Genomic DNA, 72089 nt, shown 5'->3' with positions numbered 1-72089 from the left:
CGGTAGTCCCATTGTCTCTTTGGACCTCTGTCTCTCAAGCTGACCGCGTTAGCCTGCATAGCTGTCCAGGAAGATGAGGGGGTCGGGCGAGTGGAGAGTGTCGCAGGCCCCCCTGCAAAACCACAACAAACAGAATCAGGTAATTACCCTTATTGTGTACAATATAGAATATAACACCACTAGACTTGTGTATATTCCTGTACCATTGTTCACTCTCTACCCTTGTTTTCTTTTCCAGGATTAAATGGATAACTCCAAATCAATTTGGTTTAAGATATTTTATTCACTTTTTCTTAGATGCGGAGCCACCACCCAGTGTGAGTGACCAGTCAGAGGAGCAGGAGGAGGAGCTGTGAGAGACCCCGCCCTCCTCACCGCCTGCTGGTCCTGCACATTGTCCATCTGTGCGGTCACTGGAAGCCATAGATAAATCGGACCGGACCACCAAAGAGCTCCTAATAACCATCAATCGCAGCCTTCGGTAGACGAAGCACCAGGAAGGAGAGCCAATCAACACGGAGAAGAAGGGCCTGATGGAGAGCATTTTGAACGCTATAAATGGCGTTGGCCAATCCCTGCAGCCATACTGAATCGGCTGCTCGCCGTGGCTCCAGGACCTGTCCCTGCATCTGACCGCAGCGAGCCTGAGCCTAAGGAAGCAGAGGACTCAGGACCTGGCTCTGCTCCTACAGCCCCCAGAGCTCGGGAGGCACCGAGACAGGTGCGGGGTCCCTGAGGGGATAAGGCACAGATAGCTGAAATAACAGCAACATATTGCAAAAAATATATAAAAAATTATAAACTGCAAAACCTGGATGTGTTTCACTCTCTTAACCATAACCTCCTAATGACATATACAAGCTTACTTAATTTATCTAATAATAAAGACACTGAGACTTATGAAAGTGGCTAAAGAAGGTCACAGTTTATTAATTATTAAATAAATGGTGGTGAAAGTGAACTGTGAGGCAGCTAAATCAAACTGATATTTGGAACCAAGCGTGGATGGCTGACGGCCTACTCCATGTAACCGGGACACATCCTAAACTGCCTGGCCAACGCTAATTCTGATGCAAGAGTGACTAAACCCAATATCGACTACGCAATGGGCGCCCTCAGATGCGGACCAAGGGATCCTCATCAAAAAGGACCGCGTCACGTTCCTCGATGGGGGTAGCAACTGTGGTCAAACAGCAATAATGTGGTGGTCGAGTACTGATGGGAATCCTTCCCTTACCTTGTCCTCCAGACACGAGTCAGGTTCTTTTCTGTTCGGATATCTGGTGGTCAGGAGATAAATACTTCAATGAAAGGGACAAGGATTGGTCAAACAACTTGGGTTTATTGAGAATGCAGTAAGGATAGTTTCGGTAAGACACCGCGCCAATGACCCCTTCAGCTCAATAGTAATGACAAAATAATGCGTCTGATCAGCATAGAGCACAATAGCATTTAACATATAACATACACCTGGTGAGTATAAGGCAGAATAACGATAACATCTTCAAAGCACATTGTCTAATAAGGCACACTGGTAATCACAGTTACTACATTCACGTTAACAATATCTGACTGGTGATGATGCAATAACCATCAATAATAACCCATCAAGACTCTTACAGTCACTAGAGGGCTATTTATTATTCAGGTGTTTGGGGTACCGTGCTATTCCCTATGGGTCAGGCGCCCCACTTTTAGCATCTACTGCTGAGTTAACTTGAATTGCAGCGGTACCACTAACACTGAATATCACACCTTCAATATTAATAAATCAATTCTTAGGTAAATCACATAACATTAACATCATCTAAAACATTTGGTACACCAATATTATCCCCGGTAACGTTACCATATTTTCCACTGAGTCCTGGGCTGACCTGTACACACAAATTTGGTAGTGTTCCAATGTCCTGCAGAGGTTTCCATCAAGGGTTAAGTATTATAGTAGAAAGCAGGGCTGTTGCTCATTTCAGCCACAAGATGGCGCTGTTCTCTCAACAGTCAATGAATCTCTATCAGCACATGTGCTCTGCAACAGGGCAGGTGTCTAGATATCAGCACACACACAGGATATAGCTGAAACGACCGTCTTAATTGTTCCCTGCAGCCTGTGTAAAGGTATGATCTAGGGGAAAAGCTCTCACAATCCTTCCTTGTACAAGAATGCAATGTCAGTTTTGGATAGATTCTCTCATCACTCTTCCCTCTGACACTGGGATGTGTGCAGTACACTGCAGGCTAGGGTTTTTACCTTGAGACGGTTCTGCAGTTAGTGGAGACTGTCTTTGGCACCCCGCTGCGTGTCCCCAGCTGTTCTCCTTCCGCTTTGCTGGCAATGTCACAGTTCTGGCAGCAGCTCACTCTTGTCTCTGCTCGGCTGCACGTCCTCGCCCTTGTTCCTTCTACCATGCTGTTCTCTTCTTCTCCTCCTTCCTGCACATCCTCTTCCTGTTACTCCCCCAGCCAATCAGGGCCTTCATCCTCCTCCTGTAATTTGGGGCACAAGTTTTCAGGAGCACAATTAACCCCTTGTATCCCTGCATTTTAAAAGCGTTTATGCACTCCTCTGTGCTGTTCAACAGGGCTTTGGGGTACCACAATAACACTGTAACGATCAGCCACTGCCCACAGTGACTTCCTACCAACTGTGCCTGCTCTGTGGCGTGGGGAAGAACCAGATTAAAACTCATATGCCACGGAAGCAGGGTGGTCCATAAAGGGCATGGCTGGGTGGGATCTTGAGCAGTGAATGAGAAAGGGCATGTGACATGCTAGGACTTATATAGACAGATCTCCAGGCACTCCCCTTCCTTCCTCATTGGTCGGCCTGGGATGTAGCATCTTACTTGCAGGTAAGGTTAACCTCACTTACTGCCACATATATATGCGTCTAAGTGCTTTCGTCCATATGAGAGTACAGGTTGTTCATAGTCATGATGGGCAACATGTTCAGATGAGTAGATAAAATATATTCTGCATAGTGAAACGTGTGTTGAGTCCATTGTGAAATATTTTTTGTTAAAGAATCTGCTATAAACACATCGCAGCCACATTCTCCTGCAGCGTGTATACATCATGGACTAAAAGTATCATTCCAAATTTCAATGGTTTAGGCCATCAATTCCTATATATCTGTGGGCAAGGATAGAATTGGACAATGTGTATTATTTTTAGTTTGTTTAGTTGAGCTTTAGTTTTATATATTTAGATTATACTTACAGCTGAAGTATTGCTGAATCACATAATAATCGTCCGTTTCTGCAAGAAGCTCTTATATGTCAGGAGACAGAACATTTCTTTTTTTTAAAAAAAAGTAGTAATAAAAATGATATTAATAAAAAAGAACATAGAAAATATTTAGCATAATATATAAATCATATCCAGCCAGGGTACCACTGACACAGGCGGGATGGATACCATCTACATGTCGGAGCAGAAATCGACATTCGGCAGATCAGGCAATGTTTTTCCAGTCTTCAAATGTCCAGTTTTGGTGAGCCTGTGCCGCTGTAGTACATAGTTTCCTGCCCTTAAAATGAGGTTCCCAATAAACAACGTAAATGAAAATCTTAAAACACAAAAAGGTGTCACATGTAAAATAGACAGTCCCAACATCTCCTGACTTTATGATTTATTTAAGGCTAAAACGAGTAATATTTTAGAGAGATAACAAAAGTTATATTTAATAAAAGGGATATTTGTAAAGTGTTAGGAGTAGGGACGTGACAGTACACTTTTGCACGGCGCTCGCCCTTCTAGTTTGCGGAGGTGTCTTCAAAGACCGTAAAACAGACATGCAAATTGCACTTTGTAGAGCGCTGTACAGGCCATATAATCGGACAAGTGCAAAACCAAAGTGGTATTTAGTGTGCTCCGGCACACAATGTGACTGAGGTCCAGTGTGTGTAAGAGATGGGTACACTGTGGAATATGAGTTTTTATTAGATGGCATGAAATGAATGTAACTAATTAGGAGCGTCTGCATAGCAGAACAGCAATCAGTACAGACTTCATGTATATTGGTGTCATTTATCTGCAACTGCTGATAATCTGATTATCCTTCAATCCATACTTGCCAACTCTCCCGGAATGTCCGGGAGACTCTCAAAATTTTCGATTCGCGTTGAATCGCATCATTTTAACCCCGGAATTTCCGTCGCAGGGGCGGGGCCAAAGTGACGTGTTTGGTCCAATCCAGCCCTCTTGTCACACCCCTCTCCCGGACTACACTTGCCGAAAGTAGGCGAGTATGCTGTAATCTGTGATGTAATTGCATTACAACATTGATGTTTTGCTAAACTGCATTATTACAGGTGTAATACGCAGCTTACTGTGTTTTCCCCTCCAAGATCCACATTATTTTCTGGGTAGAAAATATACTGAAAAGTTAATGTCCTCTGAATATTTTTATAAATACTCCCATCCTCTCGCTGGTCAATTTCTTGCCCATTTGTTTTCCAATTCTTGGTCCCTGTCCTGATATAATGACATTTATTAAAGATTGGGGGGTACATAGGGGGAGGCAAACTGGGGCAGCTGTCGCAGGCAGCAATATTTAGGGGGCAATAGAACAAAAATTATTATTATTTTCAAAATGCCAACTTTCTTGGTGCAGATATAAAATATAAATGGTATTTACTTTGGTAGCTCTAATAATCTAATAATGCTTAAAATGAAAATATTTGTCTTTTATAAAGTACACAAATCATATACAAATGTTTATGGTAGACGTCTTCCTTAACATTAATGAATTAATTTAACACAGGGAACCGCAGTTGGGAGCAGACTATTCTGTAGCAGGTGAAATGGGTGTCGGATGGTTTGTGAAAATGTGAGTTAGATAAATATACTATATTTTAGTTTCCAGCCATCACCTCTTGATTTACGATGGGCAAATTAGAGGTTCAGTGGCAGAAATGCAGCTCTGGAACCGCAGTGGTTTTTGCAGCTGCAGTCTCAGTTAATGTTATAGGTTTGCAGGACGGTCACAGTTATAGAGGAAATGACATCTGCACACAACGGGGAGGCGTTTGGTGGAGTCAGGGCGTTCGGTTCCTGGCGCGTCACAGAGTAGGTACAACGATGCACCTCATTTTGCAGAGCAGCGCATGAACGAGATTTGAAATGATTGTAATGAGGTGCGTCCCTTGCCAGGTGCGGCCTTTCCCACTCTGCAAAATAATTTTAATTTTACACCAGCTCAGAACTGGGAGTACTCAGCCGTACGCACTAGTATTCGGAACTTAAGCTATCCCCCCAGTTGGAGCAAGAAATACATCAGTAAACCAGCGTTCTTCTGTGTGCACCTGAGTTTGTCTTGGACATGACTGTACGAGAACACCCTTACTGTATATTGCCTTCGTGTGCTCGCCCATTCCCCACCCTGCTCACTCCCCTAAATCAGTGGCTGTAGTAAGTGTCTTTGCACTCAGAGGTGACTTGGATGTGGCTGCGTTCTATTGCGTACCGTCCGGGTCTGGGCAAGCACAGGGTATTTTCTGATGACGATAGCACCCATTTGCGGGATACGTTCCTTAATGACTCAAACCTAAGGTGTGCATTGAATGAGGCACCTTATTGGACCTGAATCACAGCTATCAATTTAGATGCTTCATTTTTATCCACATTACTGACCATAGGAGATGGAATACCCTGGACAACTGCATTCCTCTGTACTGAAAACAGTCTTCCTTCCCAAGCTTCACTTCCAGAACCCAAGTCCCCTGGAATCTGCCATAATCCACAGACTAGACTAGCTTTAGAGAGTCGCAGACATATGCTCACATTGAAACAGTGTAATAGTCACAAACAGTATGGGGTATCTGCAGTATGCATGACCAGTATCCTTGAAGAAGAGGGGCAAGTGTGGCATTTGGAGGGGGGATTTGAAATGTAAATGGTGTCGTAAAATGATCACAAGGGAAAACACATGATTTTCATTTTTCCTATTTTGCCATCTCTTTTTGGCTATTAAAAGTATTTACCACTTTGAGATTTTTACACATTTTACTTTCTAACATCATAGAATCATAATGGATTTATCCCAGAATCCCTACCACTGATAAAAACATAACAGTCCACAATGCCAAAACAAAATAGCTAAACATTTTTCTTAAGTAATTACAAATATAAAACAGACAACGATTGCTTGTTCATTTTGCCCAAGTAAACCCTGCTGTAATTAGTTGTCTTCAGAGGTCACATAAGTAATTGGATCCCTCCTGTGTACAATTAGTGTTTCACATAATCTGAAAATAAACACACGTGTCTGTGAGAGGTCCTACAGTTGGTCAAAGCTTCATCATGAAGTTCAAAGAAAATTCAAATAGAACATGTTAATGATCAGCACTGGTCAGAAGAAGGTTATAATGAGATTTCCAAACTGTTTACCATCCCGCAGAGCACTATCACATCCATCATAAAGAAATTAAGATAATGTGGCACAACTGTGAATTTGTCTAGAACAAAACTGAATATCCCTCCGAGAAGGGTACTTGTCAGGGTACCCACCAAGAGGAGCCTGGCAGCTCTGTCAGTTTAGCTTTCCATTGCAGAGTTGATAGAAACTATCCATAGGACAACAGTAGCCCGGCTACATGAAATCTTACCTAGAATTTGTCTGAAAGCATGGGGAAGATCTTTATACCAAGTGGAGAAAGATTATCTGTCCTGATGAGACCAAGATTGAACGTTTGACTTCAATGCTAGGCAGAAATCTAACGCAGCACGTGATTCCAAAAGAACGATCCCTACATTGAATCATGCTGGTGGTATAATGTTATGGGATTTTTCCTCTGCATCAAGGACTGGAAAACTTGATAAAATCTAGGGCAAAATGAGTCGAGTAAGATGTAGCCAAATATTGCAGGAAAACCTGCTGCAGTCAACAGCAGGTCAGTGAGCCGAAGCGTACAGCAAATGCCACATTGGAGTGGCTTAAATACCGAGCAAATCATTGTTCCAGAGTATCCCGGTCAAAGCTAAGTCACATTCCCAATCTGTGGAATGGTTTTGTCACAAATCGGGATCTTAGCCGCACTTACCTCATCCGCCGCTGTCATATCACGGCTACCTGGGTCCCTTCTGGCCGTCTGCAGCATTCCCATCCTCCACACCTCCGTTTGTAAACAAACACATACTGTTTGTTCTGCTGCATGGGGGCGGCCATCTTGGATACAGTCAGGTGATCATTCCAGACCAACCAGATTCTGCAGCTGTGATCACATGAACTGATCAGCCAATAGTTGTTTGGGACACCCTATTTAAACCTGCTGCTGTGATCTGTTCATTGCCAGAACAACACACTTCTCTCCAGAGGATAGTTCTTGGCGCCAGTGTTCCTGTCTGCATTCCTAAGTGCAGTGTTCCTGACTGCATTACAAGTGCAGTAATCCTGTCTGCACTCCTAAGTGCAGTGTTCCTGACTGCATTACAAGTGCAGTGTTCCTGTCTACATTTCCAGACTGCTAATTCCCCTGCTATATTCTACAATCAGCAAGAACATGAGCAAGAAGTTCATCCAGGCTGCTAAGTTCTGTTTCACTCCTGCTTCAGCTAATCCCAAGGGTCCCGAATCGGATCAAGAAATTCAGACGACCGTGACAGGTTTGAAAATTTCCCACCAAGGGTCCTCTTGTAACCGAAAATGGCAAAGCAGAATTGGCGAAAAATGCAGTTTCTTGGTGTGCAAAGCAGGTAGAAGATTGCCCAAATATACTCACGGCTTTAATTCCTGCTAAATGAGTTTCTACCAAGTATAAAAATAAGGGTGTGAATATATATGCAACCAGTCATTTTTTTGCATTTATTTAAACTAAAGCTTTAGAGATGTATTTTATATTTGTCAAATGTATTTAGATCGGTGTTAAGAATTACCATATAAATTCATTTTGATTACATAATATAAGAGAAGAAAATAAAATAAAATGGGAAGAGTGGGGGAGGGGGTGAACACTTTTATATAACACTGTATATAACAGACACACATGGATGGTATATATGGATCCTGATTAGTATAATTTACAAACAACATTATAAAATAAATATACAATTTTCACTCTGCATCTTTTGAACAATGTTTCATGATTTGGGGGGATTTCGATCATCTGTAATAACTCCCCAATGAAGAGCAATTTCCGGCACAGACTTGCTAAAGCTCCTAGCAATAAAACGAATTCGAAATGTTCTTGTTCCACCTCAACTCTCATAGTGCATCGATTTCTGGCCGCAGGAAATGTATAAATGATGTGACAGTAAAAGCTACTTAAATAGAGAAGGTTGGTTCTCCCAGGTTTTGTAAGGTACTCAGTATTGTTTAATCGGAAACATATGAAAAAGGGTCGACGCTTGATGTTCCCCTTTGGAAAGTAGCATGGATGAAAGAAAACACCTCTTGTCTGGTCAACCACGTCATTAAGTACAGTCCATCGTTATACAGCGATCTACATTACAATGAAAGCACTGGCTAAACATACACTAGGATGAAGTTTGATTTCACTTGATTGCCCTTTTGTGCATATAATTTACATATAAAACTGTTCTCTCTGTACTGTTAGCCATTATGATATCATGGGAAAAATGGGGAAGGGATGACAGGAAAAACCGCTCCACACAAGATAGTACCCTACCTCACTAATGAGTATATATTGTTATGTGAGGGCAGGGCCGGATTTACCGCTAGGCAACCTAGGCACCTGCCTAGGGCCTAGCGGCTCTCGGGGGGCACAGCTGGGGGGGACAGGAGTAATTTTTAAAAAAATGAAAAAAAAATAAAAAAAATTCGGCCCCTCCCCCGACTCGCGGCACCCTCCCCCCCCGCGACTCGTGCGGGGGGGGGGGTGCCGCGAGTCGGGGGAGGGGGGGGGATGCCGCGAATCGGGTCCCGACAGCCTCTTCTTCTCTCAGTGTCTCAGTGATAGAGAGAGGAGGAGAGGCTGCCGGGACCCGACGAGCGATCACGTGACTCTTTCTTTCTTTTTTTTTTTTTTTTTTTTCTTTACATCTGGACTGACGGAGGAGGAGCAGCGCGCAATAGAAAGGTAAGTAAAACACAGAAGTGGTGATGGTGAAGGGGCACAGAAGTGGTGATGGTGAAGGGGCACAGAGGTAGTGAAGGGGCACAGAAGTGGTGATGGTGATTGGCACAGAAGTGGTGATGGTGAAGGGCACAGAGATGGTGATTGGCACAGAAGTGGTGATGGTGATTGGCACAGAAGTGGTGATGGTGATTGGCACAGAAGTGGTGATGGTGGTTGACACAGAAGTGGTGATGGTGATTGGCACAGAAGTGGTGATGGGCACAGAGGTGGTGATGGTGAAGAGGCACAGAGGTGGTGATGGGCACAGAGGTGGTGATGGTGAAGGGCACAGAGGTGGTGATGGTGATTGGCACAGAAGTGGTGATGGTGAAGAGGCACAGAGGTGGTGAAGGGGCACAGAAGTGGTGATGGTGATTGGCACAGAAGTGGTGATGGTGAAGGGCACAGAGGTGGTAATGGGCACAGAGGTGGTGATGGTGATTGGCACATTGGTGGTGGTGGTGATTGGCACAGAGGTGGGGATGGTGATGGGCACAGAGGTGAGGGGGAAAGGGCACATGTGATATTGTGAAGGGGCAAAAGTGACAATGAAGGGGCACAGTGTGATGATAGAGGGACAAAAGTGACAAGAGCACATACTTGGATTTATGCGTATTATTTTTGCAAACAACTTAAGTAAGTATTTCTACCCTGACTTCAATATTTATTATGTTGTTTTGACCCAACTACTTAAAAAAACGGGACTGCTTGGTAATTATTTAGGGGTGCCTTTTTCTGCAGCAGGGTGGCCTTGCTCTTTACACATGTTAGGTACGCCCCCAAAGATGCAAGCCACGCCCTCACCTCCTTTGGCGGCGTGCGCGGCGGCACATGCTTTCATATCTACGTAACTATAGGGGTATATGGTAGGCTGCAAAAATATAGTGCTATGGATTGTTTCAGGGAGGGGGCCCAAAAACAGTATCCTGCCTAGGGCCCTATGAGGTCTAAATCCGGCTCTGTGTGAGGGGGTGCTAAGGTCATATATATGAACATATAATCCAAAGAGAAAGGGAAAAAAAGGGTAATGACCTAAACAAGCACTCCAGGTACATACAAATAATCAATTAATACATATTGTTTTTATTGGTATGCATTAAAAATGGTACATATAGATACACCACACAGATAAAAAAGCGAAATATAAAAAGAATGTAGTGTTGAAAAGTATAGAATTAAAAATGAATGGACCCTGGGATGGAGCCGATCAGAATCCGTATAACATTTCCAAAGGGAAAGTCACTGATATAGGATCTCTTGTGGGAGTATACACAACACAAATAGAGTGGTAAACGATGTGCACATTCTGCATGGTAACAGTGTGTCACTTGTATAACACTTGATATTTTGTGTTGTGTTTAGTGTGAACTATAGATGGCAGTATTGCCTAATTTGTTCCTCAATTGATCCGTGCACCTTAATACATACTAGAGATTCTTAAAACACGAGCCCTATGTAGTATATCAAGGAATTGGCAAGTATATAGTAGCTTGTGTTCTCATACATATGCGCCTACTTAGGCTATGACTCTAGATGTTACTCAGTGACTCGTGTATAACGGATGATCTCTATAGTACTGGTCTTCTCACAAAAGCGCTAGATCGCTAATAATATTTCCCCATATAGTCTTTCAATAGTATGTTATAGTGGGATAACGAATATCTTGGCGAATATCTAGACGCTAACATGTGTTATTTGAAGGAGTCTCATTATCAGTTTGTAGGTTTACACTAGCGGCAGAACGCTGCGGTCGGCTCCGCCCACTTCCGGGTCTGACGTCACTCTACGTGACGTTACCCCGACGTACGTTTCGCTATTGCTTAATCATGGAATTACTGGGCTACTGACTATGGATTGCTTTTATACTACTGAGAGCCAATCAATTGCGTTTCTGGATTACATCACGTCCCAAAGCAAGTCTATTGTAATGATACCTAATGGTATGTATTGGAATTCTATTCAAGACAGTTAGATCAGTTTGAGGCGTCCTTGTATCTGATTATGAATTATGTACAGCATATATGTGGTGGTTTATATTATGATTAAATTAGGTTGTGCTTTAATTATTTCACAATAAAGGGCCACTTTTGTGTATTTATTCCTGTATTGACATAGGTTGCTGTCACCCAATTCATATATCAAGAGTCATCTAGATATTTGTTAGAAACTGACATAATGGTTGAGGTAAGTATAGTAGAATTACATAAAATGAAAAAAACCAAAATAAATATAAACTAGTGAGTAGCATGATTGAATGTCACAATCATATGTGTATATTCATTTCTATCAAAATTATATCCACTGTGAAAAAATGTGAGTATCGATTATGGAAAAAAATGTTAAAACAAACTACGTGTTAGTTGTTATTTTATATTTATTTCCTATATTATATATCTTTCTTAAATTATTTATTTGTATTTTTTAATTTTTTTAAATTTTTATACTTTTTTATATATATCTTTTCTCTCATCTCCTATATTTTTTGCTTTTTGGAATTGTTATTCATTTATTTATTTCTCACTTCTTATTTTTTATTTTTATTTTTAATTTATATTGTTTATTTTCTGTTTATCATTTATTATTTTTCATATTTTATTTTCTGTTTTTTATTTTTTTATTATATTATTTTTTTATTATTATTTTATATTTTTGTATTTTTTTATATTTTTCCATTTATTTATTTTCTTACTTTTTTATATTCTTTATTCTTTTAGATTTTTATAGATTTTTATTTTCCATTTTTTTTTCCATATATTATTTTTATGTTACTAATTTGTGAATATTAGTGTATTTGATATATCCATCTAATAGAATTAATCAAATGTAAAGTGTGAATATAGATATCTCAGATGTGCATGTGAACCTTTCTAATAATTATGTATAAAGCCTTGTGTGTAATATAATAAGGCAAATGTGCAAAAAATGGGAAACAGTTATATTAGATACTATGACCCACTAAAGTGTATAAATATATCCAAGTTGATTAAGGACCAATACTATTGGTCAGGTGAAAAAAAGGGAATAAATAAATTCAAAAACAAATATAAAGAGTGAGAATATATATATATATATATATGTATATTAGGGTCTGTGCTAGAGTAAGTAGGTTTCTATGATGGAATTAGTCGTCAAATTCAATTGACCATGGGTACATTACCAATGTACAATCGCAAATTACCCTCAGGTGATTCGTATATATCACAAAGAGTCCAATAGTGAGTATATGGCAGAGATATTCAATATGGGATATATAAAGAATAATAATAAACAAATGAAAAAGCAAACAGAAAAACAAAAATTACAAAATTATTAGTATCAGAACGAATATAAACCGGACCTAAATTGTGATAGATCGTTGATACAACAAATATCATGAACTTGAAATAGGCCATTAGGATATTATGACTTGTTCTCATTATTCGGTAAGTATGTTATTGTTATTGTAATCAAAAAGTATGTTCTCAAGATGAAATTCAGTATCCATTATGAAATGAATATGTTACCTCATAAGATTCAGATGCATTAGTAGTGGCATTGCTTGTTCCTACAGAAAACTAGCATAACTAGTATTCTCATTTAGGCCAAATGGCATTATAGAATTCAATAAGAAAATCCATCGGCTCTCCCTCTGTAGGAGCTGTTTGATAACATCACCCCCTCTGATACCCATCTTAATTTGTTCGATCCCAAAAGCTTTCATGTCATGGGGATTTCCTCCATGTTTATGGAGGAAGTGGCGTGCCACTGATGTCAGTTGTTTAAATGTATCTTTATCTGTGGGTGCATTCCTGATTGAACCAATGTGTTCTAATAGTCTGTTTTTTAACATTCTGCTAGTCGTGCCTACGTAGATCAAATTACAAGGACATGTAAGAACGTATATCACACATTTGGTAGTGCAGTTAATAAACTGTTAATTTGATGTTTATTCCCATATCTGTCAGAAATGTCTCTGGTTCTTTCCATATAAGAGCATGTCTTACAATGACCACATTTATGGGATCCTTTAAGTGATAGAATTAGGGTACCCATCGAAAAGTGACTTCTCACCAATTTGTCACCTAGATTAGGTGATCTACGCCAGCTAAAATCAGGTCTTGGCCCCAAATTTTTAGAAAAATCCATATCTGATAGGAGAATAGGACAATGTTGTTGTACAATGTTTTATATCTCCTTCCATTCATGGCAAAAGTTGCCTACAATTCTAATTTTCTTGTCATTCTTGGATTTGATCTTACCATACATCAATTTACTCCTATCTTTAATATTAACCTGATTAAAGGCTCTTTTAATGAGTCTCTTACTTTAGCTTCGTTGCACAAGTCTCATACTTAATTCTACAGATTTTTGCTTAAAATCAGAGGGTTTGGAGCAATTGCGTTTTAGTCTCAAAAATTCTCCCTTGGGTATGTTGTTTATTACAGGTGGGAAATGGGAACTTTCGCTATGTAATATACTGTTGGTCGCTGTTTTCTTGCGGAATAGGTCGGTAACAATTCTACCATCTGGCATTTTCCAGATAGTCGGGTCTAAGAAATTGACATGCTTCTGGTGCATTTCATATGTTAGATGTAAGTTGTTTAGGTTGTTGTTAAGAGTTTCTACGAACTCTACAAACATTTCTTGCTTGCCATTCCACATAATAAGTATGTCGCCGATATAGCGCATCCAAACAGTTATATTATCAGTATATCTGTTCAGTTGGTCACAGAAAACTGTCTCCCTCTCCCACCTGCCCAAGTAGAGATTGGCAAAAGTGGGGGCACAAGCCGCCCCCATTGCCGTCCCTTGTACCTGTAGGTAAAATCTGTTGTGAAAAACGAAAAAGTTTCTCTTCAGTATAAATTCAAGGAGTTCGATCAAAAAGAGGCTGAATGTGGGGTTGTCATTGGCCTGTAAGAAGAATTTGACAGCATCAATACCCACTTCATGTTGGATGCTGGTATAAAGTGACTCTACATCCATTGTGATGAGCCAAACATCTTGTTTCAAGGTGATACCATCTAAAAGCTTAAGGATGTCTGTAGTGTCTCTTACGTAAGAGGGTAAGGAAGTGACATAATCACGCAAATGTAAATCAATGAAAATGCTTGCTTGTTTGGTCAAGCCTCCTATACCCGAAAGAATTGGTCTTCCGGGTGGTTTAATGGCATTTTTATGAATTTTAGGCAATAAGTATATTGTTGGTATTTTAGGATTGTCAATGCTTAAAAATTCAAATTCTGATTTCAAAATCACTCCACTTACAAAAGCTCTTTTGATCATTCGATCATATATAGATTTGAAATCATTCAGAGGATTAGAAAAGAGTATTTTGTAGCATTGTTTATCTCCTAGTTGTTTCTGCATTTCTTCCTTATACAAAGTAATAGGCCAAATCACTACATTCCCACCCTTATCAGATGGTTTGATAACAACATTTTGCCAAGATTGAATCTCTTGAATGGCTCGTCTTTCATCTCTTCTCAAATTGTCCCATTTTCTATTTCTATTCTTCATGGATTTGAGTTTTAAGGTATCTAGATCGCGTGATACCATATTCTCAAAAACTTTTATTTGTGGACTAATATTGTCATGGGGACAAAAAGTGGATCTTTTTTTACATGTAGGTCTAGAGGTTTGGCTAGATGTAATTTCCCTGCCAGTTTGTTCCTCTAAGAGATATTCTAAAGCAGACAAAGCTGTGTTATCTTCCTCCTCCAGATTCACATCCCTTGTTGGTATTACCGGATTTATACTAGTATCCACTTCTTCTGAAATAGATATTGGGATACTGAAAAATCTATCAGTATCTTCTCTGGTACCCACGGAGGCATTTGCACTGGTTTCTTGCAAATTAATAGGCTCATTTTTACTAAAGAATTTATTCAAACGTAGTTTCCTTTTGAAGAGGTGGAGGTCTTTTTCCCATCTAAAGCGATCAAAATTGTTCACTGGTGAGAACGTTAGACCATAACTTAATAATCTTATATGTGACTCATTTAAAATTCTATCTGACAAGTTGATTATCCGTAGGGAATCATTTATTTGCCCCTGTATTTTCTGTTGTATTGATAATTGCCCTTCCAGGGAGTTCGTGAGCGGTCGCGTAGATTTCTTGTGTCCCCTCCTAATACATTTGTTCCACCGGTGTCCTCCCCTAGAGGTCTCTGAGTTTCCCCTAAAAAAGTATTCTTGTTGGTATTTCTCCTGGTTCTAGATTGAGTTCTACTCCTATTGAAAGGGTTATCATTATCATTATCTGAAGATTCTAATTCTGATGATTCAGGACTAATGGATATATTTCGTCCTGTTTTGGCAGTGGGATAATATTTCCATTTAAAGATGCGACCATTCGCATAATCTCTTTGATCGCGATTAAATTTGGATTTTTTCCTTTCAATAAGGTTATTTTCAAGTCGATCCAAATCCTGTTTCTATCTTTCATACGTCTTCTGAAATAAGTCTGTTGTTTCATATTCTTTCAATTTGAGACTAAGTTGTTCAATATCTCGTGAATATGATTCTAATAGAAGATTGTCATGCTTTAAAATAATTTGCATTAATTCCTTAGAGCATTTAAGAAGAGCCATTTCCCATTCTGACTTTAATTCCTTAGTGGCTAACTCATATGTCGGGAATATCTTAGGTCTCAAGCCACGTGGAGTGATCATTTCTTTTATATAATTTTCAGTGGTGGTTATATTCCACCATGTTTTACTTTGTTTATGCATTAGTGTTTTTAATTGGTTTAGATCTTCCAACCAGGGATCGTTATTAGAGCTGGTGTTAGCTATATCTTGATCAGAGAAAATGGATCCCAAATTGTCTTTCCACTTATCACACCTTTTGCTGAGATCTGCTCTTAAGTTAAACATTGCTATTATTAAGTTATACAGGTAAAGGTGGATTACTCGTAACTTGAGAACAAGAATTGGGAAGATACTTTAAAGAGGTGGATCACCTGTAAGGTAGGGGTATAACAACAGATGAAGCAGTAGGTTAAAGCCTAATTCGTATATCAACCCAAAAGTTGGTCAGTGGCTATTTGCTGTCTTTATAGGTGATCAGTGTTGTCAGATAGAGAGTGAGGTATCTTATATCGTATGAGGATTGGTCGCCCAAAGTATTACAGTATACCCATGTATAGGTTTCTTGTATAATAATACAAGTGGTATATCAAAAAATTATTAGTCAAGGATTAAGTATAACAGACTAAGGGCTAGATTTACTAAGCTGCGGGTTTGAAAAAGTGGGGATGTTGCCTATAGCAACCAATCAGATTCTAGCTGTCATTTTGTAGAAAGTACTAAATAAATGAAAGCTAGAATCTGATTGGTTGCTATAGGCAACATCCCCACTTTTTCAAACCCGCAGCTTAGTAAATCTAGCCCTAAGTCTTTATTCACTATATAAGTTATCACATCTGTGCAGGAGCTAGAGTCTGAGTATAGACACTCAGTAGAACATATGATATCATGGGAAAAATGGGAAGGGATGACAGGAAAAACCGCTCCGCACAAGATAGTACCCTACCTCACTAATGAGTATATATTGTTATGTGAGTGCCTGTTAGCCATTATGCAATGTGTTATTTTGTTATTATAATTATAACCGGGCTTGTTCATCAAAGGGTTTTCAGCTGACAGGAGTTGAACCCAGTGCGGTTTTCTGCTGCTGCAGCCCATGCATTTCCAGGCTCTACGTGCTTTGCAGTCAGACATGCCCCTCTGCCTACCACCGCTATAACACATTGGTTATTTGAGTTACTGACGCCTCCCTGTCAGCTTGAACCATTGCGCACCGTTCTCTGTAAACTCCAGAGGGGATCAGCACTTTCTGAGATGATCAAACCACCCGGTCTGGCATCAACAATCATTCCACGATCAAATTCACTTGGATCACTTTTCTTCCCCATTTTGGTGTTTGGTCTGAACAACAACTGAACCTTTTCAGCCTGTCTGCATGCTTTTATGATTGTGTTGCTGCCACATGATTGGCTGATTAGATATTTGCATTAACGAGCAGGTACACAGGTGCTTCTTGGCCTTTTGGCTAAGAGTAGGTGTACATGCCCATGGATGCAGTGGGGCTTAAAGACACCCCCTGTAGGCGATGGGCCGTCACCTGGTCCTCTGGCCAAGAGGCCGGCTGCCTGGAGCCCGAGTTGCTACATGCCCAAAAATGCATTGTGGAGAGAGAGGCACCTGTGCACAGAGTAAGGCCCTCTGCACCTTTAATTTTCAGGCAGCACCATTTTTTTTGCCCTAGCCTGTTGGCCGAGTGCAAGCATCATTTTTATATTTCCGTCCAAAAGGCTGGGGCCTTATGGCACTTATTTATTTATTTATTTATTTATTTATTTATTACACTTGGTACCAAGCACCTTTTTGATTATGTGTCTTTGTTTTTGCCACATTTGGTAGGGGTTTGGGTATAGGATCTTATGGGCGACCCTCTTTCCCCAAGTCATCTGAGGCTCCCTCCTTTTGGAGGGAGCCTTTTATGTCGGTGATATAAAGGAGCTTCAGCAAAGGAGGGACTGAAGATCTCCCTTTTTTTCCCTCTCTGGGGCCTTTTGTGATTCTGAGTCATGTACCTCGGAAATAAAAAAAAATAATAATTAAAAAAAGAGTAGGGTGGTATTGGTTCACATTATGAGAAGGGGTCTCCATGCTCATTGCCCCCCCCCCCCCATTTGCTCTAGTGGGAGCCTGCTTCTAGCTGTAGCGCTGGTTAATGATTGGGGAGAGGAACTTCTTTAAAGGAATGTATATCTATATATTTAATTAGACATTGTAACAATAAATGACAGTATGAAAGAAACAGTACTAGACTCTGGTTCAAAAGGTTTAATGCAAACTCCTGCAGATGGTATGGATCTTCTGTGCGAGCTCCTGCAGATGGTATGGATCTCCTGTGTGAGCTCCTGCAGATGGTATGGATCTCCTGTGTGAGCTCCTGCAGATGGTATGGATCTCCTGTGCGAGCTCCTGCAGATGGTATGGATCTCCTGTGCGAGCTCCTGCAGATGGTATGGATCTCCTGTGCGAGCTCCTGCAGATGGTATGGATCTCCTGTGCGAGCTCCTGCAGATGGTATGGATCTCCTGTGCGAGCTCCTGCAGATGGTATGGATCTCCTGTGCGAGCTCCTGCAGATGGTATGGATCTCCTGTGCGAGCTTCTGCAGATGGTATGGATCTCCTGTGCGAGCTCCTGCAGATGGTATGGATCTCCTGTGCGAGCTCCTGCAGATGGTATGGATCTCCTATGCTGGTGCAGATGTTTTAGAGGGAGGTGCAGAAAGTATAGGGTGCTGGGTCTTCTACCTGGTTGGTCTGACTCACAGGTCCAGTTCTTACCTTAGTCATCTGATACGGTGTAGATGTCCTGCTGCACGGAAGCAGTGACCAACAGGAGAGGTCGTCACTCTCTGTAGAGATCCATACGTCCCAGCTGGAGCTGGAACGAATGGGTCTCTACAGAGAGCGACAACCTTTCCTGTTGGTCACTGCCTCCTTGCAGCAGGACATCTACACCGTATGGACTGGGGGACAAGGAGTAGACCAACCAGGTAGAGGAGCCTGCACCCTTTCTGCTGATGGGACAAGCTATTATATGGGAACTGGGCCCTCAACCTTGATAGCAAGGTAGGGCCTCAGGATAAGCTCCATAGTCTCCATCATCCCTCTTGTGCAGCTCCTGCAGTTGGTGGTAACGGGCGCGTATGTCTGCAGGAGCACATAGAAGAGCAGGAGCAGAATGCCAGACAGGAGCAGCAGCTTGCAGGACCAGCGCATGAGATTGCATATGATGTTAAATAGCAATCTGAAAGAGAAACTATGTTATAGCGATGAACAGTTGCAATCATTTTGAAATAATAATAGGAGAATAATTTACCTCAGTCCTGCAATGCTGCTCCTTTTCTGCTCTTTACGTTTTACAACACTTTTCATCTGCAGTTGCCGCTCCTAAAGGAAAATCAGTGGTGGGATTATGAGGAGTACGACACAAGATCAGCCACTGAAGTTAGGGAAGTCAGAGTTGGCCGGCCATGCTACGATATTGACCATTTGGTCCCATATTGCAGCAAGTTGCCCCAAAATGAACAGCACATTATTTGCTAATAATCCAATTGAAATCAACTAGTTAAATATCCTGCATGGTTAGGTGTGTCTGGTCATCACCCAACTGTACTAACAGACCCTAGTGTAAGCCAGAGGTAAACTGGCTGCTTGGCCAGAGTGCCTGGATCTTGGCCACAATTTTGTTGATGGTGGTCTTGCTGCAATGTACGCCCAGCTTAGAGAGCTTACAGCCTGTAGGGAAAAGAAAGAGAAGTCCTTCCTCATGGTAATGACTGTAACCACCAGGTATCATGCTAATCACTGCCATTGCTGGCCTCCTGCTCCACGTCAATGCACTATACTAGTGAGAGCTCTGGTGTGGTGCAGGAGACCTGGTGAGGTAGGGTCAGAGCACGTATGTTATTAGCACACTGAGCGTCTTAGCTATCTGTCCCTCTCCTGGGATGGGAACCTTTCTTTCTGATAGAAGATGTTTAGTAGTAACAAAAGATGACCTGTAACAGAGGTGGCAGGTACAAATGTCTTACTGCTGACAGTAAATATGATCTTACTTTATATAACATAGAGGAAGGGGCTGATGACATGGACTCACCAGTTCAGCCTTCACCATCTCTGCGGGATCTTCCGCAGCCTCCTCCACAGGTTTCATCCTGAAGAACCAGAAAATATTATTATTTAAACTTATGTCTTCTATTCACAAGAGTTACTGATACAGTCCATGGTCATAGTTCCTATCTGGAGGTTTCTCTTATACGATTTTTTTAATGTAGGATGAGCAACAATTTAACAGTATATAATAGATATTTCTGGAGTTATTAGAAAATTACAGACAGAGCCTGAATGCAATTAATAGAACAGTATGGACAGAGCCTGTCTGGAGTCACCAGTACAGGACTTAAAGACTTCCTGATATTTCTATTGCAGTATGGACAGCACTGATTATATACACAAATGTTCCTCTTTAGAACCGTATAGAATGTATGTGTACATGGAATAAACCATATAGATACTAACAGAGAAGGTGCTTCTGGCTGCGGCTGCCACTCCCGCAGGTTTCTGTTGATAATCTAGGGAAAGAGACACAGAGTGAAATAAATTATACACAACAAATCTTTAGGACAAGTTCCATGGGACTCGGATAAGTCGGCCACAGTCTGTCCCCGCAGGTTTTTACCAGGTTACTATACATTTTACAGCAGAATGAGAGAAAATAATTTAATGGAAAAATTAACAAATTGGTCTTAATAAAAAAAAATATATTTTGATTTGGTCTAGAAATTTGTCTTGAAGAGTTCATTTAGCAGCAACTTATATAGAACATGAAACAAGAACCCACTCTGATATTATGCAGGATTACAACCATAGAAATATCACTCTGGTCAGACATCCAGTATGATCTCTATATCTGATATATCAGATACTGGAACGTGGACCTATTGTGGGACAACCAATCCAGACTATGAAAAACGTTTCGCCGCTGATTACACAAAAACTTTAAGCGACAAGTCCCTGTCTGTGCTGTGACGCCCCGTCCTCCTTTATGCTTTATAATTTTTGCTGGTTTTCAGCAACTTGTTGTCACTGACTAATCCTAGTTTCCCCATTGGCCAAACTTAACTAAACGTATCCCGTGTTTTAGGTGGGTAATCACTGTCACCACCAAGCTCCATCACCAGCCTACCAGGAGCCGCTTACACTTCTCTGTGGGGTGTAGCTGCTGCAGCACCTCTTTGCTGGTTGCTAAAACCTTCTGACCATTTACTTTGGATTGGTACTGCCGGGTAGATGAACGCAGGTAGACAGGAGATGGAATAAATGGTAAGTTGTTGGTCCCAGGACACAGCTGGATTTTATAGATGGAGCAGAATATCTCTCACCCAGACTGACATTATTTTGTCCCTGATGTCTAGCACCATCTACACTGGGCCCCCCAGATCCCTACTGGACCACTGGGTGAGTGGAATCCATAAGTGGTATACACAGAGGTGGATGTGGGGGTGTATATGGGGGTATCGCCATATCGCCACTTCTCCTACTGTTTGTACATAAATACATTACACATTTACATGTCTGTACACTTTACACTGGGCACACATGTAATAAACACAATAAAATATTTCCGGCAGCAAAGCACCTGCTCCTCAATCCCGCCCGGCTATCAGTTACTACATACATGAGTCCATGTTATTTACTGGTCACACAGCTGTGTCATGTTCTCTCTGCGCCTATGAACTGAGTGCCGTGTAAAATGTACCCTCAGCTCTGAAGTGACGGCACTACGGGTACTGTAAGCAAAGCCACCACCTGAGCGCCACCTCTTTATAGTAACTGTTATACTGTACCTCCTGCTCGGTGGCCAGCAGCCGCAGCCTGGTGAGCCTACTCTTCAGGAGATCATTTACCCTCATGTAGCTGCTGAGCTGCAATAGAGAGAGAATTACATTTAGATCTCAGTATATGAATACGTAGTGCACACCATATTGTATATTTGTGTAACACATTGTGTAGTGCCCTCTCCTCGCACAAAGGGGCTTATTTGCAGGGTACGGTTATGTTACTGCGCCGCTGTGTCCAAGTTTCTAGGAATCTTTCATTTGTAGATCTTATCTTACATTACAGTAATAAAGTGTGTGGACAAAGCTTCAGTTTTGGTCTTATGGGACACTTGCGAGGAGAGAGTGCACCACGGCTGTGACTATCATCACATTGGAATATTAAGTGATATAATGATGGACTGACCAGGCTTGATAGCAGCTCCTCCCGTGCCTCCAGTATATCACATTTTCTTTCCTGTTCAGGGGATAATGCAGGTATAAGGTCAGTTTTAGAGTGAGAGAGAGAAATAAGAGAGAGAGAGTGACAGAGGGTGAGAGAGAGAGAGAGAGACAGAGAGGGAGAGAGAGACAGATAAATGTATGTCACACTTTCTGTACTTTTATTTTTCAGTACAGACAGTGGGCATCACATTATTAATCCCGTCTATAATGTGAATAGTAGGAAACTGAATCTGTACCGTGAGTCAGTTTCCAGCCATTCGCATGGTGAGGGATATTAACCTTTTAGTGTCCCACTGCCACGCGGATGTCGGAGCAGGAACTGATGTGAACGTACACATGAAGATATAGCGTGGGATCATGCACAATGACATGTCACACACATGGTTCATAGTATCACAATGGCCATATTCCAATCATACCTCCCAGATGTCCTGATTTCGGCGGGACAGTCACGAATTGACGCCACTGTGCCGCCATTCCACCAGTCGGCACGTTTATCCCCAGACAAGTTGGGAGGTACGCAGCAATTTTAGGAGTTTGTTAGAGGAGGGGAATTGGAGACAGCCTAATGCTTCAGAAGCGCTTAGCACGGCCCCAGAGACCGTCACACGCCCCTCAGCCTGGCATGACCACTCCGTGTTGTGATTACTGCTGTACGTGTATGTTTGTATGTATACAAATGGTTATAGATAGTTGTCATACCAACTGCTGCTTGATCCACAGTTCTTCTGCCTCCACTTGCTTGCTCTCCCTCAGTTGTTTCCACAGGGTCTCAAGCTCATCATTATTCGACCTGGATAGACAAGTAGAGAATACATTCTTATTTACCTGCTTATTTAATGTACACCAATGCCAGACAAACAGCCAGGCATACTCCGATCTGTGAGCAACAGGAAAAGGGATCCCTGGCTACAAATAACTATCAGTTACAGGTTGTGAGTGTGACAACTACGGGGGGAGGGCCCTTGACAACACCACTAGAACTTTGGAAAAAAAAATCCCACCCCGACCATAATAAGGGATTTCCTGTTTCAGCCGTTACAGGCATCACAGGACGCACCAGATTGGGTGAGTGCAGGTACGTTTCATTTTTTTCTTTTATTATAATATAATATTAGCTTTTTGTGGCGTTATCCTTTAATGTCTGCTGATAATACAAATGTTTCCCCTTTGCGATAAGATGATAGCAGGGTTCAGAAACAGCACGTAATAGAAATCATCTCTGTAAAGAGCGAATGATGGAATATTTACATTTAAATAGTCACATTCAATGCATTTTAAAATGTGCAACATAAAATAAAACAAATATTTAAAATTACATACAGGAAAGGAAAATCTACACTGGGCAGTGGGCTATATATTATTATCGGGGAGAGGACAGGTCACTGCCTCCTACAACTTCCACAAAATCATCTCATGAAATACTCTGTGCTGCTGGGGCACCTGCTCATTCCACTATATAACTCTCAGTCTGTCGCTTCCTGCTGCCTCCATTCCCATCTACACATCATGTCACTGCCCTTGTCACATGCAGCCCTGTCCTCACTAACACATCACTCATCTCCTGATATACTCTGTGCTGCTGGGGCACCTGCTCATTCCACTATACAACTCTCAGTCTGTGGCTTCCTGCTGCCTCCATTACCCATCCACACATCATGTCACTGCCCCTGTCACATGCAGCCGTCCTCACTAACACATCACTCATCTCCTGATATACTCTGTGCTGTGCTCTAAACATTAACAGGTTCTCTCATACTTATCACATGCACCTTCACAATTATACCTCACCTCATAACTCCTGTAAACAGCGTCCAAATGACAGACCTATCAAAAACACTGCTATGTGTTTGACTTCCTCGCTCTCTCTGAGCTGCCTCTCTGCACTGTCCCTGGGCAGTGTGGTCACTCACTATGATGTCAAGTGCGTGATGTCACAGTGCGTGATGTCACCAGGGCATGTTGAAAGAGGCAGACCTGATAAAATAAGGACACTGCTGTGGCAGATTATAATGGGGGGTGTTTAGGAGCTGCCCATCCAAGCTCAGTTGTGTAAGAATGACCTTGGAGTGTGGAGCTCAGCCCATGTTCCAATAAACATGGGGATATGTTCTTAATGTGGGCAGCACGGTGGCTTAGTGGTTAGCACTTCTGCCTCACAGTTCTGGGGTCCAATGGGGCAGGGACTGATGTGAATGAGTTCTCTGTACATTGCTGCGGAATCAGTGGCGCTATATAAATAAATGGTGATGATGATGATGAATGTTCATTGTTGAATATATGGAATATATATCATAGGTGAAGGGGTTGCTGTATTTCCTGATGACAATGAAGGTTCAGGAAGGGCCCACAGTACATATGAAATTCAGAGTGAGACACATGGAGTGGGGTGACGTTATCTCCACCCAGAGCCCACAGGGTTTAATCCACCACATTAGAGAACTCTATATGGGCCCATCTCCATAGGGAAAGGACAACTATGGCCTTACCCAATGCAGTTCCTGGTTATGTAGGACAGTCCCCACCAGAGTCATGGCTGGGTAGATAGGGTGGGTCAGTAAGTTTTATGATGAGGAAAGCAGAAGGAATGATTATCAATGATTGGGGAGCGGGGATGTCTGACAATAAACATCATTTACAAACTGCAGACTATGTGGGGTGTAATACATTTCCATTTGTCCCCCTTCACATAAGAACACTCCTACACTACGCCATTTATTCCGGGTTTTGGAACTGCCCCAATAAAGGCACTTTTTCAGGTATACAGATTCACCTGTGTATGGTGGAGAGAAAAACATCCAAACTTGTAACACTTTACTACATCCCCCCTTATTAATTTCCACTACTTTTACATCCTTCTAATATCCTGCTCTGTTATCCTTCTATATAATGTCAGACATTGCTGATTTTTCTACCTCGCTTCTAGCAGACCCGAGGGCAGCTTGATGCTGGATTTCATTCCTTCTGGCAGAGGCAGCTTACTGGGGAAAACAGATGCTTATTAATGATAATAATCATGAAAACGTGTTCTCACCATTAATGTAAATGGCCCTGGTTGGGAACTGAACTCATGAGCCCAGTGCTGACCCACCGCGCTGACCCGCTATCAGCCATCTCTTAAAGTATCGGATACACTACGGACATTTATTTACCAGAACACATCAGTAATGGGATGGAAATGCTGTACTCCGCCTAGTTTACATTTTTATGAATGTCACATTCACATGCAGATAAGAGTATCTCATAGGTGTTTGGGGGATGTACTGTGTATTAAACTGCATACCATTGATTTAACTTAACAGCTAAAACCTTATCTATAATATAATCACACTGACAACAACTTGATTTTGGTAAAAAAACAGGTCCCAGTTTTTTAAATAATAAAAGTATGGTGGCGGCGGGAGCAATCAGCCCGGGCTTACAAGGACGTGCCCCCATAAAGCAGGACGAGGGGTCCCCCACACAAAGGGACCAAGAGCCAGGGTGATTTGAAGGGGTAGTGACATGCGGCCAATCAGCGATACCATCGTGTGAATTAGCCGCTGATTCATCATCATCATCATCATCATCTATTTATATAGCGCCATTGATTCCGCAGCGCTGTACAGAGAACTCATTCACATCAGTCCCTGCCCCATTGGAGCTTACAGTCTAAATTTCTTAAGACACACACAGAGACTAGGGACAATTTTGATAGCAGCCAATTAACCTACTAGTATCTTTTTGGAGTATGGGAGGAAACCGGAGCACCCGGAGGAAACCCACGCAAACATGGGGAGAACATACAAACTTCATACAGATAAGGCCATGGTCAGGAATTGAACTCATGACCCCAGCGCTGTGAGGCAGAAGTGCTAACCACTGAGCCACCGTGCTGCCCACAACTGATTGTAACATCTCCACATTACTTCAGTCTTAGAAGACAATACATTACATTGTCAATTAATTAGGTTTTCTTCTGTTACCAGGTGACCAAACAAACTCTGGTAGCAGCCCCATCACGGTAGTCCCATTGTCTCTTTGGACCTCTGTCTCTCAAGCTGACCGCGCTAGCCTGCATAGCTGTCCAGGAAGATGAGGGGGTCGGGCGAGTGGAGAGTGTCGCAGGCCCCCCTGCAAAACCACAACAAACAGAATCAGGTAATTACCCTTATTGTGTACAATATAGAATATAACACCACTAGACTTGTGTATATTCCTGTACCATTGTTCACTCTCTACCCTTGTTTTCTTTTCCAGGATTAAATGGATAACTCCAAATCAATTTGGTTTAAGATATTTTATTCACTTTTTCTTAGATGCGGAGCCACCACCCAGTGTGAGTGACCAGTCAGAGGAGCAGGAGGAGGAGCTGTGAGAGATCCCGCCCTCCTCACCGCCTGCTGGTCCTGCACATTGTCCATCTGTGCGGTCACTGGAAGCCATAGATAAATGGGACCAGATCACCAAAGAGCTCCTAATAATCATCATTCGCAGCCTTCGGTAGACGAAGCACCAGGAAGGAGTGCCAATTAACACGGAGAAGAAGGGCCTGATGGAGAGCATTTTGAACGCTATAAATGGGGTTGGCCAATCCCTGCAGCCATACTGAATCGGCTGCTCGCCGTGGTTCCCCACATGTGACCCCAGTGAGCCTGAGCCTAAGGAAGCAGAGGACTCAGGACCTGGCTCTGCTCCTACAGCCCCCAGAGCTCGGGAGGCACCGAGACAGGTGCGGGGTCCCTGAGGGGATAAGGCACAGATAGCTGAAATAACAGCAACATATTGCAAAAAATATATAAAAAATTATAAACTGCAAAACCTGGATGTGTTTCACTCTCTTAACCATAACCTCCTAATGACATATACAAGCTTACTTAACTTATCTAATAATATAGACACTGAGACATATGAAAGTGGCTAAAGAAGGTCCCAGTTTATTAATTTTTAAATAAATGGTGGTGAAAGTGAACTGTGAGGCAGCTAAATCAAACTGATATTTGGAACCAAGCGTGGATGGCTGACGGCCTACTCCATGTAACCGGGACACATCCTAAACTGCCTGGCCAGCGCTAATTCTGACGCAAGAGTGACTAAACCCAATATCGACTACGCAATGGGCGCCCTCAGATGTGGACCAAGGGATCCTCATCAAAAAGGACCGCGTCACGTTCCTCGATGGGGGTAGCAACTGTGGTCAAACAGCAATAATGTGGTGGTCGAGTACTGATGGGAATCCTTCCCTTACCTTGTCCTCCAGACACGAGTCAGGTTCTTTTCTATTCGGATATCTGGTGGTCAGGAGATAAATACTTCAATGAAAGGGACAAGGATTGGTCAAACAACTTGGGTTTATTGAGAATGCAGTAAGGATAGTTTCGGTAAGACACCGCGCCAATGACCCCTTCAGCTCAATAGTAATGACAAAATAATGCGTCTGATCAGCATAGAGCACAATAGCATTTAACATATAACATACACCTGGTGAGTATAAGGCAGAATAACGATAACATCTTCAAAGCACATTGTCTAATAAGGCACACTGGTAATCACAGTTACTACATTCACGTTAACAATATCTGACTGGTGATGATGCAAAATCTATCAATAATAACCCATCAAGACTCTTACGGTCACTAGAGGGCTATTTATTATTCAGGTGTTTGGGGTACCGTGCTATTCCCTATGGGTCAGGCGCCCCACTTTTAGCATCTACTGCTGAGTTAACTTGAATTGCAGCGGTACCACTAACACTGAATATCACACCTTCAATATTAATAAATCAATTCTTAGGTAAATCACATAACATTAACATCATCTAAAACATTTGGTGCACCAATATTATCCCCGGTAACGTTACCATATTTTCCACTGAGTCCTGGGCTGACCTGTACACACAAATTTGGTAGTGTTCCAATGTCCTGCAGAGGTTTCCATCAAGGGTTAAGTATTATAGTAGAAAGCAGGGCTGTTGCTCATTTCAGCCACAAGATGGCGCTGTTCTCTCAACAGTCAATGAATCTCTATCAGCACATGTGCTCTGCAACAGGGCAGGTGTCCAGATATCAGCACACACACAGGATATAGCTGAAACGACCGTCTTAATTGTTCCCTGCAGCCTGTGTAAAGGTATGATCTGGGGGAAAAGCTCTCACAATCCTTCCTTGTACAAGAATGCAATGTCAGTTTTGGATAGATTCTCTCATCACTCTTCCCTCTGACACTGGGGTGTGTGCAGTACACTGCAGGCTAGGGTTTTACCTTGAGACGGTTCTGCAGTTAGTGGAGACTGTCTTTGGCACCCCGCTGCGTGTCCCCAGCTGTTCTCCTTCAGCTTTGCTGGCAATGTCACAGTTCTGGCAGCAGCTCACTCTTGTCTCTGCTCGGCTGCACGTCCTCGCCCTTGTTCCTTCTACCATGCTGCTCTCTTCTTCTCCTCCTTCCTGCACATCCTCTTCCTGTTACTCCCCCAGCCAATCAGGGCCTTCATCCTCCTCCTGTAATTTGGGGCACAAGTTTTCAGGAGCACAATTAACCCCTTGTATCCCTGCATTTTAAAAGCGTTTATGCACTCCTCTGTGCTGTTCAACAGGGCTTTGGGGTACCACAATAACACTGTAACGATCAGCCACTGCCCACAGTGACTTCCTACCAACTGTGCCTGCTCTGTGGCGTGGGGAAGAACCAGATTAAAACTCATACGCCACGGAAGCAGGGTGGTCCATAAAGGGCATGGCTGGGTGGGATCTTGAGCAGTGAATGAGAAAGGGCATGTGACATGCTAGGACTTATATAGACAGATCTCCAGGCACTCCCCTTCCTTCCTCATTGGTCGGCCTGGGATGTAGCATCTTACTTGCAGGTAAGGTTAACCTCACTTACTGCCACATATATATGCGTCTAAGTGCTTTCATCCATATGAGACTCTATTGTTATTATTGACATTCTGTGTTTCTTTCTCCATTAATCCTACATAGATGACAACAGAGTACAGGTTGTTCATATTCATGATGGGCAACATGTTCAGATGAGTAGATAAAATATATTCTGCATAGTGAAACGTGTGTTGAGTCCATTGTGAATTTTTTTTGCTAAAGAATCTGCTATAAACACATCGCAGCCACATTCTCCTGCAGCGTGTATACATCATGGACTAAAAGTATCATTCCAAATTTCAATGGTTTCGGCCATCAATTCCTATATATCTGTGTGCAAGGATAGAATTGGACAATGTGCATTATTTTTAGTTTGTTTAGTTGAGCTTTAGTTTTATATATTTAGATTATACTTACAGCTGAAGTATTGCTGAATCACATAATAATCGTCCGTTTCTGCAAGAAGCTCCTATATGTCAGGAGACAGAACATTTCTTTTTTTTAAAAAAAAGTAGTAATAAAAATGATATTAATAAAAAATAACATAGAAAACATTTAGCATAATATATAAATCATATCCAGCCAGGGTACCACTGACACATGCGGGATGGATACCATCTACATGTCGGAGCAGAAATCGACATTCGGCAGATCAGGCAATTTTTTTCCAGTCTTCAAATGTCCAGTTTTGGTGAGCCTGTGCCGCTGTAGTCCATAGTTTCCTGCCCTTATAATGAGGTTCCCATTAAACAACGTAAATGAAAATCTTAAAACACACAAAGGTGTCACATGTAAAATAGACAGTCCCAACATCTCCTGACTTTATGATTTATTTAAGGCTAAAACGAGTAATATTTTAGAGAGATAATGAAAGTTATATTTAATAAAAGGGATATTTGTAAAGTGTTAGGAGTAGGGACGTGACAGTACACTTTTGCACGGCGCTCGCCTTTCTAGTTTGCGGAGGTGTCTTCAAAGACCGTAAAACAGACATGCAAATTGCACCTTGTAGAGCGCTGAACAGGCCATCTAATCGGACAAGTGCAAAACCAAAGTGGTATTTGGTGTGCTCCGGCACACAATGTGACTGAGGTCCAGTGTGTGTAAGAGATGGGTACACTGTGGAATATGAGTTTCTATTAGATGGCATGAAATGAATGTAACTAATTAGGAGCGTCTGCATAGCAGAACAGCAATCAGTACAGACTTTATGTATATTGGTGTCATTTATCTGCAACTGCTGATAATCTGATTATCCTTTAATCCATACTTGCCAACTCTCCCAGAATGTCCGGGAGACTCTAAAAATTTGGGTCGGTCTCACGGACTCCCGGGAGAGCAAGTCTCCTGCATCCCGCAACTGCCTAGCATAAATGGCGCGTTTTGCTGTGAATCGCGTCATTTTAACCCCAGCATTTCCGTCGCAGGGGCGGGGCCAAAATGACGTGTTTGGCCCCCTCCCGTCCTCTAGTCACACCCCTCTCCTGGACTACACTTGCTGAAAGTAGGCAAGTATGCTTTAATCTGTGATGTAAGTGCATTACAACATTGATGTTTTGTTAAACTGCATTATTACAGGTGTAATACGCAGCTTACTGTGTTTTCGCCTCCGAGATCCGCATCATTTTCTGGGTAGAAAATATACTGAAAAGTTAATGTCCTCTGAATATTTTTATAAATACTCCCATCCTCTCGCTGGTCAATTTCATGCCCATTTCTTTTCCAATTCTTGATCCCTGTCCTGATATAATGACATTTATTAAAGATTGGGGGTACATAGGGGGAGGCAAACTGGGGCAGCTGTCGCAGGCAGCAATATTTAGGGGGCAATAGAACAAAAATTATTATTATTTTCAAAATGCCAACTTTCTTGGTGCAGATATAAAATATAAATGGTATTTACTTTGGTAGCTTTAATAGTCTAATAACGCTTAAAATGAAAATATTTGTCTTTTATAATGTACACAAATCATATACAAATGTTTATGGTAGATGTCTTTCTTAACATTAATGAATTAATTTAACACAGGGAACCGCAGTTGGGAGCAGACTATTCTGTAGCAGGTGAAATGGGTGTCGGATGGTTTGTGAAAATGTGAGTTAGTTAAATATACTATATTTTAGTTTCCAGACATCACCTCTTGATTTACAATGGGCAAATTGGAGGTTCGGCAGCACAAATGCAGCTCTGGAACCGCAGTGGTTTTTGCAGCTGCAGTCTCAGTTAATGTTATAGGTTTGCAGGACGGTCACATTTATAGAGGAAATGACATCTGCACACAACGGGGAGACGTTTGGTGGAGTCAGGGCGTTCGGTTCCTGGCGCGTCACAGAGTAGGTACAACGATGCACCTCATTTTGCAGAGCAGCGCATGAACGAGATTTGAAATGATTGTAATGAGGTGTGTCCCTTGCCAGGTGCGGCCTTTCCCACTCTGCAAAATAATTTTAATTTTACACCAGCTCAGAACTGGGAGTACTCAGCCATCCGCACTAGTATTTGGAACTTAAACTAGCCCCCTAGTTGGAGCAAGAGATACAGCAGAAAACCAGCGTACTTCTGTGTGCACCTGAGTTTGTCTTGGACATGACTGTACGAGAACACCCTTACTATATATTGCCTACGTGTGCTCGCCCATTCCCCACCCTGTTCACTACCCTAAATCAGTGGCTGTAGTAAGTGTCTTTGCACTCAGAGGTGACTTGGACGTGGCTGCGTTCTATTGCGTACCGTCCGGGTCTGGGCAAGCGCAGTATATTTTGTGCTGATGATAGCACCCATTTGCGGGATACGTTCCTTAATGACTCAAACCTAAGGTGTGCATTGAATGAGGCACCTGATTGGACCTGAATCACAGCTATCAATTTAGGTGCTTCATTTTTATCCACATTACTGACCATAGGAGATGGAATACCCTGGACAACTGCATTCCTCTGTACTGAAAACAGTTTTCCTTCCCAAGCTTCACTTCCAGAACCCAAGTCCCCTGACATCTGCCATAATCCACAGACTAGACTAACTTTAGAGAGTCGCAGACATATGCTCACATTGAAACAGTGTAATTGTCACAACAGTCTGGGGTATCTGCAGTATGCATGACCAGTATCCTTGAAGAAGAGGGGCAAGTGCAGCATTTGGAGGGGGGATTTGAAATGTAAATGGTGTCGTAAAATGATCACAAGGGAAAACACAAGATTTTTTTTTCCCTATTTTTGCCATCTCTTTTTGGCTATAAAAAAGTATTTACCACTTTGGGAATTTGACATATTTTACTTTCTTACATCATAAAATCATAATGGATTCATCCCAGAATCCCTCCCACTGATCAAAACATAGTAGTCCACAATGCCAAAACAAAATAACTAAACCTGTTTCTTAAGTAATTACAAATATAAAACAGACAACGATTGCTTGAACATTTTGCCCAAGTAAATCCTGCTGTAATCAGTTGTCTTCAGAGGTCACATAAGTAAGTGGATCCCACCTGTGTACAATTAGTGTTTCAAGTAATCTGAAAATAAACACACCTGTCTGTGAGAGGTCCTACAGTTTGTTAAAGCTTCATCGTCAAGATCAGAGACAATTCAAGCAGAACATGTTAATGAGAAGCACTGGCCAGAAGAAGGTTATAAAGAGATTTCGAAACTGTTTACCATCCCCCAGAGCACTATCACATCCATCATAAAGAAAGTGAGAGAATGTGGCACAACTGTGAACTTGTCTAGAACAAAAACTGAATATCCCTCCGAGAAGGGTACTTGTCAGGGTACCCACCAAGAGGAGCCTGGCAGCTCTGTCAGTTTAGTCTTCTATTGCAGTGTTGATAGAAACTATCCATAGGACAAGAGTAGCCTAGTTACATGAAATCTTGCCTAAAATGTGTCTGAAAGCATGGGGAAGATCTTTATACCAAGTGGAGAAAGATTATCTGTCCTGATGAGACCAAGATTGAAGGTTTGGCCTCAATGCTAGGCAGAAATCTAACACAGCGCGTGATTCCAAAAGCACGATCCCTACATTGAATCATGCTGGTGGTATAATGTTATACTTCCTCTGCATCAAGGACCGGAAAACTTGTTAATATCGAGGGATATTGAGAAATTTTGAGGGGAAGCCTGCTGCAGTCAACAGGATAATAGTTCATTCCTATGGGAAACAAATGTAAAAGAATCAAGTCTAAACCAATGTGGCTAAATAAAAAGGAATGGGAAGAAATGGAAAGGAAGAGGCGGGCATTTAAATTGTTTAAGTCTGAAGGGACTGAGGAGTCCTTCTGTATCTACAAGGAATGTAATAAAACATGCAGAAAGGAAATGAGATTGGCTAAACTAGAAAAGTGAAAACAAGTTGCAAAAGAACGTAAGACAAACCCGAAACTGGTTTCAAGTATATAAATAGCAAATGGATTAAAAGAGACAATATAGGACCCCTAAGAAGTGAGATGGGTGGATTGATTAATGATAGTAAGGAAAAAGCAGAGGTATTAAAAACTTTCTTTTCTTCAGTATTTATTAGAAAGAAACAAATGGTAGGAATAATACATAAAAATGGAAATGCAGCCGTACCATTAATTAATACTTGGCTGACAAAGGAAGAAGTCCAAAGACGACTGAAAAATATTAAGATAAATAAAACTCCAGGTCCAGATGGCATACACCCAAGGGTGCTTAGGGAGCTAAAGTCAGAATTAGCTAGACCACTATTCTTAATTTGCATAAATTCAGTTTCAGCTAGAGATGGGCGGGCTCGGTTTCCCGAAAACCAAGCCCACCCGAACTTAGGGGATCCGAGTACCAAGCCGAGTTGGCTCGATACTTTCGCGCCTTTTCGGATTCCAAAACGAGGCAAAAAAATAAAACGTTGATACGATGGCAGATCTTGTTAGTATCATATATTTATTAAAACATTAAAATCAAATTGTATATGTTACACAACAACTTCATCAAAACATGACATATCATAAATTTATAAATATTCAATATGAAATGTCTCTTTATAGATTGTATAAAGTGCCTGGCCAGTACACTTAAAAAATAACAATTTAAAAACCTAATAAAACACATGTGTTGTAAATAAAAAACTATTATCCGCTGTTGAACAAACTGGAGTATTGTATAAAGGAGCCATCTCACCCACTAGATGTAGTCTTCTGAATAGAAGATGGATTGTCTCATGAAAGATTTTTTCCAGTGTCCTATTGTTAGGATGAAGATGCTATATATCATTTTCTTCGCAATATTCACAATATGGGATATTTCAAAAACAACCTCTTCTAGGATTTCTCTATGTGTACTTAGGCCACTATATGTTCCATGATCCATGATAGCCAAAAAAGGAGATGTTTACCAAAATGTGTATATGGAATAAATTCCTATTGACAAAAGTGATTCAAGGGGTTAAATATCATCCATCAATTAATTCACTGAGCTTGCAGAGGTAACACTCTAGTTAACATCACAGATATATCGTGATGAAAACGTCCACTTGCTAGATATAAACGTGGAACATTAGAAGTCCGGGTATCACTGCAGAAAGGAATATTATCCAGTGTATACACGCTCATCAGCACTGTGAGAGAGTTTTATTTTATCTTCTGGATGCCAAATTTCCAGATAATGATAGGTTATTGAGAACGATGTACCGTATTTCCCCTTGTATATGACGCTCCACTGTATAAGACGCATCTGTATAAATCATGTTTATAGTCTTTTGCAGAGTAATTGGTGACTGCAAATAACATTATCCTCAATTTTTTCACAGAGTAATTGTGCAGCGAGTACAGAGAGGAGAGACGGAGTTCTAACCCTATTGCTAATTCTGCCTCACCCTTCGCGATGACCTGATGTCCAATCAGGACATTGACCGTGTGGGTTCAAATAATCATTCAATAGTTATGTTTTTTCTAATATACTTGATAGTTTTTTTTCATGTGGACTGATTCATGGAAATTCTGCCATTACTATTTAATTGAGGGAAAAGGGTACCTGTTACCTGTATATGTGTAAGTATTCTGTTGTTACTATTTTGTGGGAGATTTGAAAAAAGCAAAACATTGGTTTCCTACAGTGGCGCCTGTATAATTGGTGGTATTGCTGTAGTATGGGGTGGAGAGGTGGTGGCAATGTTGTAGTGTGTTCGGGGCTTAGTATTGCTAATAAGTAGGAAAGGGTATTGCTGTAATGTGGGGGTGATGCCGGTTGCTGTAATGTGGGGGGGGGGTGATGCTGTAATATGGGGGTGATGCCGGTTGCTGTAATGTGGGGGGGGGGGGGGTGATGCTGTAATGTGGGGGGTGATGGTGGATGCTGTAATGTGGGGGGGGGGTGATGCTGTAATGTGGGGGGTGATGGTGGATGCTGTAATGTGGGGGGGGGGTGATGCTGGTTGCTGTAATGTGGGGGTGATGGTGGATGCTGTAATGTGGGAAAGGGGGGGTAATGCTGGTTGCTGTAATGTGGGGGGGGGGGTGATGCTGTAATGTGGGGGGTGATGGTGAATGCTGTAATGTGGGAAAGGGGGGGTAATGCTGGTTGCTGTAATGTAGGGGGGTATTGATGTAGCATGAGTGTGTGTGTGGGGGGGGTTATTTATTGCTGTAATTTGGGTACTAATAATGTATTGTCATGGTATTTATTGATGTAATTGGGATGCTAACAATGTAATGTTGAGGGTCATTAGGAGAAATAAATACCCCCCCCCCACACACACACATTCATACTACATCATGTTGTACTGCACAAACAGCGAGCACTGCGCCAGCATCAGTGTGTAACAATATAGTGCATGGAGCCCACAACACGTGGGCCTGTGAGCTTTAAATGCCAGGGCTGATTTTTAGTCCCAGTCCGGCCCTGTTAGGGAGACACTAAATGTTGTAGCCTAAGAATACTGCTGGGCTTCAGTTTGTCTCTGTGAAGCTTTAGAAGTAAATTGCCCGGTAATTAAAGGCTTACGAGACTCCCACACAACGGTTGGATCTGAAATGAACCAGCATTAGTCTGTAGAGCTGCCTCGATGTCACAGCAGTTGTATCAGTTAGTGGTGACTCATTAACGTTCAAATAGGATTGGTTGGGGGGTTTAGAACGCAGATCGAAAAGGAGAATCACTGACGTGTGGTCTGATCAGAAGACAATACCTATATCACCTTTTTATCATATAAAGTCCCCTTCAAAATAATACACCATCACTCGGGGTCTATATTATGTATCAGACACAACATTAGAACCATTGACAAGTGAAGTGAATAACATTGATTATCTGGTTACAATGGCACCTGTCAAGAGGTGGGATATATTAGGCAGCAAGTGAACAGTCAGTTCTTGAAGTTGATGTTTTGGAAGCAGGAAAAATGGACAAACCGGTCAGAGTACCCGTGCTGACCCCTGTCCATAGCCAAAAGCGCCTACAATGGGCACGTGATCTCCAGAACTGGACCATGGAGCAATGGAAGAAGGTGGCCTGGTCTGACCAATCACGTTTTCTTTTACATCATGTTGACGGCTGGGTGCGCGTGCGTCGTTTACCTGGGAAAAAGAGGACACCAGGATGCACTATGGGAAGGAGACAAGCTGGCGGAGGCCGTGTGATGCGCTGGGCAATGTTCTGCTGGGAAACCTTGGGTCCTGGCATTCATGTGGATGTTACTTTGACACGTACCATCCAGTAGCAGACTGGCCAAGGCGTCAGCTTACCTGTGGGCCCCTGATGAAGTGGGCTCCTTTAAACATTAGACAATGTTAAAAATGTTAACGACCTTTTAGCAGCTTGAAAATATAATAGAAGTTCCAACATTTTTACTGTTTACTGCTTATAGTTGTGGGTGGGTCCCCTTATAGTTGTGGGTGGGTCCCCTTATAGTTGTGGGTGGGCCCCCTTATAGTTGTGGGTGGGTCCCCTGATAGTTGTGGGTGGGCCCCCTTATAGTTGTGGGTGGGCCCCCATATAGTTGTGGGTGGGCCCCCTTATAGTTGTGGGTGGGCCCCCATATAGTTGTGGGTGGGTCCTCTTCGTCTCCTGTGCAACCAATATTTTTAAACCTACTCCACCACTGTGCCCACCTACCTGATCATTGTTGCAGACCAAGTACATCCCTTCATGGCAGCGGTATACCCTGATGGCAGTGACCTCTTTCAGCAGGATAATGAGCCCTGCCACACTGCAAACATTGTTCCAGATTGGTTTGAGGAACATGACAGAGAGTTCAAGGTGCTGACTGGGCCTCTAAATTCCCCAGATCTCAGTCCGATCGATCATCCGTGGGATGTACTGGAAAAACAAGTCCGAGCCATGGAGGCCCCACCTCGCAGCTTACAGGACTTAAAGGATCTGCTGCTAACGTCTTGGTGCCAGATACCACAGGACACCTTCAGAGGTCTGGTGGAGTCCATGCCTCAATGGGTCACAGCTGTTTTGGCAGCACAAAGGGGACCTACATAATGTTAGGCAGGTGGTACTAATATTGTGGCTGATTGGTGTATATGTTACATAAATAAAAAAGTGTATATCTCAAACAGAATCATCATCATCATTTATTTATATAGCGCCACTAATTCTGCAGCGCTGTACAGAGAAGAGAACTCATTCCCTGCCCCATTGGAGCTTACAGTCTAAATTCCCTAAGATACACACACAGACAGACTAGGGTCAATTTTGTTGGCAGCCAATTAACCTACCAGTATGTTTTTGAAGTGTGGGAGGAAACCGGAGCACCCGGAGGAAACCCACGCAAACACGGGGAGAATATACAAACTCCACACCATGGTCGGGAATTGAACTCATGACCCCAGTGCTGTAAGGCAGGAGTGCTAACCACTATGCCGCTGTGCTGCCCAGAATGACCACCCTACCTTTACAAGTAGCCATTAGGATGTAGGGTACCAAACATTAAAATGTCTAATTGGAAACACCATATGCTCTTATATTTGGGACGGGACAAACCGGATGATAACATTCCCAAAATGACTATTCCCACTTCAAATGCTACTTACCCCCAATGAGCAGAACTGATTAATAGTTCAGAATTTGTAACTGGCAAAATAAGTATTACAGAATAAGTTTCACCTGATAGTAGCTCAGCCTTTAACTGCAAAAGAGCCACCTTCACCAACTATTGAATATTTGCCCTAAATAACAGTGTACGTGGTAATGTCTCCCTATTCAACGTTCCTGGAAATAACTTGTCTCCTCTACTTATACATATAATCTAAGGAGTGAACACCACAGTCTTAAGATTGACCAATTGGAGCAAGAAATCCTGCTTCAAGCTGAAGATTTATACACCTAGAATGATTGTTATATTTATTAATCCATTAGCACTAGCAACCAAATAACCTGGCCACACCTAGGAACACGGCCCATTTCTGTTTAAATACCTACTTTATTTACTAGCCATATGGTATCTATTGTTCAATATTTTTTTGCACATTAGGGGGTATATTTACTACACTGTGGGTTTGAAAAAGTGGAGATGTTGCCTATAGCAACCAATCAGATTCTAGTTATCATTTATTTAGTACATTCCACAAAATGACAGCTAGAATCTGATTGGTTGCTATAGGCAACTTCTCCACTTTTTCAAACCCGCAGTTTAGTGAATATACCCCTAAATGTTAACCCATAATTAAATGTTCAGTTATTGCATAGATGATTACATTTATTTTATTGATTGCTATTTACATGTTACTTGCTTTGCTGCAAGAAAAAAAATAATAATAAAAAATTAATTATAATGTAAAGGTCTTTGTAATGTAAAAATGTGTTTTTCTGCGCTTTGCTGTATTGATTTTTTTTTAAATTTTTTTTAACTTTTTATTAGAAACATCTTTTCCCATAGAAAATGCATTACAGAATCTCGAGAGGTTAAACAGAAAAAAATAACACATGTTTACATACAACAGGTTCTCTCGCACTTGGGAGATAAATGTATATTTAGCTATCTAATATTGCAAAGATGTTATTTTAACTTTTCAAGTTTGAAGGGTATAAAAAAGGGGGGGGGGGGTATACAGGGACCAAAGGGAGGGACGGGGGCTGTATTGATTTTTAACCTTTAACATTCGATGATAACACAACAAGGGGACATGAAACAACAATGGATTACAGGGGAAATCTAAGAAAGTTTAAAACCACAAAGCACCAAGCAAATTGAAAGACCTGGGAGGGCCGTGAGGGCCAATGATGACCGTGCACCCCACACAGCAGTCCTTCCGTCACACTATAGCTTGTCCATCTTTAGGCAATCAGTGTCCAGATTATCCCGCTGAGAATGTTGGGGTCTACTGATGTACTTATACCAGTGGCGGTTTATAACAGGGGCGGTTAAAGCTGCCACTCAGGACAGCTTCGGCCCCATCTCCCCTAGGGTCCCAATGCCTGGATGTTTGGAGTAGAGGAGATAACAGGGCAATCTAGCACCCCTATTTTGAAATGCCACGCCTTAATCGTGTGGTAGCCACGGCCCATCCCGTTGGTGCCTGCCCAGATGGGGGGTATGCCAGCCTTTCCTCAGGATAACTGACCAGTGAGAGTATAAGAGTGAGACTCAGCTCTAGATGTATACAGAATATTCCCTTTATTTAATTATCCAGGAAAAGTGGGAGACCTCTGGACTTCCAGGAAGGTTGGCTAATTTCCCGGATCCGTGCTGGCTCTCCCAAACTGCCGGGAGGTACAGCGGTCACTCACATGCTGCAACGCGACGTTCCAGCTCCCCCGGCGCTCTGCCGTTACAGTGCACTGATACCAGGGAACGTCTGAATAATCAGTGGAGAGGAGAGAGGATGATGGGTGCGGTGAGGGGAGAGAGGCAGAGTGAGAGAGAGGGGGAGAGAGAAAGAGAGACAACCGGGGGAGAGTGGCAGAGTGAGAGAGAGGGGGAGAGAGAAAGAGAGACAACCGGGGGAGAGTGGCAGAGTGAGAGAGAGGGGGAGAGAGAAAGAGACAACCGGGGGAGAGTCCCAGAGTGAGAGAGAGGGGGAGAGAGAAAGAGAGACAACCGGGGGAGAGTGGCAGAGTGAGAGAGAGGGGGAGAGAGAAAGAGAGACAACCGGGGGAGAGTGGCAGAGTGAGAGAGAGAGGGGGAGATGGGGGTGAAGGGAGGTGGAGAGAGAATGGGGGTAAGAAATAGAGAGGAGAGATAGAAAAACGGGTAGAGAAGGAGAGTCCTAAACATGCCGCTGGGTGGCGTTAGATATGCTCGATAGAAGGTCACACCCTGGGGTAACTTGCACAATCTCTGAAATTGTTTTTCCAAAGTAGATAAGTATGCGTCACATATAGTTTTCGCTGTAATGAGAAGCTAACTTACATTTTTGACTGGGAGTTAGTGCACCACAATAATATTACACATTTTCATTTAATTTTTATACAAATAATATATATTTTATATATAAAATATAATGGGTGTGGACAAGAGTCAGTAGATATATATTTCAGAATTTAGTTATCAGTTTTGTTGGTTAGCATATATGTAATATTCCATGGTAACATATTGTGGCATTGTATAAATGCAATTTAATAATAATATTACTACCACCGGGTATTATTATTGGGTATTAGTGTAGCGTGATAGTATAATAGTGTAGCATAATAGTGCAATATAATTAGTGTAATAGTGCAGTGTAATATAATAATATAATATAATGGTATGCTAGTGCAGTATAATAGTGTACTATAATAGTGTGGTGTAATAGTGCATATGACAGTGTAGTAGTGTAATATAATAGTGCAGTATAATAGGATAGTATAATAGTATAGCAATATAATAGTACAGTATAATAGTATAGTATAATATAATAGTATAATAATATAGTACAATATATTAGTATAGCAGTATAATATAATAGTGTATTATAATAGTATAGTAGTATAATATAATAGTATAGCAGTATAATATAATACTATAGTATAATAGTATAGTATAATATAATAGTGTAGTATAATATAATAGTACAGTATAATAGTATAAAATAATAGTATAGCAGTATAATATAATAGTATAGTATAAAATAATAGTACAGTATAATAGTATAATATAATATTATAGCAGTATAATATAATAGTATAGTATAATATAATAGTATAGTATAATATAATAGTATAATAATATAGTACAATATATTAGTATAGCAGTATAATGTAATAGTACAGTATAATAGTATAGTATAATATAATAGTATAATAATATAGTACAATATATTAGTATAGCAGTATAATGTAATAGTACAGTATAATAGTATAGTATAATATAATAGTATAATAATATAGTACAATATATTAGTATAGCAGTATAATATAATAGTATAATATAATAGTATAGCAGTATAATATCATAGTGTAGTATAATAGTGTAATATATTAGTATAGCAGTATAATATAATAGTGTATTATAATAGTATAGTAGTATAATATAATAGTATAGCAGTATAATATAATAGTAGAGTATAATAGTATAATATAATAGTACAGTATAATAGTATAATATAATAGTACATTATAATATAATAGTATAGCAGTGTAATATAATAGTATAGTATAATATAATAGTATAATATATAATATAGTAGTATAATATAGTAGTATAATAGTATAATATAATAGTATAGCAGTATAATATAAAAGTGTAGTATAATATAATAGTATAGTATAGCAGTATAATATAATAGTATAATATAATAGTATAATAACTAGAGCTGGGATAGGTGACACTGGCTGCTCGCTGCTCCCCCTGCCGGCCGCTCCTCGTACTGCAGCGCTGTATCCCGGGCAGCGGGTGACGCGGAGGGATACCGGACTACTTCAGATCCCTCCGCCCGGTACATTATTTCCTCCGCTGCCGGGGGCTCCTCCAACACCGGCCCCGTCTGGTGTCCTCCCGGGTCCCGCATCCAGCTCCGACCACACAACGGCTGCGCACTACATGCCCTGTGTGGCGGAGGGTGACAGTTCCGGTTCCGGTGACCCCGACTTCCGGCTTCGGACTAAGAGAAGAAAACAAACCGGTGAGCGGAGGAGCCAGGCCCGGTGTGACCCGGGAGACAGGCCTGGGAGACGGACGGACGGGGCCCTCATCACCCCCTGGGGCCAACCTGGGAAACCGAGATCCTGGACTGGAACCCTGGGAGAGAGACACCTGGGAGCGGGGCCCTCACCTGGGAGCGGGGCCCAGGACTACAAGAGCGGTGTGGGGGTGTCCTGGTGACTGGGCCGGAGATCTGGGGGTGTCCTGGTGACTGGGCCGGAGATCTGGGGGTGTCCTGTTGTCAGGAAGGGGGGTTGTTTTAGGGGGGTCTTGGGGTGTCTGACAGGGGGGTGAGCTAATAGTGGTTACCTCAGGATTATTTTGGGGGTGACCCATCAATAGGAGGAAGCACCTGACAGGAGTAATTTGGGGGTATGCTCCTCACAGGAGGGTCTACAAGCTGTGTAATGTGGGGTGCCCCCCTAGCAGGAGGTATTGAATAGTTCCCCTTTGTTTTGGAGAACTGGGGGTACCCTGGTGATAGTCAGACTGTTCCTGTGACACAAGATCCCCAAGTTCAGTGACCGAAGAACAAAGAGCTTTCAGCGGGCAGACATGAGGGGCCCTCTGTGATAGGGCCCAGGCCCTCAGATCCTGCTGGCACTTGGCCCACATCAATCATCCATCCAACTATTCACTTTATCTGTAACTGGAAGCTGAGGCATTAATGTTGATCCCAGGGATGGCTGCGTACAACGAGTTCATGCCCCCTCCGGAGTGCCCAGTGTTTGAACCCAGCTGGGAGGAATTCTCTGACCCACTGAGCTTCATTGGACGCATTCGACCCATTGCAGAGAGGACTGGAATATGCAAAATCAGACCCCCTAAGGTGAGATTGAGACTAGGCCGTCCACCATTACTAGGGAACACCCATCATATATATAATTTGTTTAGCAGGTGATTCATTTGCATGCAGCTCAGTGATGCCATCATGGCATGCTGCAGCCCGGAGTTAGCTTAAATAAACTAGACAGGCCACTATTGTGCTTTCTGCTCCCTCCGTGTACCCCCTTATTTTTTTGTATTCCGCTGCTTGACATGTTTGTCAAGGATTAAGAAACGGAAATACTTTCAGGAGTTAGCAGTATATATTGGATTTCAACAAGGAACGTTTTCATAAGTCTTTTTTTCAGCATGTAGAAGTTAAATGGCTAATGCGCCTTTTGAAATTTAGTTCAGGAATATGTACTAGGCAAGTCAGGGGGTGTTGGTTTAAAAAAAATATTAGTGCTGCGTTTATTTTCTGTCTGTACTTACGCAACACTTTCCAAAGCTCTTAAAAATACTTCACGTATATGCTGTAATCTGGGGTTGGAAAAATGTATCAAATAGAAGCCAAACACTTTCTAGACATGTAAATATTTGTTGGGCTGTGATTATGCACAATAGCAAGTTTAAATATTTCTAACATTAGCCAATATATCTTTGTGATATGAATTATAATACCAAAATAATCTACGTAATGTACCTGCCTGTGCCCCAGTTTATTGTGCACCAGCTTGTGCCTATTTGCACTTTACAGCGGTCATTAGATCAGGCTGAATTGTCTATTAATCACTAATGTGCTACAGTGGATTATCAGACCTGCGGATCTTCATTGAACTAAATAAATAGATGATAATGACGGGGTCATAGATGGACAGTCAGTGAGCCTCAGCTCTGGGAGGAAATTGCATTTTGTCACAAGTAGAGCTGGTCCTTAAGTCCGGTCCTCAAGGTCGGACTTAGTGTAAGTTTTATATTCGTTTGCAAACACTCCCAAAAATGTTATGTACCTGTCACACCAACTCCATTTTAATATAGACCTTGCTGCTATTATTTATGAATCATCCAGCTTTAAAGGAATCAACACAATTTTTTTTTTATGTGTAATTAAAAAGCTCCTCCCATATATTATTCTTTGTTATAAAAACACTTAAAGCTTTGCGGTTCTTGTGAAATTGGAAGCTTGGTGTTATATTCATTATATATAACTTGAGCTCTCTTTAATTAGCAGAACAGCTCGTTTATGTGATATTCCCACAACATGGAACCAGTCATTTTGGCATCCCGCACTACTGGCCGAATTCTGTGTAGATCAGAACTGGAAACTGCTCTGTAGCCGATAGATGGCTGCACTTTCTGCCAAACCTTTCAAATTATGTATAGGGAGATAAGATTAAATGCATTTTATATTCTTTCCCGTTCAGTGATTCTGCTGTAATTTGTCACTGTTGCTTTATAGCAGAGATCAGTTTTCAAAGGTTATTCCCATCAAAAGCACCCAATTATTATTATTATTTTTATTTTTTTTGCATTTTTTTCAGGATCATAAATACAAGTTTAATTGTTAGACATCAGCCGTAGGGTCGTCTCTGTGTTCGTTGGGTTACTTATTTGTACAAGTTGAAGAAACATGGTTTTTGTCGCCCATCGTCACTATTCTGTATTTGTATATCGTCTGTACCGCTACAAGCATTTCATATTTAGAGTATTTCAGATGAGTAGTGTTAGTATGTTTCACATGTTATTAAATCCTTATAAAAAAAACAAACTAGAAGTTTTAATGCTATATTGAGAAAACACTTGTTTTTAAAAACCTTTTAAAAAGTTTAAAACACAGGGATGCACAAAATCCATGGTTTATAGTTCTGCTGAATTTTGAACAGTTTGTGGGAGATTCTCCAGAACATCCAGGGGGATTCATTTGACCGATATTACGGAATCATCTGCTCATTTTTTTTTTTTTTCATCTTGCGCCCAATAGAGTTGCTCGAAAAAATGAGCAGAGATTTATACTGCAATGGCCGGCAATGTGCGTAGCTGGACATCATGGCAATGGCCGTGTGGCACAGAGCTAGTACTTGAATCTCCCTCTAAGCTGCTTACTAAAATTAAAGGGAGAGTATAAATCTCAACAGGAGTTGAGAAATCATTTAGATGAAGGTTTAGATTTGGGCTTTCTCACAAAGAAAGAATATGATTTTATACACATTAAAAAAACCTGTACACACCATACACTGCCATCTGCCCAAGTTACACAAGGATGTGAATAATCCTTATAGTCAACCCGTAGTCTCTAGATATAGACTCAATCATATCTAATCTGTCTCTACAATAACTGGTAGTGGCCCAGAAAAGCTCTCGCAGGTTAATTTCATCAGTATAGAGTTCATTTAAAATTGTTTCTGACGCAAGGACAATATCACAGATAAATCCAAGGTACGGCGATGGGCACAAATCATGTGCCCAGCTACACCATTTTGTTCGTATCAAAACAGAAAGATAACGAAATCTGGGCTCACAGCTGATATTGGGGGAACATAATTTGTTTGGCATTGTTACATTGACTATGTCTTCTTTACTTTGGACGGACTGAAAGGAAACCTAAACAGGTTTCTCAAATGTATTCGAACACCAAAAATCGATAATTTACTTTGCAAATCGGCAATGGAGAAATCTCTTTGAACTTTGAAATATTCATCAAACAAAAACACCTATTAAACAGGTAGATAGTAGCAACTTGCTACTCATAACCACCACTTTAATTGGATGCAAAGTATACCTGGGGGTCAATTCTAAAAACATTTCAGACAGAGAAAAAAAATCTTGTGGGAAAGGAAAAAAGATAAATTTTGAAAAGCCATTGGCAAAGTAAAGTTTATAGGAAGGATTTAATTTTGAAAAAGCACAAAGAGAAAAATACGAAACGTTACATTTATAAGGTAATAAAGCATCAAATCAGATTTGATACAAACCATAATAAAAACAAAACGCTGTCATGTCCTTATCATCGGTGAAAACGTAAAGGAAATTCTTCCCGAACAGCTAAAAATGATCTAGAGAAAATTTAAATGTATTAACATCAAGATTTCGTGCCAATGATTCCCTTACAAATGGATGCCGTTATTACACAAATGCTTCAATATTCTCTACAAAACCAGTACAAGAAATGACATCTAATTCAAAACGTAAGACCAAATCCCTATATTCCTTATAAAATCAGGGACCAACTTTCAAAATCTAGGATCAACTTGTAACACCGAGCGCCCTATAGTACAATGAACGTATGACAATAAAAATTAAGAATTTCAGAAATATTAGGCTTAACCCACTCGCAGTGTTTCAAACCACGTCATGACTTCACACCGGAACACCCAACAGGTTTATCATTTGTTGGCATTCAGCATATCAGACAGATCTGTAGAGGGTGAGACTGTATTGCAGCCCTATAGAGATCTGAGGCAGGATGTATTTACTAATTGAAGACACTGGCACCAGCGGCACTGAACCTAGGCTTCAATCTGGGTTCGTTCTTATTACATTAACATTTTTAATATCTTTTTAATTCCAAAAAAGTTTTAAGAACACTGACACATTGTATATAATGTAAATCCACATAGAGTCCTCTGTTTCTAAAACATAAAGAGATGTTTTGATCCCATAGCTACGTTTTGTAATAGTTTTAAGCTCAAATCCTAACCGTTGATTTAAACCGCTATGCAAATTGGTGTTTTTATGTATGTTTTCAATAAAGTTTTTAATAAAAAAAAAAGAGGGCCACTTAAATAGTGGATTTCAATCATAACCAATTATTCATGACAAAGTCCACAGAGGCACGAAACGTGTTGGAGAATTTACACACAGGCTCACACTGACCGTCGGACAAAGGAAGAATGCGCACCGGGTATTACTATTCATCTTCTGCGATGAAAAGGACGCCAAGTGTAAGGACAGTACATACAGCAGATTTGGCCGCTACGTACTGTTTCGACATTCTTTTGCACTTGCCAAAATGGGATGTGAGCGCTCTCTCCTTTGTTTAAATTAATGTTTACCTACTGTACACCAGCATAATTACATACTGATATTGAGACTGATACACATTGACATTTATTGCACATTAGGAGATCACTTTTAAATCAGGCTTTAATTATAGATTTATATTTATTAACTGATGCATATACATTTATATTGACATCCAAATAGGAAGAGCAGGTGGTCCTTCCTTTTTTTTTTTTTTTTCTTTAATTTCCAAATCCCAAAACTTTCATTTGAGTGCTCTCCAAACAAACGCGTTTGACAGACTATGAATCTAGAAACCTTAGTTGATTCCTGAGCAGAATCCTGTATTGGGGGCACTCTCAGTAAAACGTGGGCACTCTATTGTGTGACTGATCCTGGTAGTCCTATAACCGTTCTGCCACTAGAGGCACCGTTGAGGTGGAGTGTTTCGTCCCCAGGACAATAAGATAATGTGACGGCTGACAGTGGGTTTATTATCCAGAGATGGTGAAGTAAATCTGTCTGTGCAGATTGTTTTGCTTCTGTTTTACTGAACCTTGATGGAAAAATAAAGAAGAAACAAACTAATAAATGGGGCGTTTGTTCCGCAGTACAGATGACTTCACAACTTGGCTCGTCTGTGCTGCTTATTGTCTGTGTAGCCAATGAAATACAATTCTTTGTATGATGTTCTGGCCAAACTTATATTTATTGCAAACATTGCTGCTGCCCTGTCTCCATAATGTTTTGAGTACATTTGAAATGTGCGTCTGTTCCACTAACACTGGGAATAACACAAGAGATTTTTTTTGACGCCATTAATTACCCTGGTGTGTAGGTGACTGATGTTACGGTGCCACATTGTATATACTCTAGATATTTGTGTAATAGCGAGTGACCTTCTAGAGCCACCAATGCTAAAGCTGGGTACACACTACACTGTTTTCGTCCAATAATCGGCTGAAACAGCCGACATACGACCGCTCGTTCAAAAGTCGGGTCAGTGTGTACAGTTATACCGCTTTCATACTGCCGCCCCGGCAATATCCCGGGTTTTTCAAGCCGGGTTTTTGCCTGGGCTCGGAGCGTCCCAGCTCAGAAACACAATTCATACTGCACCTCGGACCCGGGAATTTCCCGGGTTGCCCTCGTACTGCACAAGTCTGTGCCCTGGCAATTTGTGGGAGTCATCACCAGAGCAGTTTTCATTGGCTGAAAAATGGTGATGTCACCATCCACCATTTCTCCTAAACTCCTTCTCGAATCTTCCACGGGCTCCCACCGATGACATCATCCTCCAGAGACAGGCAGACAGCCAATCAGCTTGTTTTGTTTTCTGTGCAACCCGGGTTGAAAAACCCGGGTTGCACCATTCATAGTGCAGGCAACCTGGGTCCGACCCGGGAATTACCCCTCGATAAATCCTGGGTTGAAGACCCGGGTTTTTAGACCCGGGATTTTTGACTTGTACCATTCATACTGCACCAAGACCCGGGTCGTTTGAGCTCGCCCCGGCAAAAACCCGGGATTTTGGTGCAGTATGAATGGGGTATTACACGATGGTCGAAAGTCTGCCCAAATGGACGATTGTCGCCTCAGCGGTTCTTCAATAGCACTGAAATTACAAGTGGTCATTGACTAATCTCTTATCTATCACTAACGAGCCTGTTGGTGTATTTTAGGATCAGCGATCTCCACTCACATTCTATAAGTATCTCTTTTCCTGCTTGTATAACCTACGTGTGGACATTAAGATGTACTGCTGTGTAACTTTTATATTTAACGCAAGAAGGATGCCCCTTTTATAGTCCGTTTTGCTTTTCAAGACTTCCACTATGGTTTCTAGGGCTAGAAACGAGCTTGCTGGCAGCACAGTGGCTCAGTGGTTAGCACTTCTGCCTCACAGCACAGGGGTCATGAGTTCAATTCCCGACCATGACCTTATCTGTGTGGAGTTTGTATGTTCTCCCCGCGTGTTTGCGTGGGTTTCCTCCGGGTGCTCCGGTTTCCTCCCACACTCCAAAAACATACTGGTAGGTTTGGCTGCTATTAAAAATAAATATATATATATATATAATAAACCCCAATGGGGCAGGGACTGATGTGAGTGAGCTCTCTGTGCAGCGCTGCGGAATTAGTGGCGCTATATAACTAAATAGATAATGATAATGAACTATCGCACTCCATTGTCTTACTAACTGTTTTTTCTCCTATTCTAAACTGTTTTCCATACACACAAAAACAAAAGTCCCTGGGTTACTTAAATATCTTTTTCCCCTGACAGGACTGGCAGCCCCCATTTGCCTGCGATGTGAAAAGCTTCAGTTTTACCCCTCGGGTGCAACGTCTCAATGAACTGGAGGTAAAATATTCTGATGTGATGTTATGGAGGTGATTTGCAGCTTGGTCTGTTCTCTCTATTATGGAAATGTTTGTGTATTACACCAGTGTTTCTCTGCTTTCAAATGAATGTGAATTTTTCTAGAGGGATTTGCATGTTCTCAGCACAGGAAATATGATGTGTTGTACAGCCTGCTACAGTAATACACATTCTTGTCCAAGTGATATCTCATTTAAATTAGATACAAGACAGTAAATGTACCCTAAATCAGGCCTGTCCAACCTGCGGCCCTCCAGATGTTGTGAAACTACAAGTCCCAGCATGCCCTTCCAGCTATCAACAGGTTGTCTACTGGCAAAGCATGCTGGGGCTTGTAGTTTCACAACACCTGGAGGGCCGCAGGTCGGACAGGCCTGCCTTAAATCCTCCTTGTCTGGCATCGAACTGGCTGCTTCTACTTGCACAGTGGGTGATTTTATATATATATATATATATATATATATATATATATATATATATATAATTTCTTCTGAGTTGCGGCTGATGAGTCTCGTACCTTCTGTAGAGCTCCTAAATAATAACTACAGTGTTGCCTTGATCCTCCTCTCTGCAGTACCATCGTCACTTTTACATAACAAAGCCAATATATGTTTTCCCGTTTAATTACATAGGCTATGACCCGCGTGAAGCTGGACTTTTTGGATCAGCTGGCAAAGTTCTGGGAGTTACAAGGATCTACGCTTAGGATTCCAGTGGTGGATCGCAAGCTCTTGGATGTGTACGCTCTGAGCAAGGTATGGAAAAGGCCAGACACAGTTGTGTTACTATGTGCTCTATATACTGTGTGGAAACGTGCATGTGCTTTGTGCAAATATGACAGTGTGCAATGAGCAATTTCTAAATAGTGTTCTGAATTAAAGAGAGCTGTTCTGACACCTCCTTCCATCATATCGCTCTGCGCCTCTTTCCTATTCCAGGTGGTTTCCAGTGAAGGGGGCTTCGAGGTTGTGCGCAAAGAGAAGAAATGGTCGAAGGTGGGCAGCCGCCTGGGGTACATGCCGGGGAAGGGCACAGGGTCACTTTTGAAGACGCACTATGAGCGTATCCTGTACCCCTACGAGCTGTTCCAGTCTGGGATCAGCCTCATGGTGAGATGATTGTCCTGATTTTATTCCCTAATAATTAAACTCTCTAAAACACATTTGGAGCATACGGTGCCTTTCAGTGCAGAGTACTTATAGGAGATGCTTATATTGGTATCGGCTTTATACTTATACTGGTTTATATACATTAACAGTTTTGGATACTATTATCTAGTATCGATACAGTCGTAGTGGAATGTTTCCATAGAGGCACTAAATAAAGTAATTATAATTGAATTATTATTTGAATTTTTTTTTTATATATAGGGTGATGGAATGCTTTATGAATGTGATTAGTTTTCTAGTTATATAGTAGATTAATAAAATTATAAAGCCTGTGATGCTATGTTTTTTAGTACAGGTTTTATATGGAGTGAATGTCCCCCCCCCCACCTTACAGTGTTCTCCCCAAAAAATGTTGCCAGCTGGGTGGCACTAAGAAGCAGCCGGGTGGGGGCAGTGTAATACTTTGCAATAATAATGATAAATATTGGAGGTTATTGCCCACAGCTGCCAGGACTGGTCAGACTGGTGGTCAGTGGTCTAACACACACTGCTGGCTGCAGTGCTCACATAGGGCCTGTTCTAACAGGAGAAACAATGGTTTATTCTATTATAATAGGATTCTGTTGGGCTCCAGGAGCTGGGTGACAAGTAATACCAGCCGGGTGGAGCACCCGGGCAATGGGTACTGGGGAAAACACTGCCGTAACTGCGGGAGCTATTGATTGTTAGTGATAATTGGAAAAGCATTCCAGCACTTGTCTATTTTTTTTCTTTAACACTAAATTTTAAGGAGTACAAAGGAGTCCCTTAGTATAGTTGCAGGATTTTTGGCTTGATCTACTGACATTTCCCATTTAAGCCACCTAGTATTTCCCGCTGCCAACTTAACTTAGCCTGACATGAATGCAGCGATCGGTCAATAAACTGTCTGACATTATTCTCTTCTTGGGACCATTCAGGGCATCCAGAAACCTAATTTGAGAGCGGAGGAGAAGGTGGAGGTAACGGAACCTTGCGAGGACTCCAAAGATTCTACAAGAAGCGAGAAGACGATCGTTCCCATGAAGAGGTCGCGGCGCATAAAGTCTGAGGTGGATTATGTGTTTTCTTTAATTCAATAGTTTTGAAGAGGAATGGTCATTAAAGCTAATATAATATGGTGTGGGCATAGTTTGACTTGGTGTAGGGTAAATAATTCAAGGTTATATCTAAGACTATATATCATTCTTTTCCATTGCGTTCTGCATGTGTAAAGTTATAGTTAGCTGTGTGTTTTCTGAAAAAGGAAACGACAATAGAAAAAATTGTATTTTATGTTATTGCAGGTCTAGTAATATATCAGAGGCATCGCCTTTCATGTGGGGAAGGAAGGGATTTTCTCTATTTTTATTTAACGTGGTTTTAATGATTATTATTATTATTATTATTATTATTATTATTATTAAACTTCAGTTAGAATTAGAAGTTTTTTTATTTTTTTTTGGTTCACTTGTGATTAACCCGCATGATGGCGTCTGACTAAATCTCTGTTGTGTGTTGTGCAGCCGGAGCCGGTGGAGGTCAGTAAAACCGCGGAGGTGAAGAAGCTCCACGTGTTCGGAGGAGCCACAAAGATAATCGGCATTGGCGACAGTGTTAAAGACCGAGCCGGTGAGAACGTGGCAGGGGCATTTGTGCCACTGTCTAATTGTCTCCTCCACACTGCAGATGTCTGTTAGGAGAAGGATTAAAAACTGACGCAAAATGCTGCAATCAGAACACGTCACACTGGTGTACACTCTGTACACCATACATAATGGGTGTATCATAACTGGGATAGACTCACGGGCCAACAGGTAATATAATGTACATGCGTCCTAGTAAAAGTTGGAGTTGGGCTCTTGCCGTGCTGGGTTTAATAAAAATAAAATGTGCATATGATTTTAGGAATGCACATTAATTCACACACACATACTTCACGCTCATATATAAAACTGGTATTTGGGGTGAATATGCGTTTTATACACATGTGAATGGGCCCTTTGTGTTCTACAATTGCAGCAAATTCAGAAGAATTCCGAGAGGTTATCCTGGATGTAGAATTGTTGATCGTGTCTGGTGTGGAACAGTTTATAGACATCTCCCTATAGTTTTACTGTGAGGTAGTGCCCAGACGATGATGCTAAAGATATTTGGCAAACAAAGGGGGGAGGAAAGTTTGGGGATTTCCAGAGATGAGCTGTAACCTAAGCAGATTGGTGTCATGTTGAAGTTCTGTAGGAACAGACATGGTAGTCGCTGGGTGACCTCTGACCCGGGCAGGTACTTGTACTTCACTAAAACCACCAACAATGTAAGCAAAAGGGTGAAGCCAGAGCACAGGCTCCAGCTTAGGTCTCACACACAGTGGCCATTGATGTGACCTCCTGGAGCCGACTGGTTTTGGCTGATTGAGTACTCCAGTGAATTGGGGGAATCCCGGCTGACACACAGAACAGGGAGCAGTTACTCACATTCCGCAGACATCGGTAGCGTTTGTCTTTCTCCCTGTAACTGCTGTTCACCTTGAAGACTTTTAACTCTGCTTTTACATGTTCTCTTGCATTTTTATTTTATTGACTAAGTACATTGCTTTATCTGCCTCTCGGCCTCGTATTTATGTAATCGGGCAGAGTTTAGTTTTTCTAGTGCTTGGTTATGACACTGCTCTACTGAGCGCTCTGTCATTTGAAAGAAAGACAAAAAGAAATGGTTCAGAAATCCTGCTGCTGTAACGACGTGACTGAAAAACACAGTAGGAAGCTAGACCGTAGCAGATTTGGATCAGTAGTCATCTGAAAGAGGCTCTTTATCGAATTGTAACCACGTTGGGGAGGGCATGTCTTAGCGATAGCGGTCTGGGGGTATAGCGTGATATCATTTGAAGCAGGGGCTGTTGGTGTATGGGGTCCAGTGCCCCCTCCTCACTGTGTCAGATGTTCGTCTAGTTAACACTATGAGCAAGCAGAATATGCAGTTCCCAGGGCTCAGCGACGGACCAGTCAGCCTTCGCTACACTCTGGTAGGGATCGCTCCGGTCTGCCAGTACCGAAAATTCAATGGGTGATAAACTGTGGCTCTAGACTCATTACTGGCTGCGTGCGATCTTCTTACACGGTCTCTCGCTGTTTCAGATGAAATGTACAAGAAGAGGAAGAGCTCTAAGCTGGAAGCATTTGGGATGCAGATGAGACAGCGGAAAGGAGCCCTGTCCGTTAATTTCGTAAGTGTGTTTTTGAAGCGCTTTATAAATAAACGACAATAATTCTGTGTGTGATAAAGCCCCTGAATGTCTCCTTCCAGGTTGACCTGTACATTTGCCTGTTCTGTGGCCGCGGTGACTGCGAGGAGAAGCTTCTGCTGTGTGACGGTTGTGACGACAGTTATCACACCTTCTGTCTGATCCCACCTCTCCCAGAGGTGCCTAAGGGGGACTGGAGGTGCCCCAAATGTATCGCTGAGGTGACTATAACTGCTACATCTGTCATGTGAGCGTTCCTCTGTCTGACTTCTACCCATAGTCCTCTGGGTCTTCGGGCAGTACGCGCTTCCAAGACGGTTCGCTATAAAATGATGTTAATAACAACCTACCACTAAGATGTCGATATAATATGAACTCTCCAGCTAATCCTTACATTTATTTCATGTGATCCAGCCATCTATGTAACATGTAGTTCCTATGAAACCGCTACATATAGTTCAGCTTGCACTCTGAATGCTCCCTATTTCTGACTGTTGCCGAGTACACTCCTAATATATCTAATATGATCATAAGGTCACGTTCATTCTGTCATAGTGCATAGAGTGGAAACATTGGGGTTAACCAGCCGTCCTGAGTATGTAGCCTATTAATGTAGTAAGAAGCGGAGATGTCGCTAAGCTGCTTAATTCTTCTGCTGCGTCGCTGCTTCCTAGCCAATCAGTAATCTGCTTTCATGAAAACCAGCCCTTATTCTGTGTGCAGGTGATAGGTGCACTGTTACATGTCCGTACATGTTATGTTTCATTATAAAAGGTTATTGGTTACTAACCCGGTTGTTTTGTGTTTCTGAAGCTGAGGATTACTTTTTTATGTGAGTTTATAATGATCTGTTGGGCTTTTATTAGGTCTATTTTGCATAAGGTAAAAGAAAAGCCTCCTATTGCGTTTGGCTGATCATCTGGTTTGTTTGCAGGCCCCGCCCATTTCTGTCACATGATCATTCTGCAAGATTCCACATTAGAACACAAGACTTAATGCACAGAACTTATGTTTATAAGGTGCTAATGTTGGTGTTCTGTCCCCTGCTCCCGTTAGGAGTGCAGCAAGCCCCGTGAGGCGTTTGGGTTTGAGCAGGCCGTGAGGAAGTACTCCCTGCAAAGCTTCGGAGAGATGGCGGATAGCTTTAAGTCTGACTACTTCAATATGCCTGTGCACGTGAGTTCATACAGATCTCTGCCATGTAAAACCACTGTCTACCTTTTTTTTTATATATCACTGTTTGTACCCCCCCCTGCTTGGGGTAGTGTTATGTGTTCCTGGATTACTGTTTAACGCTGCTGAAGATCCTTATCTCTCTCCCCCTCGGTACTGCAGATGGTGCCCACTGAGCTGGTAGAAAAAGAGTTCTGGCGCCTGGTGAGCTCCATCGAAGAGGACGTGATTGTGGAGTACGGGGCAGACATCTCTTCTAGAGATTTTGGCAGTGGTTTCCCAGTGCTCGATGGCCGGAGAAAGCTGACTGCTGATGAAGAGGTGAGAGGGGGGGAGTGTGTAGTTTCTCCCACAGAGGACCATAACTATGGGGTTAGACTCCCCTGATTGTTCCAGAGACATGCAGCTGTGTCTCCGGGAGGTATGGGGTGGGCACACGGTGACGTTTCCTTCTGTTATGGGGTGGGCACACAGTGACGTTTCCTTCTGGTATGGGGTGAGCACACGGTGACACTTCCTTCTCCCTGCAGGATTACGCTCAATGCGGCTGGAACCTGAATAACATGCCGCTTCTAGAGCAGTCTGTCCTCTCTCACATCAACGTGGACATCTCCGGCATGAAGGTGCCCTGGCTTTATGTGGGCATGTGCTTCTCCTCATTCTGCTGGCACATCGAGGACCACTGGAGCTACTCCATCAACTACCTGCACTGGTACGTCGCTGTATATGGTCTCCCCCCCCCCCCCCCCTTCGGCCCAAAAACAACTCTACAGAGCTAGACTACTCCTTCAAAATAAAATATCTCCACCCTGCCCTACTTCTATATTTAATTGTTGGTCCAGATATCGGGGCAGCAGCTGCAGTTCTGACTCCTGAGCTCTGCTTTATTTTCTATTTTATCCCAGTTTTTCTGCAGTCCCTACACAGCCCAGTCCTCCGTCATCACTCTCTCTTGCTTTTCTCTTATACTCAGGGGGGAGCCCAAGACGTGGTACGGGGTCCCGTCTCACGCAGCCGAGCAGCTGGAGGACGTCATGAGGGAGCTGGCGCCAGAACTGTTTGAGTCCCAGCCGGATCTCCTGCATCAGCTGGTGACCATCATGAACCCCAACGTGCTGATGGAACATAGCGTGCCTGTAAGACCTTCACCTGGTGAATTATATCTGACTGTATAACCTGCACCCCCCTGGGCACTAAATGGTCCTTAGATTGGCTATAGGAAGAAATCCTGACTCGCCGCTTCCGTGTGTGATCTTCATACTGATAGGCTGCAGCGTTCTTTCTGGATAACCGATCTGTGTGTACATTACATGTGCTTCTTGTACAACTGTTTAGTTGCCTTTTACCCCCTCCCTCTGGATGAACAGTGGCCGTTCTTCTGGTGATAAGAGGACAAGTTCCCACCTACGCCTGACTTTCGGGCGTTCAAATACTAGTTTTCCCCATGATAGAATTTTACAAGAAATTATTTCGTAACAACAAAACATGGAGATTGTAGCAGCGCTGTTTATACGCTGCTTTGTTTGCTGTGAGGTATATACAAGTGTCACTTGTCTTATACCGGGCTTAAAATAAGAGACGTTACGATGTTCTGTGAGTCATGATGCTTATTACAGGAAGTACAAAAGGAATATTGACTAAAATTGTCTGTGTCATATGGAGAGTAATTACAGGCCAGACGCACAAATACACCACAGACAATACCCTTGTAGGTGCTAAACAGGTTAAAGAAAGGTGTATGTGTATGTGTGTGTATATATATATATATATATATTTGTATGTATGTATGTGACTGCGGTAGTAATAAGTATAGATAGTCGCATTCCCGTTCACAACAAACCATAAATTATTTCATCTTAAAAATTGATATATACAGATAAATTTAGATTTAAAAACCTTGATAAAAGAAACACAATTGCATGAAATATATGCGTGGTTACATTACAATGTATATGATATTGAAGTAGCAGGACAAACTTGTGTCCTTCTGATGAAAGTGCTGTGCGCACAGAAAGGCGTCAAGGCTGATTCCATAACCTGCCAATATTGGAATACTGGAATTACAACTTCTATTGTGTGTACAAGACCTCTGAATTTGTGTTATCAGTACTTCTCCCAGTTAAAAAAAAACTAAATTAAACCCACTAAACCAACCATTTCCTTAAACCCACCTTTTCCTTAAAGCCCTCCAGTCCCCCACCTAATTGAACTCCTCCCTGTGTCCCCCTACCCCCCTCCCACTCCTGCCCTCTCTCCTGTCCCCCTCTTACCTCCCTCCTTTTCATTCTCCTCTCCCCTCCTCTCCGTCTCAGCCTCTGTTCTCCCCATTCCCTCCTCTTACCATTGCGTCTCTGTACGTCCTACCCTCCCCTTAGATTGTACGCTCCTTCGAGCAGGGCCTCCTCTCCTTCTCCACCACCTTAACTCTGCTCTCCAGCTCCTTGTCTCTTCCGTGAGGTCCTCCTGCCCTTCTACCCCTTTCTCTACCCCGCTGGGGGCTCTCGCCTCTCATCTAGCTGTACATCGAGCTTCTGAGTTACTGTGCTTTTTGTTACTGTACCATGCTGTCTCACCCTGTATCGTGTTTCTGTCTGTCCCTGTACGGCGCTACGGATAGCTAGTGACGCCCTATAAATAAAAATTAATAATAATAATAAATTGTGCAAGAAAATGCTACAATATCATTGTCCTAGCTACTACTACTCGTATTCTATAACGTATACTCCTGTCTAAACCTGCCACGCTCTACACTAAATCTAAGTAAGGGCTGTTTGATGTATGTAATGTGACCAGTGCGTTCTAGGTCTGCGGACAATTGCATCTGTGCAGATCTATATCTGATATTAATCTCTGATTTTTGATCTCGTTCGCAGGTTTACAGGACCAACCAGTGCGCCGGGGAGTTTGTCGTCACCTTCCCCCGTGCGTATCACTCTGGCTTCAACCAAGGGTACAACTTTGCAGAGGCGGTGAACTTTTGCACCGCTGATTGGGTACGTCTGGCTGGATTGCTCCGTCTACTGTAAGCTCGCTTGGAGCCAATTCCTAGATCTATACCTTACATTCAACAAGTATCTATTATAAAATGATAATTTTATGTTGTTTAGTCGCTTTAGTTTTTTTCCGTTTGTTTATATGGCTAAGATTAGAATGTTCTTATATTTTAGAATTACAAAGTGTTGCAGCGTTCATTCTAAAGCCATGTGTCCCATGTTGTTTGCTTATGGCCCTTTAGGGGTGAAATTTAGTAACGCGCATAATAAGATCTTTTAGTCTTTCCGGATTGTGCTGTAGGCCATGCACCATTATAGTTACCCTTCTTTGTACAGTCTGTAATGTATTTATATCCTTCTGGAGATATGGCCTCCAGAACTGAACACAGTATCTAGATGAGGCCGCACCAATGACCTATACAGTGGTATTATTACTTCTTTCTGCCACTGATTCCTCTCCCTATACAACCAAGCATCTGACTTTTTTTGGGTTGAACCAATATTGCGCAAGAAGTGATGACATCACTGCAGGGTGAGGTATTAGTCATATGAACGCATCAATTCGCTATTGGGTTATCCCAGTAAGTAGCCGTGTTCCCCTGTGTAGGCAACAGGTTCACTTTGGCCCATGTGGGTTTGGATTTAGTAGCCAAAGTTTTTGGGCTGCCCTCCCCCCAACTTTATGACGTTTCTGTACTCTGTCAGCTTCCTCTTGGACGGCAGTGTGTGAATCATTACCGCCGGCTAAGGAGGCACTGCGTCTTCTCCCACGAGGAGCTGATCTTCAAGATGGCAGCTGATCCTGAGTGCCTGGACGTTGGATTGGCAGCTGCCGTGTGCAAAGAGATGACCGTAATGATTGAGGAGGAGACCAGGCTGCGGGAGTCCGTCATACAGCTGGTGAGGATGGGCTTTGGTGTTTTTATATCGCACACATTGTACATGTAAATCTGAGCATGTAAGAACTGTTGTTGTCTCTCAGGGGGTTCAGCAGTCAGAAGAGGAGGTCTTCGAACTTGTCCCAGATGACGAGAGACAATGCTGCTCTTGTAGAACCACCTGCTTCCTCTCTGCCCTGACGTGCAACTGCAGCTCCGACAGATTAGTGTGTCTCTATCACCCAGGGGAGCTGTGTGAATGCCCCATGGAGAGCAAGTGTCTCAGGTAAAGACAGATTGTCAAAAGGAAACCAATGGCCATCAGGGGGGGGGGAAGAGAAAATTCTGATCAACTTTTCCCTGTGCAGCCTATCCACTCATTAGGAACCAGTGACATCACTGAGAGTGCAGCCTATCCATTTATTAGGAACCAGTGACATCACTGAGAGTGCAGCCTATCCCTTCACTAGGAACCAGTGACATCACGGAGAGTGCAGCCTATCCAGTCACTAGGAACCAGTGACATTACTGAGAGTGCAGCCTATCCAGTCACTAGGAACCAGTGACATTACTGAGAGTGCAGCCTATCCCTTCACTAGGAACCAGTGACATCACTGAGAGGGCAGCCTATCCCTTCACTAGGAACCAGTGACATCACTGAGAGGGCAGCCTATCCCTTCACTAGGAACCAGTGACATCACTGAGAGGGCAGCCTATCCATTCACTAGGAACCAGTGACATCACTGAGAGGGCAGCCTATCCATTCACTAGGAACCAGTGACATCACTGAGAGGGCAACCTATCCAGTCACTAGGAACCAGTGACATCACTGAGAGGGCAGCCTATCCCTTCACTAGGAACCAGTGACATCACTGAGAGGGCAGCCTATCCATTCACTAGGAACCAGTGACATCACTGAGAGTGCAGTCTATCCCTTTGCTAGGATCTATTTTTGCTATTGGTATGTACAGAACAAAACCATACGGGAGCCCCCAGTCAGTAAATATAGAATTTGTAGAACTAATGGCGCTGCGGTCCCATAACGCCTATTGTCATAAAATGTCTTTTGTCTCAGTCACACAGCCATTTGCCACTGAAAGCTGTAACTTCACCTTCTGTTTTCTGGAACTAGGATCCGATATTCACTTGAAGATTTCCCCACCTTGCTGTACGGAGTGAAGTCGAGGGCACAGTCGTACGATACGTGGGTCAGTCGTGTTACGGAAGCGCTGACTGCCAGCCTCAATCACAAGAAAGGTACGTCCGCGTTTACTCAGAGAGGAGACGTAGTGGTGGGATTAGAATGGGGTTATTGTGCGGAAGCTGCAGTAATAGAAGTGCCTCTCCGCAGAAGTTAGTTTATACAATCCAGTGCACAGGAAAAGACTCTGTTGCCCATAGCAACCAACCAGATTCTAAAGTCACTTTCCGAGTACAGTTTTTATACGATAAAAGTAGTAAAATTCAGCAATGTTAGACAGCACTGACTTTATCCGCTTTGGTGTCTTTGTTCTTGGTAGATATCATTGAGTTGAAGGTGATGCTGGAGGATGCAGAGGACCGGAAATTCCCTGAGAATGAGTTGTATCGGCGGCTCAGGGACGCCGTAAAAGAGGCCGAAACATGCGCCTCCGTCGCTCAGTTGCTGCTCACCAAAAAGCAGAAGCACAAGTGAGATTATTTTATCATTCTGCACCTTGGACAATTATATGTTGGTTCAGTTATCACAGAAGGTCTTGAAGGGTAGGTGGTGGGGGGGATGGTATCAGAGCTCCGTAAGAGAACCATGGTCAGAAAAGCACATGGTTGCTTACATACGCCAACAGGACTTGGTCAGAGGAGAACTTTAGCGCAGACGTTCCGCTCCTCCGACATCCGATGTATAGACCGGACGAGGGACGGGCAGGTGTCACTCAGCTGAGCAAGCACACACTATCCTGGCTGGAAATCCGGGCATTGGGCAGTAAGTGGAGAAATAGGGCTTCTGAAAAGGCGTGCGTGGCCTAGGGATGGGGGGTGGGCTCATTGTTACTAAGCTTGAGAGGGGTAAAAATATTTGTAGTCTGGTCTTCCTTCTTCTGTTTTATGATCAGTCTCTATTGCCCTCCCCTAGGGATTAGCACAATTGTTCTTTTCTATGGTTTTATAAGTAAATGCAGCATTCAAGGTGTCTTGGAGAAACCAATTATTTATTCTTACCTGCAGGACTATTGTTTCTGTGTTATCAGTCGCTGACTAATGCTTACACTTGTTGTTTCTACAGCAAGCTTATTCAGGACCCTGGGAAGACTCGGACTAAACTGACTATGGAGGAGCTTAAAGCCTTTGTTCATCAGCTGTTTAGCCTGCCGTGTATCATCACACAGGCCCGGCAGGTCAAGGTGAGCATGTCCTGTTTGTATGATGCATTATCCATATAAAGGGGAGGTTTGTAGATGGGAAGTGATTGTCCTGTTTTATATGTGGATGTAACAGGGTTTATTTTGCTCTCTTCCATGATGTTGTCATAGTTCACTGTAATGTGATAAGATTCCTTTTCACAACGCTGCAGATCTATCAATGGTTTTAGCAGAGCCATTTGGGGTGTTTCCCGCAGCAGATGTGTTGTGTGTGATTTATGAAGAAGCTGTGATGTCTTTTCTGTGTGTTGTGTAGAATCTGCTGGACGACGTGGAGGAGTTTCACGAGCGTGCTCAGGAAGCGATGTCCGATGAAGTTCCGGACTCCAGCAAGCTTCAGGCGCTCATCGATCTGGGGTCCAACCTGTACGTGGAGCTCCCGGAGCTGCCTCGCTTGAAGCAGGAGTTGCTGCAGGCTCGGTGGTTGGACGAGGTGCGCCAGACTCTTTCTGACCCCCACAAGGTCACCTTGGATGTGATGAAGAAACTGATAGATTCCGGGGTGGGTCTGGCTCCACATCACGCCGTGGAGAAAGCGATGGCGGAACTCCAGGAGCTGCTCACGGTGTCGGAGAGGTGGGAGGAGAAGGCCAAAGCTTGTCTGCTGGTCAGGTAAGTGACACTCAAACACTGTCTTGTTGTACCACGGAGAGGGCAACTATCGTACTGCAGGTGGTAAACAAGCGACAAGCCTATGCTTTATTTTAGACCGTAACATTTCAGGGGAGCTTATGTCACTAGTACTGGGCAACTCCAAATAATGACGTATTAGTGACAATTCAGTGAATTTTTTTTTTATTTTTTTTTTGTTTTTTATATGCGGAACAACTGCTGCAGTATTTGTCAAAGCCAAAGTTATAAACAGTCCCCTCTGACTGTACGGTGGTTCCAAGAGTCTGTTGTTTATTTAATACAAAACTCTTTCAATAAAACACAAGGGGTTTTTCTGGGTTTTTTTTTTTTTAAGGTTGACGTTAATACATTTTCAGGAAGAGCAGTCAAAGAATAGTGTAACTATAAACTTATCGTTTTAAACTTTTTAAGAAAAAAAAACATGGAAAGGGAGGGGGAAATTAAAGATGGAGGGATGGTAAAGAAGGGAAGAGTTGACCTGTGCTCAGGTTAACAGAGATAGATTTAGATAAAATAACTTCTATTTGTGTCAATCTTTAAAGTTAAGCCGACTAAACGGCGGTGAACTCTGCATTTCTGTCTACTGCAGCCAAAGTTGTACCTTCCATAAACATATAGAAGTCTAGTCTATGGAACCAATCCTCCACAGATGGCGGAGTAGTATATTTCCACTTGACTGGAATAACTGCCTTCGCCGCATTGGAAGGATTTCTTATATGAATAAATTGGAGTCTTAATCGTATTTAGAATCCAAAAATCTGGGTCTTCCGCCACCTCCTCACCTAATATCTCCTTGTAGATTTTACTCGCCTCCTTCCAATATAGATGGAGCTTCCGGCATCTCCACCAAACATGCCAGGGGTCTCCTATCGAGCTATCGCAGCGCTAACATAAAACAGGTTTTCAAGAAACAAAAATAATAAAGGTGAAATAATAAAAGGGTATCGGCATCATCTGAGAGATGGTGGAGTTTCAAGTAGTAAACATCAAGGATTAAAACCAAAAAAAAAAAGTGTTATTTAATTTGTGAACAATTTGGGCTAGAATCACCGTGGGGGGTTGGCTTCTCTCTTAGGATTGAGAGCATTTTAATGCAAGCTTGTACCCACCCCTGTTGTCGTCTTGCATCTCTCACGTATACAGAAGTGGAAGTTGCTCAATCAATTTATAGATTCACTGCAGGTGCTTGAAAGGGTGGGGGTATCCTGAACGGTGGAAATACAGAGAAATATCCCCCAGCACACTGCTGTGAGCCAGTAAGAGAGCTGCTGTTCTAGGGGTACATATAATGCAGAAATCTCAGTTACACACATTTGCAAATTCATGGTAAGCCACCCGCCCTGTCAAGGCGCTTCTGCTAGTAGGGTGGTCCTAACGCTAAATAATAAGTCTCTATATACTGGGTGTACCTGTTTTTAAATGAAGAGCTAATTACCAAGAGGTACCCCAGCAGCCTCCTAAAGGCAATAGAGGACCAGCGTTCCCCATCAGCTACTGATACCAACATGCCTCTTAAACAATACAGAAATGGAAGTTGCTCAATCAACTTTCAATTTCTTGCTCCCTTAATCTCAAGCTCTCAATAAGCCTGAAATAAATGGATTTGAAATGTATCTTTTTCTCTATATATTAATAAGCTGTAATGAGTGAAAGAGGCAGATTGTAGTTGGGTAACATTTACTAACCGTATATGCGCAGAGAATTCCCCTAATTGTCCCCCTCACACGTTCGGAGGTACGCGTCCACATTCAGCTTTTGGGAAGTTCCTCAATGGAAATGCTGTTTTTAGGATTACACCTCTAGATGGGAAAGAGCATGTCAGCAGAAGTAGATCCGCCAATATATAGCTGTGCCCACTCACTTTTGGATGACCCCGTTAAAAGGTTTCAATGTTTACATTTTGCTCACAAGCGATTACGGGAACCTCCCACAACTTGCAAACTAAGGCTCATTCGTCCATCAAGCAGAAATAGGTGCATACATCACAAAATGACATATACACTGTGGGCCTGCGTATTGCCGGCTATTGTAAATGGCCCTTCTCTGTATAAGGTATGTGTTTTGGCAGCTTGTGTGATTGTCTCCCCCCTCTGCCACCAGGCCTCAGCATAGTGTGCCCAGTCTAGAAAGCATTCTGGCCGAGGCGAAGAACATCCAGGCTTATCTGCCCAACGTGCTGGCACTGAAGGAGGCTCTGCAGAGAGCCAAGGACTGGACCTCGAAAGTAGAAGCAATTCAGGTAAATACCGCCCCCTAGCTGTGTAATGGTGTAAAGCAGATAGCACAACTTTTAATCACATACACTACATAATAACCATGACCTTTATCACAGAAGCTCCTCATAAATCCAGTAGCACTTGGAGACACACATATTGCAGATGTAAGACTTGATGGTCATTTTGTCCCTGCAGAGTGGCAGTCACTACGCCTACCTGGAGTACCTGGAGAGCTTGCTGAGCAAAGGACGCCCCATTCCCGTGCGTCTCGATGCCCTCCCCCAGCTAGAATCTCAAGTGGCAGCCGCTCGAGCCTGGCGAGAACGTACAGGCAGGACTTTCCTCAAGAAGAACTCAAGCTACACATTACTACAGGTGAGAGAGGTGCTGGTCCTCGGTCTGGTCACCTGACCGGTCTCCGTTTGTCTGCAGCCATTAAGATTTACTCTTCAGGCTTCCTCTGAAGAGTAATTTAACTTCAGACGAACAATGATCCCGCTGTTAATATCAGGAACCTGATGTCTAAAATAGCTTTTGTTCTGTGGGGGAAGAAATTAATTTATGCACGACTGACTTCCCATGTGCTTTTGTTAAAAACGTGAAAGCCGCTAATGACCTCTAATGGCTGACGAAATAATAAATGTACTGCGATCAGATAGGTAACAATATTGATGTTCTGTAGAGCTCTGTCTTCAGCCCCTGGACACATTTGTGAATGTTACAAGTACTTTTTCTCGGCTCTTCTCCTCAATTTCTCTAAGACTGGCTCCCCGGTGACCTCCTCTTGTGTCTTACATAGGTGCTAAGTCCCCGTAGTGATATCGGTATTTACGGGAGTGGTCGGAGTAAGCGGAGGAAAGTTAAAGAGCTGATGGAGGAGAAGGACTTGGACCTGGATTCCATGAGTGAGCTAGAAGAACCCTTGGAGGAGCCGCGAGACACGGCTTCTGTGGTAATGGCTTTTGTAAAGAGACTCTATCTAAAGAGAAACCCTATCTGTGACACATTAATGAATATTTTGCAACATGTGATAATTCTCCTCTCCCCCGGGGCAGGTTGCTGTATTTAAGGATCTGGAGCACAAGGAGGTGGATGCTATGCGGTCGCTGCGAGCTGCTAATCTGGCCAAGATGACCATGGTGGATCGTATCGAGGAGGTTCGGTTCTGCATCTGCCGCAAAGCTGCCAGCGGCTTCATGTTACAATGTGAACTGTGCAAGGACTGGTTCCACAGCACGTGCGTGCCCCTTCCCAAAACCAGCTCCCAGAAAAAGGGCAGCAGCTCGCAATCCAAGGACGTTAAGTTCCTGTGCACGCAGTGCATGCGTTCCCGCCGGCCAAGATTGGAAACTATCCTGTCGCTGCTCGTGTCGCTGCAGAAACTGCCGGTGCGGCTGCCGGAGGGGGAGGCGCTGCAGTGCCTGACGGAACGCGCTATGAGCTGGCAGGACCGAGCGCGGCAAGCGCTGGCCACCGAAGAACTGTCTTGTGCGCTGGCCAAGCTTTCTGTGCTGAGTCAGCGTATGGTGGAGCAGGCGGCGAGGGAGAAGACTGAGAAAATCATTAGCGCGGAGCTGCAGAAAGCCGCGGCCAACCCCGATCTACAGGTGAGCACTAAGGGATGGGTTCTGTCCTGATTATAGGTCACAAGGTCATAATGATGTCTTAATGCAGGCTTGTCGCTCATTTTAGTCGTATATCTCCAAGCCCCTGAGTTCTGCCGTTTGGATCCCATAATTCCCCCCCTCCCCCTGGTAACTAACATATATACTTATGGAGCCTGATCCACAGGCATTTTTAAATAGACGAGCAATCTTTGTGTTCGTAATTGATGGAGGTCCGTTTCGAATTGTGTTGAGACTACTGCATCATCCAATAGGACACAAAGTTTACTCTGTTACCCATTGTTCTCACTTGGATGCTTTTCTGCGGGTTCCACGCTTTATAGCACCTTGGGTTTTACTGATGTCAGACAGTCTCAGCTGACATTGAAGGGTGGTCGATACCAGCTTATAGTATTCTGAATACTGGTCATTACACACGAGTAGGGTCCATATTGTCGGTAACCATTTACCTTACCACTATGGTACTCCCCCCCCCCCCCCCCCCTCTCTAGGGGACGGCTCCGTAAGGACTGAAAACGGGTGCCGTGTGACTCTTGGAAAGAGGTGTGAGCCAGAGGACCAATGAGAAGTCCCAATTGTGGACATTGCAGCTTCTCATTGGTCCTTCTGCTCACACCCCCATATGAAAGCAGTGAATGTTCCTTAGGAGTTTGTGCAGCTGGAATAGGGCAGTTTATATAATAATCCAGTTCAGTGGTCGAGGATGTAGGACAGACGTTCACAGTAGAAATATGGCGATTGCCAAATTCTCAAACTCTAGGGGTATATTTACTAAACTGCAGGTTTTTAAAAAAAAGTGGAGATGTTGCCTATAGCAACCAAACAGATTCTTGTTCTCATTTATTTAGTACATTCTACAAAATGACAGCTAGAATCTGATTGGTTGCTATAGGCAACATCTCCACTTTTTTCTAAACCCGCAGTTTAGTAGATATACCCCTAGATTTGTCTGTTGTGCAGACAATGGGATATATATTATCTGCACCGCAGACTTACTGTAGAGATTACACCCTAATGGCGCTAATGCTTAATATAAATGCTAAACTGATTTGGCAGCAGCTGTCAATGAAGATTGTAGAATCTCCGAAATAGAAAAATATCATAGAAACAAATATGACTGCGCTAGACAATCAGTAAGAAACAATTGCAGTAAATTAAAAGGCTCTAGTCACATACCGTTGTATTTAAAACCGTAGCAGACAAATAAGAATAGTTCACTGCAGTTAAGAATCGGGACATCGTGTTTGACACTTTATAACATCAGTGTCGAGATCGTTGTTTATGTCACTCGGTAGTTGGACACAGTGATACTAACTTTGTTTCTGTTCAGCATCATTCATCACTTATGTCCTTGGAGTAGTTTGTGGGTTTATTCATTCATTTCATAGATCTATTTGCAGTATCTGGGATACATTATTCTGAAGCCTTAGGAGCTCCATTACGGCTACAAGCTGATAGTTTTCTACGCACCGTGTATTAATCAATGTGCTTAATTGCAGTGAACTATTCTTATTTACCTGTTTTTAACCGATACTTTTTGTAATAAATGTTACTATTTTAAATACAACGGTATGTCACTAGTGCCTTTTAATTTATTACAATTGTCTCTTACTGGTTGTCTAGTGCAGTCATATTTGTTTCAATGAACTATTTCTAAATCATTTTATTAATATTCATCGTTGTTCTGATATTGAAGGAATAGTATAAAGTATAATTAGTTCCACTGCTCGTATCTCGGCATTGCAGGGTCACCTGCCCATCTTCCAGCAGGGTTCCTTCAGTCGCGGGATGTCCAGCGTGACGTCGTCTCCGCAGCCGCCTCTGGATTGACGATGATGAAGAGACGGACTCGGACGAAGATATCCGGGAGACGTACGGTTACGACGTGAAGGTAGCGCTGGAATAAGCTGTGTTAATACCGTGTAGTAGCCTCGGGCAACATTTTAGTATCTCGCTGTAAATGGAACAGAAAAATCGTCACCTTCCATGAAGAATGTATGGTCCTTCTTGCTGTATTGTCAGATCTTATAACAGGCTTGCCTAACTTGTGGCAACTCCAGGTGTTGTGAAACTATAAGTCCCAGCATACCCTTCCAGCAATAAGCTGCTATATATTGGCAAAGCATGCTAGGACTTGTAGTTTCACAACACCTGGAGTGCCACAGATTAGCCAACACTGTCTTATAGCATTCGTTTTACCATGCCTGTTCATAGGTTATTACAGATAGGTATAGATAGTGGGATTAGTTCAGCGCTCCCTATACGAGATGTTGGTGTAGCAGCCACTAGGGACGGGGAATTGGCGACTGGATGGAAGGGTGGGGGGGCAGGGATGAAGTAAAGGGTAAAGGGTAGCTCAACCCTGTTGATCAATGCCAAAAAATATACAATCCTGGGCGCTTGTGAGATAATGTTGCTGACAGAGTGAACATAAGTAATAATCATTTATTAATTACAAAAATGGTGAGTTGCAACTCAAAAGCCATTACAGTAAACAATGTGGAAATTTATATCCATATTAGATGACAAAGTATTAACATACATAAGCAGATAAGAGTAAAGGTGAAATGGCCACAAATGCAAATTACGTGGAATAAAATACCACAGTGATACCACAATGATGCCGCTTGTATAGTAGCAGTCCGGACCAACAGTTTGTCAATAAACTGTGATCTTTGTAGATGTCAGTATTGGGAAATTGTCCACAGAATAGAAAGTCCCATGGGAAATAACAACAAAATTACAACCAAATGTCAGTCTTGTAAGGCTATCAATGCCAGTCCTAGTGCAAGTGCTGGATGTAGGATTCCGTCCTGGATAACGCTTGGGAAGGTGGATCCCACGGGCAACAACCAGATAAAAGGGTGGTAAACGGACTTACCCTTTGTTCTTACAGGGCTACAGATTAGCTGCGGTATATCCTCCGTGTACCTGGTTCCCTTCTGCACGCCTCTGGCTGGTTACCGTGGGGACACTTAGCGTCCTAATGCTAAATGGGTGTCCCGACTCTTCCGGGATGTGTTGCGCATGCGACGGTTTGGGTAGAACTGATATAGTGATAATGAATTGTATCCACAGGGGTGTGCGTGTTGTTCGGGAATCGTCTGGTAAGTGATGGGTGTATCAAACCAACGCGTTTCGCCCTGTTGGCTTCCTCAGGGATTGTAGTAAGAGTGAAGAAAGTCCTGGGGTTTTAAATAGACCTCACTTCCGGTGGGTTGTCACTTATTGGTTGTGCATCTTCGTCTTGCCATAGGTTGGTTGTTGTGATGGACGGATATCTCATCCAATGGGAAAGCTCAGATTCTTTATTCTTTTTGACTGCAGTTTATGCCGCTTGGTGAATAAATATATACAGTGCCCTATTCCAAAACAAACTGTTTCCACATAAAATGTACTGTAATAAGTTAGATTGAATGCACAATTGAGCAAAATGTCATTTAAAATATGAGGCTGGTACTTGATAACGGTGGATCTTGCACCATAGTACTCCATTGCTGATTAATGGTCATACTGACAGCTGGATAGTTCATATAGTGAAAATATGTTCTCCTTATGGGGCCAGCGATTTAACAGTGTTCAACAATGCTGGATCTCACTCAAAACGTTGATCTGGAAATAAACTAAGCTAAAGATACTAAAAAACAGCCCCCGATATATCATTCTACTTCAACAGGTATACAATAATTATATCAACAAGAGGATATGAATTTACCCATCTTTTAGCACAAATATTGGGAGGTGGAATGGATACTTATTTTGTGGGTGATAGGCCCTCAAAGAAATTGTCCTAGCTCAAAAATCAATGTTGAGCCCTTCTGGCACAAGGGTTTTCATCTTAAAGATGAATTTGGATTCTTCCTTTGATATACACTTAATAAAGTCCCCTCCAGGTTTGTTGACTTTCTTAATGCCAATGAACACCATGCGGCCCCCGAGTGTATCTGGTTGCCCATCACTGGTTTAGAGAAGGAAAACGCTGTAACGGTTACAGTGTATTGTAGTATTCTGCGCTCCAGTTTTCATAAATTGTCCTCAATCACCTGTTAGGTGATATTTGAGTTCTAAGACAAAATTGACAGATCTTACTCCACAATGAAGATCTGTATCCTTAACTGTTACATCTTACTGACCACCCGTTCTGGACCCCAACCAGCCCAAGTGCTGCTGTCTTTCTACTAGAGCCGTTCACAGCGTATCACATAGTCTGTCCCCAGCATAGACCTTCCTTCTAAAACAACGGTGTACAGAGGTCAGAAGAAGCGTGTGATTGGGCAATTGGGGAGGGGGAAGGTTTATTCTTAGTTTTAGTTCATTAAAATGAATCTCATCTCTCCTGAACTAATGTCTCCACGTGACATTATCCCAGTGCCACCTGTCACCATATACATGGTCTTGGTTACATGACATTAAATCATATTTGCAGTAATTCTCTAATCTTGTTTCCCAGGACACCGGCAGCATCAAGTCGTCCAGCAGTCTGGAGCCCAACCTGTTCTGGGATGAGGAGATACCCATTAAATCGGAGGAAGTTGTCACTCACATGTGGGCAGCCCCCTCTTTCTGTTCTGAACATGCCTACTCTTCAGCCTCCAAGAGCTGTGTGCAAGGTGAGCAGGGCCAAGATCTATAATATGCTGCGTTTATTTCTTGACTAATGTATCTCGCCAGCATTGTAGACCTTGGCGGTAACGAGCAATGACCTCACTCCTTCGTTTGTCAAAGCTACAGGAAACCCACGGGAAGCAGCCGCGGAAGACCCCTCTAGTTCCTCGAAGTCTGGAGCCCCCTGTCCTAGAGTTGTCTCCTGGAGCAAAATGTCACCTAGAAGAGCTCATGATGTTGGGGGACCTGCTGGAGGTGTCGCTCGATGAGACGCAACACATCTGGCGGATTTTGCAGGCCACACATCCACCATCAGAAGAGAGGTTCCTGCATGTTATGGAGGTATGGGGGTTGGTTGCCTCGGGGCATACATTTTTGCCCGTTAATGGGTTTGTCAGACTTAATGAAGTCTTCACCCATGTTGTTCTCTTTCAAAGGATGATAGCCTGGACGAGAAGCCTTTGAAACTGAAGAGTAGAGATTCCTCTGAGAAGAAACGTAAGCGGAAATTGGAGCGAGCAGAGCAATTCTTCTCGGAGGGTAAGCAGAGGTCCAAGGAGCTGAAGAAGCTGGATAAGACCAAAAAGAAGAAGCTGAAGCTGGGACATGACAAGGCCAAGGAGCTGAGCAGCTCGCCAAGAGACTGGCCAAAGAGGAGGAGCGGAAGAGGAAGAAGGAGAAAGCCGCAGCCGCTAAAGCAGAAATGGGCAAAGACATCAATGAGAAGAAGAGAGAGAAGAAGATTTTGGACATCCCCTCAAAGTACGACTGGTCTGGGGCAGAAGACTCGGACGACGAGAACGCGATATGTGCTGCGCCAGAACTGCCAGCGCCCTTGCAAGGACAAGGTGAGGGAGGTGCGCAGGTGCAGGACAGACGTGTGTCGGTTCAGCATGTTCTGTCCCCTTTTTTTAATACTATATGTTGTGTAACCTCTTGTCCCCCTTCTGTGTCGTGGGCGATTTTCTAATCCAGATTCCCTCAGTTACTAAAAGCCCCAAATATATTATTTACCATTTATCTACAAACTCTTTCTTCCCCCTATATGCAAATATATAATATTCTCCACTTATTGTATTAACGTTTCTGCGTCTGTTGGTAATAAGCAAAGATTAGAGATAACTAATATATCTACTGGTCTTCTGAAATGTTCAGCCCGTATGTATTAAATAAATTTGAAAAGATAGAAGCCTGGGCTCTCGCCACCCCCTCCTTTCCTTGGTAATTACAATAATTGTCATGCCCCCACAATTACTTTTACTGTGCTGAGCACCGTCAACCCCCCCTCCCCCCCTGGTGGTGAAGAGAAGGTGATGGGCTTAACTTTTATTTTCCTAGCAGCAGCAAATCATAGGTCATATAATTAGCTTTCGTGGAATATAATTTTTGACAGACGTGAATGGATTCTACAAAAGATGACATTGCAGATTGGTAAAAGACCATTCTATAGCAAGGTTATTACAGTTGAAGTATTAAAGAGTTGATCCAATATGAAAGGCCTCATACTGTACATACAGAGGGTTGGTTAAGGTTTGAAATTCCTTTTACTAGATTTCTACAGGAAGTTAGTTGTGCCCCAAGATAGCCACCCATCATCCCACCAAGCCCCTCGTATGGTACGTATAGCCATCATTAGTAGAAGTAATTATAAGGGTGATCGGTCCAGGGGTTACCAGAGGTCAGTGCCCCCCCCCCCCCCCCCCCCCCCATTTGACAACTGTTGAACTTTTTCTGGATCCATGAAATTAGAATTGATAGAAAGTCTGTTTTTGATTGTAGAACTAGTATATCTGTAATATAAAAGTGACTTGTCATTCTGGTTGAGTGGTCCTTTAAGTGCGGTATACTCTAGACTTCCATTCTATAACAAGCAGCTTCTGTTCCTTGGTCTCGTGGGAAGAAAATCTGCATTTTTATTCCGACTTTACAGGATTTCCACTGTACATATAATCCTCTTTCAGTGGAAAGAATAGACCAGCTTCCAGGTCACCAGCCCGTACCATGGTTCCTGTTGCACGGGGTTATAGCTACAAGGGGTTAATTGCAGTCAGAGCGTCTGCCTGCCCCCAGGCAGGCTGGGAGTTGTAGTTCCCCTATAGATGGAGAACTGCAGCCAGCCTACGTCTCTATATCCTTATACCATTATACCATTCATGTGATGCACGAACACTGAGCATTTGTGTACATAGGGCTGTCATTTTCTTGTTATCAGGAAAATGTTTACCCCAGAGCCCTATTACAGTCGCTTGTTGAATCAG

At 42.5% G+C, this 72089-nt stretch overlaps 1 protein-coding gene across 1 annotated transcript; it reads left to right on the top strand.

Moving 5' to 3' along the window:
• Positions 1-41600: 41600 nt before the first annotated feature.
• Positions 41601-70855, top strand: KDM5A (lysine demethylase 5A). Its single transcript, XM_075210598.1, is given in 30 exon segments — positions 41601-42626; positions 48846-48923; positions 49574-49696; positions 49880-50050; positions 51010-51141; positions 51595-51700; positions 53203-53291; positions 53372-53530; positions 54366-54485; positions 54645-54803; positions 55013-55194; positions 55456-55618; positions 57356-57475; positions 58181-58375; positions 58458-58639; positions 59486-59610; positions 59874-60024; positions 60617-60734; positions 61009-61364; positions 63486-63624; positions 63797-63976; positions 64401-64553; positions 64657-65208; positions 66973-67053; positions 67055-67117; positions 69677-69829; positions 69952-70173; positions 70269-70455; positions 70458-70648; positions 70650-70855. Coding segments are annotated over 30 exon segments (4926 nt in total). The 5' UTR covers positions 41601-42464; the 3' UTR covers positions 70764-70855.
• The last annotated feature ends 1234 nt before the right edge of the window (positions 70856-72089 follow it).

This window comes from Mixophyes fleayi, chromosome 4, assembly GCF_038048845.1.
Source record: "Mixophyes fleayi isolate aMixFle1 chromosome 4, aMixFle1.hap1, whole genome shotgun sequence".
Lineage (NCBI taxonomy): Eukaryota > Metazoa > Chordata > Amphibia > Anura > Limnodynastidae > Mixophyes > Mixophyes fleayi.
Note: the sequence above shows the minus strand (reverse complement) of the source record. Positions and strands in the feature narration are given on the sequence as shown.